Source organism: Centropristis striata, chromosome 6, assembly GCF_030273125.1.
Source record: "Centropristis striata isolate RG_2023a ecotype Rhode Island chromosome 6, C.striata_1.0, whole genome shotgun sequence".
NCBI lineage: Eukaryota > Metazoa > Chordata > Actinopteri > Perciformes > Serranidae > Centropristis > Centropristis striata.
In genome coordinates this window covers 37,870,548-37,934,169 of record NC_081522.1, presented here as the reverse complement: position 1 = coordinate 37,934,169, position 63,622 = coordinate 37,870,548, and the positions used below count along the sequence as shown (strand labels likewise).

Genomic DNA, 63,622 nt, shown 5'->3' with positions numbered 1-63,622 from the left:
CACCTTGAAAACTAAAACTAGTTTTTAAGGCTTTTTTTTAAGATCGAAAGGTTCCTGATGAAGTGAAAACAAACGGTGCAAAAATGAAAACACACAGTGCACTGTGGAAGCAACCTGTCAATCACACTGTAGCCCCGCCCTAACCCCTCCCTGCTTCCTTCCCTGTTTCACTCTAACTGGACCATAATTCACTACATAAACATGTTGTACTGAAGACTTGAAACTAACGACTGAGACCATAAACTGATTATGAGAATGTTTACTGAGGTCACAAATCAAGTCAGTAGTAGACTCATATTCCTGTTGTCTTCAATGCAATCAGACTTCTTTCTGCAGCCAGTGGAGTCGCCCCCTGCTGGAAATTGAAGATAATGCAGTTTTAAGGTACTGAATCATTGGCTTCACTGTTCATTCAGAGCTGCAGCTGTTTTTTTTAGTTGAGCAGACTGCAGGACTGTGTTTGCTCTGTAGCTGAAGCAGTTGTGAGTTGCACCCATAGACTGTATAAATAACGGACGTAGTGACGATGACGTCATCCGTTGGTTTGTCGTCGCCATCTTGTTTTCTGGAGACGAGGATCAGACCAAAGACTGGAGCATTCACTGGGATGTTAGTTTTGGCACCAAAAAAAAACTCCTTGGAGTGTCTGTTAGTCCAACCAAACGCTGAACAAGACATTGTTTTTATTTTATTTTATGTTTCTCAAACAAAAAGCTTTATTAAATAATATTTAAAATTGTTTTACAATATTATACATTATACAAGCAAGGTATTACATTGTCACTTGTCACACAGCCAATTCTATGAATGATAACGGGAAATAAAGAAGAAATAGGAATAAAATAAATAGCTAAATAAACATAATTACTGTTCAGTTCAGTCAATTACTGACTTTTTTTAATGAAATAATTTCAAATTTATAGTGATTTTAATATTTCCAAATCGGGGCAAGCTACATTTGCTGCATTATATATTGTGTAAAAAAAAAAGAAGTAAATAACGGCACATATCTGACAGCACATACAACAGATCGGCCTCTATCGGTCAGTAATTGATAATATCAGTCAAATGACATATCTTTCGGTTGAACAAGACATTTTTAATGAACAAAACATTCAAATAAACATTAAGGGAAAATACAGTGAAAGGGTCAAAGTTATAAGACCAAACCACTAAATGTCCTTTTTTATATCTATATAACATTATATATAACTTTATTGACACGTTGCCGTGGATACGCATTGCTCTGCTTCTCTCCTGATGACGGCTCACCTTGTTAGTGACCTGTCAATCAAAGGTAGCCCCGCCCCCAAATCATACGATTCTTTATCTTCTATTTTCTTCTCAATGGGGCCATTATTAGAACTATTAACATCAGATTGTCTTGATTTTTTTACTAGTGATTGAGACCATAGTGTTGTCCTGAAAAACATTTCTGAGGGAATAAATCAAGTGAGAAGTTTTCTCATTTTGTATTGAAATGAATGGACAAAAATGCTTCTGCAGCCCCCATCAGTGCCCCCTGCTGGAATTTTTTGGTAGAATGCAGCTTAAGGCACTTCCTGGTTTGCCTCCCTGCTCAGACCAGGAGGTTGCCGCCTGGTTGCGCCCCCTACAGGCCGGAGGAGAGAGGAAATAATCAATTAAATCAGATTTATGAAACATTATGAATCACTGAGAGGTTCTTCAGCAGACAGACAGGAACCTGCAGAACTAATCTGGAGCTGATTCTTACAGACAAACACACACACACACACACACACACACACACACAGAAGCCTGTAGAAGACGATAATTTAATTTTAGAAAATGTCCAAAGGTTAGCAGACTGACTTCCTGTTTGTTAGCGTGTATCTGCTGACTGGGAGCTTTCAGACTCACTGACTGTTCAGGATCCTCATGATTGTAGTAAAACTCTGTTATATTTTTACCCAGACTCATCTGTGACTCTGTGAGGTCACACAGAGCTGCTGCACTCAGCTTTTTCCTGCCTGTTTAAAGGAACAACAGGGATGGGAAGATATAAATCCCATGATGGCGGGTCACAGACGCAGCATGTGATTGTTATTGAGACCAACAGACAGAAATCAGCTGCAGCTCTTCACACAGAGACAGAGACACCGGTCGGTCTGAGCTGAGAGGATGTGAGTACCGTTTGTGTTTGTGTGGTCTGAGTTTACATCCCTTTTATCGTTTTTGTTTTACTTTGGGTTTCAGCCTCAGTGGGAAGTGAAGCTTTATAAGGTCTGAGAGCGACATGTGATGCTTCCTGAAGGCTTCTAGTCTCAAACACAGACGGTTTATTCACCTTTTTACTCAGAAAACACACTTTACCCTCCTCTGACTGGCTGCTATACATATATACTGAAATATGACTTTATTTATGATATATGTGCATGGTGTCAACTTTTCTGATAGAAGTTTGACAAACAGTTTTAACCAAGACTCCATATATTCACTACTAATGTAAGGATATAAATATATATATATATATATATATATATATATATATATATATATATATATATATATACATTCATGGAAAAAAATATTAGACCATTGTTTTTTTTAATGCCTGGTACAACTAAAAGTACATTTGTTTGGACAAATATAATGATAATAACAAAAATAGCTGATAAGAGTTTAATTTAAGAGCTGATATTTAACATGGTTTTCTTCATAATGATTTTTTTGTTATCAAGAAAATACACACACACACACACACACACACACATATATATATATTAGAGCTGTAACAATTATTCGATTAATCGAACAATAATTGATTATTAAATTAATCGTCAACTATTTTGATAATCCAATAATTGTTTTGAGCAGACAAATGTGAATATTTCTGGTTTCTTTGTTCCTTTATGACAATAAACTGAATATCTCTTTGGTTTGTGGACGAAACAAGAGATTTGAGGACGTTATCTTGTGGTTTGGGAAACACTGATATTATATTATTATTTTTCAACATTTTATTGACCAAACAATAATCGATGAATCATTTAAATAATCGACAGATTAATCGATAATGAAAATAATCGTTAGTTGCAGCCCTAATATATATATATATATATATATATATATATATATATATATATATATATACCTAAAATTATTTTCTCTTAGTAATTTTTTTTAAATTAGGAGATAATCTTAATATAAATTGTGATCAGTTCTTGCTGAATATTTTTTATTTTACATGTTATATTTTGTCTTTCTTCTCACCTGCTCATGTATTTTATCTCTAATTATTTACTTTCATTTTAAAAAAATACGCAAATAAAATAAAGCCACTGGCGGTTGGACTGCACCTTTAACGTCGCTCCTGGTGTGTGTGTGTGTGTGTGTGTGTGTGTGTGTCTCATTAGTGTGTAGGTGGAGCAGCAGGAAGAAAGCGACTCTCAGACTCTCAGTCCGCCTCGGTGGTTTCTCCGGGTCCCGGTCTTGTGTCCTTATTGGTCTCCACTCTAACTAACTGGTTTCCACTCTAACTGGTTCCTAACTGGTTCTGAACTCTCTGCGGGTCTCGAGGACTCTGATGTGGGAGGAAGACTTCCCGATGATCCAGGTGTCGATCCCGTCCATGGAGAAGGAGGAGGACGAGTCCGGGAGGACCAAGAAGGTGAGGAACCTCTTTCACTGTGTTCTCTGCAGCGGTTTCACGTTTTATTCCTCCACAAACACTTTAAATCTCCTTTTTACTGAGTTATTAGAGTCTAGCGCGTGTTTTCAGAGTGAAAGTGAAGGTAAAGTGCGCCACCAGGTGAGTCAGGTGAGCTGAGGGAGAGTCGGCTTTTACATGTCAGAGCTGCACTGTAAAAAGTGTTTGTAGAAATTACAGTAAAATGCTGTCAAATTGCATGAGAAATACGGCCTAAAATAAAAAAAAATTGCATATCACCATAATAGACACTTTTAATTACTGTCACAGAATAGAACAAAACTTTTGAAAAACACAGTTTTACTGTAAAAGTATTTTTAAAAATCATGTAAAATGAATGAAGAAATACCATATTGTCTCAAGGACACAATTACCTTTTTAATAAACGGACTACTCAGTCTAAATTACAGTTTAGACTGATATTTACATTTAAATTTACAGTAGAAAACCCAATCACTGTAATTTTTACGGTAAAATTCTGGCAACCACAGCTGCAGGTGTTTTACCGTAAATTTAACAGATTATTTTTGACAGTGTGCAGGAAACTCTGAAACTATCACGATAACAACAGAGTTTTATTTAAAATTCTGTGGTGGAAGAAAGTAAGAAATGTTTGATATTTTTGTCATGTTTACTTCAAATACACAGTGGTGGAAAAAGTATTCAGATCCCTTACTTAAGTAAAAGTACTAATACCACACTGTGAAATTACTCCACTACAAGTAAAAGTTCTGCATCCAAATCTTACTGAAGTAAAAGTACAAAAGTATCAGCATCAAAATCTACTTAAAGTATGAAAAGTAAAAGTACTCGGGTTATGCGGAATGGACCCACTATGATTGTTTTATATATTCTAAATATATTATTACATTATTTGTATTGGTGATTTAAAGTATGCAGTGTTTTAATTTTGTAAAGATTGGGCTCACTTAATTACTTAATATATTGTTAAAAGATTTAATTAAGAAAACGTCTAATCACTTTACATTGATCATATATATTATGTTAAATCTTGACCTGAAAAGTAACTAAAGCTGGCAGCTAAATCCTAGAGTAAAAAGTACAATATTTGCCTAAAAATGTAGTGGAGTAGAAGTAAAAAGTTACATAAAATGGAAATACTCAAGTAAAGTACAAATACCTAAAAATTGTACTTAAGTACAGTACTTGAGTAAATGTACTTAGTTACATTCCACCACTGCAAATACATATAAAATGACCAACATAACGTGTTGGAGTTTTTCTTTCTTTCTTTTTTGCACATTTTTTCATATAATTTGCACTAAGTTGTATATAGTATATTGTATATTGTTAAATGTCTTTTTCTTAGATTGTTTATTTTTTATCTTTATCTTAAAGGGTAATCATTTTGTGTGAAAATTTTGTGGTCGGCTGTAACAAAGAAATTTCCCCGCTGTGGGATTAATAAAGTCAAATCTAAATCTAATACATAAAGATAACCTAAAGGGGAAAAAAGTATAATTTATTAAATAAATCAAATAAATCTGAGATAAATAAGTAAAGTCTGTAACTATAGCTACAGACTTACTGAAATGATTTAAGTTTATGTAATTCATGTGATTACTGTTGATGCATTCTGTTTGTTTGTGACCAACATAATTAATTTTTAGTGTAATTAAAGTGAGTAAAAAGACCAAAAAGTTATTTTGAGTTTACCCCAGTGAGTTTTGATGAACTTTGCTTGAATATTTTCCATTTTCTGCTTTTCTTCGTCACTGCAAGTCATTCCACTACTTTTAGTTACTTTGCAGATTGTGATTAATATTAGAAATATTAAGAACAAATAAATTGTGATGTATGATTAAAAGATTAAGATAAAACTTTATTGATGCCTGGGGAATATTCACAAGCTTCCCAGAGAAATATAAAGTAAAGAAAAACAAGAAAAAACAAAAGTTTCATTTATTAAATAAATCAAATAAAACTCAGATGAATAAGAAAAGTATGTAACTACAGCTGTTAGGTTTATATTATTAATGTGTTAATTAAAGAAAATTAAAGTTAAATCATTTAAACTGGATGGAAATGTTGAATTTAATTGCAGTAAGTAAACTTGAATGAATGCACCAAAAACTTAATTTATTTTACACTTCACTACTTTTTACTTTACAACATTTAATTACTTTGCATATTTAAACTAATATTACCAAATAAAATAAACTAATAAATGATGACGTAATATCATAGAAGAAGATTAAAATTAGCTCCACCTTCACCAGCTGCAGATTTAACACATTTGTGCCCAAAAAGTATATTTATCATAATAAAAAGTGCCACAACATTTGTTGTGATTGATAAGTTTCTGAGGAACAAACATTTTATGGCCTGACTGATATAATAAAGGTTTCAAATTACACAAATAGGAAGTTCATAAAGTGGTATTTCATATTTCAGTATTGTTTACTGACTCTGGAACGAAACTCAGAGGCAGCAGCAGAAATATTTTAAATTATTATATAATGTTATAATATTGTATTACATTGTGAAACAATTCGAAATAAAATCAGAGAAAAGAAAGAATAAAATAAAAAGTTTTATAAAAAAAACAATACTGCATTTTCAGTATCAGTTGAAAAAAAATAATTTATTTAAAAATAAAATTATAACTAAACACTATCTAAATGATGTGCCAAGGGACTAAATATATTTTTTTTAAAAGACCGGATTAAATAAAAAAACAACAACATTTTGATGTGATGAGTCGAATGGATTGAATACATTAATGCATCAATAATTACAATCATATAATATCTAATGTAATATATTCATGTGAAATCTTTATGTTTATTTTTATGCATTTTTACCTTCAGAATCAGCTTCAGTCTGAATTTATGAACTAAAGTTAGTCAAGTCAAGTTTATTCATATTTCATATGACAGACTCGATGTTTAATGTGCTTCAATAAATAAAAACAAAACAAAAAGAAAATAGACAAATATCAAATATGACTAAAGAAACAGAAATACAAATATAAAAGCAAACAGTGTGAGGTTAGATAGCATTATTACAGATATAAAACATTAAAATGAACAAGCATGTTTGATGCAAATGTACTAGAATTAAAAGGGGAAACAATTAAAATAAAAGGGAAATAAAAAACGTAATTAAAAGCTCATGAGAACATGTTTTCATTCTGTTTTTAAAAGAAGCCACAGATGAAGGAGTCCTTTTGTTATATATTATTATAATATTGTATTATATTGTAAATCAATTATAGAAGTGATAACAGAGAAAATAAAAAGCTTTTTAAAAATCAATACTGCATGTTCATAATCGCTGATCGTTTAAAAAATAAGAAAAAGATAATAAACAGTATCAAAATCATGTGCAAAAGAACTAAATATAAGAAAAAAATGAGAAAATTCAGGTGCTGAGACACTATAATGCATCAATATTTATGATAATATCTAATCTAATATATTAATGTGAAATGGGACGTTCTACATAATGAGAACTTTTGGTTCTTCATGTTTATTTTGATGCATTTTTACCTTCAGAATCAGTTTCAGTCTCAGTTTATGAACTTCAAGTTAGTCAAGTCCTGTTTATTATATAGAACACATTAAAACAAACAAAATAAAAAAAGGAAAATATCATATCAACAATAGAGTCAAATCAAGTCAAAGTTTATTTATAGACATTTAAAAACAACCTCAGGTGACCAAAGTGCTGTACAGTTATTAAAATAATATAAAAATTGTACACAAATGTTGTAATAAATAAAAACAATGAAATCATTAAAAAAAACTAAATAAAACATTAAAATAGTAATAGAAACTAAGTCTAAAAATCAGAGTTAGAGTTAAAAAGGAAATAAAAGAATAAAAGTAAACAGAAATACAAATATAAAAGCAAACAGTATGAGGTTAGATAACATTATTACAGATATAAAACATTAAAATGAACAAACATGTTTGATGCAAATGTATTAGAATTAAAAGGTAAAACAATTTAAATAAAAGGGGAATAAAAACTTAATTAAAAGCTCATGAGAACATGTTTTTAGTCAGTGTTTAGCATGATGATGATGCATTTTTGCTTGAAGAATCAGCTTTTTATTAAGTAAAGTTAGTAAAGTCAAGTTTATTATATAGAACACATTAAAACAAACAAAAGAAAAAAGGAAAATATCATACGACAATAGAGACAAGTCAAAGTTTATTTATAGACATTTTAAAACAACCTAATTTGACCAAAGAGCTGTAAAGTTATTAATATACAATACAATCATACACAAATGTAGTAATAAACAAACAATAAAAAAAGTAAAAGAAACTCAATCAAAAAACAGTTAGAGTTAAAAAGGAAATAAAAGAATAAAAGCATACAGTATGAGATTAGATTACATTATTACAGATATAAAGCATTAAAATTAACAAACATGTTTATGCAAATGTATTACAATTAAAAGGTTAAAAAATTTAATAAAAGGGAAATAAAAACTTAATTAAAAGCTCATGAAATACTACAAAAAAACAACAACAATGAAACAGTAAAATAGTAATAGGAACTCATTAAAAAGGAAATAAAAGAATAAAAGTAAACAGAAATACAAATATAAAAGCATACAGTGTAAGGTTAGATAACATTATTACAGATATTAAACATTAAAACAACATGAACAAACATGTATGGAGAAAAAAAAGAAAATAATTTAAATAAAAGGGAAATAAAACTCTAATTAAAAGCTGATTCTGAACTGATTCTTAGTGAGGAAACTTTACTTTAAAATGAGTTCTCTGTGAGTTCTCTGAGATGTTTCTACTGTGAGGTAAAGCAGAGAGTCAGCTGCTCCTGAATCTGTAATAAACTTTCACACCGACGTGTTAAAACAAAGTGGCAGCAGCCTGAAGAATTCTCTGTTTAACTCCTCGCTCCCACAACAAAGACGTTAAAACCTGAAAGACTTTCTGTTGACTTTTCTGATAAAGTCTCTAAAGTCACTGAGGACAGTTTGTTCTGCTCAAACACTCAAACAGTTTCTCCTCTGCAGCACAAAGTTCCTCAATAGTGTTTATTTATTGAGATAAAATGCATTTAATTCATTAATCTGTAGGAGTGGAGAGCAGGAAACTCACCTCATGTTTTATTATTTTAATCTGCATCTGAGATAAATAACTCAGACAATAAGTTAAAGTTAAAATATTTCACTTTCTGTTCAGATTCAGTGTTTTTACAGACATAAAACTATTTTGAGAATAAGAGATGATGTTTTCCCACACGTCTGCGGAAATATTATCCTTAAAAAAACACCTTTTTATTGGGAATAGAAAACAAAACGTATAGATTTACACGTCTCTCCTTTTTTTATTGTGAGATAAATGTCCCCGGGGGCCTCACACAGGGAGGGGCCACACACACACACACACACACACACACACACACACACACACACACACACACACAGTCTCTGTGTGCAAAATAACAAAAGTCGTAACTGTAGAAATATAAAAACATGAAATCTGATGCACACCTTCAAAAATCTTGGAGTCAGATTCATTGGAGGAAATGTCCATAAAGAATAAATAAATAATAAAATAATAAATAAATAAAATAATAAACAAATAAATAAATACATTTTACTGATGAAGTTTAAAGGATCCAAACTTTGGTTATAAAAATCTAAAAATTCTAAATTTAAAAAAGTTTATTTTCCATGTTGTGAAGTTTTTGCATCATTACATATTTTATATGTTATATTTTTTCTTTCTGTTTTGAGGTTTTCAGACGAGAAGCCTTCTCACCGTCACGTGTATTTTATCTCTATTTATTAACTTTTTTCCCCTGTATGACATTTCTTTTTAAACAAAATGCAAATAAACATATAAATAATTCAGTTTATGTTTTAAAAATGTTTGATAATCACCTGAGAAATCTAAAGAAACACAGACATGATAAACAATAAAACATTATAATAAACATTTTATCATACATGCAGTGAGTATTAAATGTGTAATAAAAGTTTCAGTGTTGAGGAACATTGATTTATTATTTATTTCTCTGATTTATTGATCTAAAGTGTGAAGCTCTGTGTCGCCTCCTGCTGGACACATGACGTCACTACAAGCTGCTAAAATATAATATATATCAAGATATGTTTCATTTTATTTTATTTTTTCTTTGAGGTAATCCAAGCCCTTATTCTTTTAAACTTCATTTAAATTTACTTTATTATTATTATTATTATTATTATATTGTTTTATTGAATAATTAATAAAAAGTAATTCAAAATAAATAAAATTAAAATAAACTATTTATCTTATGACTTTATTTATTTTTTAAATTCATTTATTTTATATTTCAAAATAAAAAATTGTTTAATGTACTCAGAGGTAAAACAAACTGTTATGTGGTAAAGACAAATCTTTACTAGAATATAAATTATATTTTTATTCTGCTTTACCTGATCATATCTGTTTGTCTTCATTTGATCATAAATGTGATAAAAATGATATTAAGCTCACTATAAAACCGTTTTCCGTCTTCTTGATCTCATAATATTTTTTCTTTGTCATTCTAATTAAAAGCCTGGAAAAAATTAAAGTTAAGCTGACGATTTGAGTGAAAATATATATTTTTTAAAAAGCATGACACACTTTAAATGATCTTTACTGTCAGATTGTGAATAACCGTTTGCTTGTTTGTTTGCTTGTTTGTTTGTTTATTTGTTTATTTGTTTGTTTGCAGCTTTTCCGAGTTGAAGTTCTGTTTAACGGGAGGAAACATTTTGTTCTCAGAAGATACAGCGAGTTCCAGACGCTGCACAGGAAAGTATGTTTCTTCACCACAGCACAAAATAATAAAACTGTAATAATACAGAAACCATACAGTAATAATATGTTATTTAATGTTGTTTCCTGTATACATTATACTGCGGGATGTGTGAGTTATTATAAACAGTTTACATGGATCTAAATGAACAAGATGAAGCTTATAAAATAAATATATGTATTAGAGATAAATAAACATTATGATTTATCGTCTTTTAATGGAATCACCTCATGTTTATCGCCTTTACCAGGTTTATTTTAATAGAACATAGAACTTTTTATTGTGGTTCAACCAGATCAGAGTTCACATGATCTCCAGGTCAAACATATTCACATTGTTCATATTTAATATATTTAACCCTTTGATGCACAACATATAAACACCTTCTAATGCACAACATGGGTCAAAAATGACCCGCATTAATTTCCCATGTTATTTAATGCTGCTGTGTGTTTCTGTGCTCTATCTTTTGATATCAACTTATTTTATGATTGAATATTCCAAGTATTATTTAAATATATTGCATTTGATAACAACATATCATTATTTCCATTTTGCTTCTCATACATAGAAAAAAAGGGTATTATTATATAGCTAACTACTTGGCTAAGTAGCTTGCTAAGCTAACTACTTAGCCAAGAAATAGCTAAGTAGTTAGTTTAGCAAGCTACTTAGCTAAATACTTAGCCAAGACGTTAGTAGTTAGCTTAGCAAGCTACTTAGCTAAATACTTAGCCAAGAAGTTAGCTAAGTATTTAGCTTAGCAAGCTACTAAAATGGATATGGGTCTTTTTTTACCCATGTTGTGCATTAGAAGAGTAGTGACACAAAAAGGCATTTTATGAAAAAATGAATAAAGGAAAACATAAAAATTAGGATGTATGATGATCAAAAACAAAATAATTGAGGAAAACCTGGAATACTGAATGATGAAAATAATTTATTGCAAAGATATAGAACATAAAAACTCTTTTGGGTCACTTTAGACCATGTTGTGCATCAAAGGGTTAATATATTCCACAGATTTTCTTTAATTTCAGCTGTTTTGTGTCTGGTCTCGTGTTCTCCTGCAGCTCAGGAAGATCATCCAGACTCCAGACTTCCCGAGCAAAAGGAACCAACATCTGAGGACCAAACCTCTGGAGCAGAGGAGGCAGGAGCTGGAGGACTACGTCCAGGTAGCTGCTCAAAAATATAAAGATAAACATATAAATAACCGTTTATTAAGACTCTTTATATAGTCTGAGGTTCAGACTGAGGAGGGAAGTCCTGCAGGCGCTCACAAGTTCTTTTATTTCACTTTTTAAACGTCTTTTTTAACACCTAAACGAGACTATTTCACTAAAGTAGACATGCAAAGGTTTAGATCATCACTGAAAAACTCCTGGAAATGATTACTAAAAGAGGGAGAAGGAGAAATTTCAAGTTTACTAACTATTCTGTAAAGCAGCTACGTAACATTTAAATGTACCAAATGTTTAATGTAACATGTTGCTGTTAAGAGGAGAACATAAAAATATTCATTTATATAGATTAAAAATGTGTTTTAATCAACTTTTCATCCATAAAAAAACAATTATTTGATGAAATCATATATGTAAATATCCTGATACATTTATGTCTATTTATTTATTTATTTCACTTTAAACTTTTCATTTTATCTACTATAAGCTCTGATTTTACTTCATTTTAATTTTAATCAACTTTTAATCCATAAATCATTATGTGATTAAATCATACATGGAGATATCTTGATACACAACAAAGTCGACTAAATTAATAACAGCAAGCACATAGTGACTCAAATTTGATTTATGTATATTTATTTATTTATGTCACTTTAAACTGTTCGTTTAACCCACTATGAGCTCTTATTTTACTTCATTTTAAACAGAATTTACAGTTGTACAGTTGATTAAAAATGTGTTTTAATCAACTTTTCATCCATAAACCTTCAGAAACAAAAAGTTTTCACTTCATAAATGTAAATAATTTGATGTTTCAGGACATCATCTATGAGAACGAGGACGTGCCGCAGATTCTGCTCGACTTCCTGCATCTGAAACATTTCCACACGGGGATGAAGGTCAGCAGCATGGAGTAAGTCCTCAGACTCCCCCTTATATTTTTAGCCTCGCTATTTCTGGATTCGGGGCAACGCGGCAACATCATAAAAGTTTTTTCTCACAGTGTCAAGGAGCCGCAGCACCGAACCCAAACACAGAATCACTCAGGATGACGACGCAGAAATGTTTAAATATTATGTTCAGTTCAATTCTTTTTCAGTTTTTTTTGTTTTGTTTCGTGAATGAAAGAGCAAACTATATACTGTCCACCAGGCTTAATCTTAGATTTTATTCTTCCATTTCTTTCGGTCGTCTAGGTCGCACATACACTAGAAAAGGTATCAAATCGACCGGCTCAGCCATGACAAGTGTGCTTTGACTTTTCTAAGGGTTTCGGCAAATGGTTTTCAAATTATTCTGCAAATACACACCAAAAAAATCTCCCCAATGTTCCCCTATTGAGAGGCTAGAGTGGATGACATCATAGCTAGAGTGCAGAGGGAGAGAAAAAATTGTCAAAAAAAAACTGAGCTCGAGGCCGCAGATTCCACTCTACAGAAATAATTTATACATGGAAACGTAGGAAAATTCATCTTCTCCCTCACATTGGTGTGGTGAAGCTGTTATAGAGTTATAGTTTGGGCGTAGGACCACAGATGATCCACCAACACCACCCACAGCCTCATAGACCACCATGGTAAAAAGGAGGGAACATTTCTGGAGGAAAGCAGAGGTACCAGTTTCTTCTGATCGCTCTACAAAGACAATTTCTTCATTTTTCTCCACAAAACACATATATAGACGTTCAGGAAGAAGGTTTTTCGCTCTCTGTCAGTGGCTTCACAGTAGCAGTGGATTTCAGTTGATTGCTCTGCTCTGATTGGTGGTCACCACCTGGCCCTGGTTGCTTAGCTACCAAAGCCTGCCCTGTATTTTGACCTTTATTTTGACAGCATCTCTGCAGGAAATCTGTAACTGTTTTCTGAATTAATTTCAGATCTCTGGATGAGTTGGACAGTCAGGATGACAGGTGAGATGTTTATTTATTGTTTTATTTATTATTTAATCTTTTTTTATTTGTATTTGTGCACTTGAGTATTGTAAATGGTTTTATATTTAAGTAAAAATTTAAGTTCTTGTGCAGTTCTAAATTCTCATGCTCAGTTATGTTTTATGTTTTTCTTGCAGCAATGTTTGGTTTAATACCATTTGTTTGACATTTGGTGCTAAATTTAACACTTTGACCACTGGAGCATCAATAAAAATGTTAATATCATCTTACATGAATAAAATCAGGCCCATTGACTCCACAAAAGTCTCAGCTTTACATCGATACCCGCTGTATGCAGCTCACAGACTGTTTAGGGACCCCAGGATGCACAAAGTTTCACATACAAGAGGACACAATAACACATTTACTGCATGTTATCAGCATAAAGTGGGCGTGTCAGTAAAGAGGAGACTCGTGGGTTAATATATAAATAGAAGCATCTCTGCTGCATTTCACTAACAGATCATATTAACTTTTCTTTCCTCAGTTATTCGTTTCCAAATCAGCGAGTGTTGGGTTTCTTTCAGGACCCATATCTCTCCGACTGCAGATCAGGTGAGAAAGACGTGAAAGAAGTGTGTGTTGTTGTTTGGTGATTTACTTTGAAATAAAGAGTCTTTAGTCTCTCTGAGATCATCTAGTCCAGTTTGAGCAGTCTAGGTACTCTGGTTTAACTATCTGGACCTGGTCTGACTTGGTGCAGGTGTGAAAAAAGCACTTTACTGCATTTCCACAAATAGAACAAAGCTTTCACAAATCAGAAACTGCATTTATAGCCTTCAAACTTATTTCAGGTGCACAGGTTTTCTATCTCGACCTGGTCTAATGTGGTCCACATAAGAAAAAAAACTGTGAAGTCTGCATTTAGTGTAGCCTATTAAATATAAAATAGAACATGGTTTTCACAGATCAGAAATTGTGTTTTTAAACAGATTCTGACAGTAAAAACTGTGTTTTTGTCCTGCAGATCTCCCTGACGTCGTCGTGGACGGAGTTCTTCAGGGTTTTTACCCGCGGGACGTCCGAGTCAGCTTCACGGCTCCGACCCTCTCAGAGCCCAGCTCCTCTATAGACGCATGAGACTAAAGTTAGATTTTATATTTTATAGAATAAGTTATAAACAGTCAAATGCACATCACAGATGGAGAGATAAATGATGAGGTCATCAGCGTATGCTCGAATCCTGCAGCAGGAAATAATTCACTCAGGAGTTTTTTTTTCTAAAATCTGTTGTTCCAGCTGGATTCATGTTGCCTTTAAATTAAAACGAGTTCCAGTGGTTTTATTGTGAAAACAAACACAACATGCACGCCAATATTTGTTACAGATATTTAACATTTAATAGTGAAATCTGCAGTTTTTTCTTGTAGTTCTTTGAATCTCCACTGGATGTGTTTCGAGGTGTTTTTACATTTATACATTTTTAGTTATTATATTTTATTGAGGCTGATATAAATTTCTGAAATAACCTTTATATAACTTTATTAATGATATAAATTGCCTTTGACACCTTCAGCTAAACACTGAAAGGAAGGCTGTCCTATTTTAAAGTGATATTTTTTAGAGTAAACAAGAGTTTTTAGGAGTTTTATGTTTTGTATCATGTTGTTTTTATTTAAATTATAATAAATAATCAAACACAACTCATCATGTTTCTTTATTCAAACCTGAGCTGCAGAACGAGACGATCCACATTCTTCAGTTTGGAAAAAATGAATAAAGACACAACATGTTTGATTGTTTTTCATTTATTTTTTTATCTTAGAAAATATTTATTGTGTTAAATTACCTTGAGCAAATGTTTCTGAAATTAAAAATATTTCTTAAATATTAAATATTCACAAATCTCAAAGTTTAGGTTAAAAATAACATTCATTAATTGCTGAGTCATCATAATTCCTCACGGACAGGAATCTTCCAGGTAAATGAAACAAACCAGTCTGAAAGTTTGCAGAGTTCCTGTTGGATCTTATCAGTCGCAGTAAGGAAGAAACTGATAAAACAGGTTTTTAGAGCCTTTAAGCTGCAAATCTGCAGCATGTGAACACAGAAAGAGAGATTGAGATCTGCAGCAGACAGATAGACAGAAGAATTTCTCTCTGCAGTTTAATTTCACAATATATATATTTAATATCAACAAAAATGCTTGAAAACATACTTTTGTTTACCCTTATGTGATGGATAACAAACTTTCATTAAATGCATTTTCTGCCTGCGTATAAGAAGACAGAAAAAACCTTTAAGTTTGCAGGAAAAGTCCTCTGAGAAAACAATAACAGCAGGGAAATTAAAAAAAAACTGGTTTGAGGATATTGGTTCATGTTTGACTTATTTCTTAAAACCAGTTTTTTAATTCTTTTTAATATCCCACTGTGTGTTTAGCTGCAGACAGTTTCCTGCAGCAGCCTCACCCTCAGCCTGCAGGCAAATAGTTTACAGGCAGCAACAAGCAGCTCGGAGACATTCAGCAGAAAGAAAAGACCGGAACAAAGAGAGCTTCAAACAAAAACAAAGAGTATTTAATTATGTTGTTTGTTTGTGGTTTAGTGAATCTTTAATCTGGCTCCAGTGTTCAGATTTCAGACCTGTAGGAGCGGTTCTCTCTGAGAGATAAAAGGATTTAATATAAATAAAAGGTTTATTAGGATCCTACATTTCCCATAATGCATCGCAGTAGCATCTTTTATTTGTCCTCAAATAAAAAACCTGTAAGAAAATCATCATTAATATTATTGGCAAACTGTGAAAAAATATAGTTATAAATATAGTAAAAATGTAGTTCACAGAAAATCATTTTGGCTTTATTTGTGCTTTTTTTCCATAAAAGAAATATTGAAGCAGTAAGAGGTTTTTTTTCCTGAAAGTGCACAAATATAAACATGCATAAACAAAGCCTGTTGTTTATTATCACTGACTGAAAAAAAAGAGCATTCAATTTACAGAAAATAATTCAGTTTTTGTGTTTGTTTTCTTTTTACTGGAAAAATCATTTGGCATTTAAAGGGTAAATTTTTTGAAAATGAATTAATATTTAGTAGTTATGATCAGAACTGAAGTTCAAAGATTAAACTCAGAGAAAGTGGAAAATAATATGTAATTTTAAACATATTTAGTACTTTAAGTACTTTTGTTCGGACAAATATAATGATCACAACAAAAAATAGCTCTTAAGAGTTTATGAGCTGATATCTAGCTATTTTTCCATGTTTGTTTTTTTTTGTTGATAACAAAAATCATTATCAAGAAAACCATGGAAAATTTCTAGATATCAGCTCATAAATTAAACTCTTTGTTTTTATAATTATATTTGTCCAAACAAAGAAACCTGCAGTTGTAACAGGCATTAAAATGAACAAGAAAAAGGGTGGTCTAATATTTTTTTTTCCATGACTATGTCCAAAATGATCAGAAAATGATCATGTTCTGTTTTATTTCAGTTTCCAATAAAGTCCCAACTTACTTTAGAATCATGGCTTTACTATTTTGCTACTTTAGTACTAATTTGATACTCAGAAAAAAATAATATAAGTATTTATAAGTAATCTGAATAGTTCTTCCACCATAGACCGTATATGGGTTATTCACACTCTGTACCCTGAATGTACCCTGGAGTTGCGCATGCGCAGCGCGGTGTACGGAAGCCTGCTGGTGTGTGAATGCGTGTGTGTGTGTTGGTGCTCCTCCGGTCTCCTCCCGGTGTGTGAGCTGCTCTCTCCCGGTCCTCCTCCTCCTCCTGCTCCTGCTCCTCCTCCTGCCCGGCTCTGATCCGGCTCCTCTCTCCGCTCTCTGCATGCTGTGTCTGTGTGACCCGTCGGGACCCGAACCCGGAGCGACCCGGACCTGAGACCTGGACCTGATCCGTGTGTGTGTCGGTACGTGCTGCTGACATCTGGAGCCGCTCCGGATCACCGGGAGGAGGTTCAGTAATCACCTGGACAGTTTACAGGTGAGAGAGTCTCCGGCTGCAGCCTCAACTAGATCCACTGCTAATCCGAGCTAACGAGCTAACAGCTAACAGATTAGCTCTAATAAACTGAAGCTAATGCTAGTGTTAGCATGGAGCTAACGAACCGTTAGCAGTAAGTTAACCTGCTGTGTTCTGAGACATAAAGTACATAAAGTACATCACATCCTGTCCCGAGCCTCAGAGGGGTTCTCCTGGTTCTCCTGGTTCTCCTGGTTCTCCTGGTTCTGTTAGAGAACATGAAGTTTAGAAGCTGCTCAGTCATCCAGGTGTAAACAGAGAACCTCTCACTGGTGTTATGGTTTAACTGGTCCCTGTGTTAACCCAGTCTGGGTCTATTTTGATGGGTTTGGACTCTTTTTCATTCTGCCTGTTTAAACGACTTAAAAAATGTTTGTCATTCCATGCTGATATCATTTTTTTCAGCACAACCTCAACTCTCAGCTGATTACTATTTTGTAATTTTTGACTTGCTGGATCAACATTTTGAACACACAAAACACTAAAACACACAAAAAATACAAAAGACACACACACACACACACACACACACACACACACACACACACACACACAAAAGATGACAAAAAAAAACAACAGAAAAATACACAATAAAATACAGAAAACACACACATAAAAACACACAAAAACCCCTGCAAAAAAAAAAAAATACCCACAAAAACCAAAAATGTGACAGGCCTAGTGACATCATCTGAAAGCTGTGAACCTGCAGATTAATGTGAGATATAGCTCAGCACTGTGGGTCGACATGTTCTGGTCAAAAATCTTGAAAGTGTGTTAAGGGTTCTGAACATTAATATTTTGCTATCTGAAGTCCAATTCCATGTTCAACTATGTCCAATAAGTTGTTGCAGAATTTTTTAGGTTGATACCATTTGTTACACACATTTGGTGCTGAATTATACAACTTTATTCACATGGAAAATGGATAAAAAAATAGTCATAACTCCTCCAGAATCCCACATTAAGACAGCAAGACCTTTAGAACAGCAGAGAAAAATCAAAACAATGCTGTGATTTGGTTTCAGAAACTTTTGATATTTAGTAGATTTGTGTATTTTGAGCGGTTGTGTGGCAGCACTTGTGTTGCTTCCTGCTGAGAAAGCCTCTTACAGTGAATCTAGTGTGTCAGCCATCCGTCCTCTGAATGCTCCAGGTCTCTAGTTGTTGTGGTTGTAAAGTTTCACAAGGCTGGATGCACAAAGATTATATATCAAAACAGACAATAACTGCACTAATATTTACACAAACTGCAATATCAGAACATTCATTAATGTTCTGATATTGCAAACTATGTAAACTATTAAGTAATAAGATAATAGTTAAACTATAAAGTATTAAGCTAATAAATAAGAGCATATTTGCTCTGTGCACACAGACACATGGGAAAGTGGGCAGATATGAACAGGATGTAGTGAACATTATTGCATGTTGAAATGTACATAATGCAATGTCATAAAAAGATCATAATGTACCAGAGTGCAGAAACCTTACACAAGATAATAGCACATTAGTTTCATTAATATGATAACATAATAATATTAATCTCTGTCAGTCCTGTTGGTGTTCTGCTGGGAGCAGAACTGTTAGTTCTCTCTGAAGGACTCTGTTATCTTTCCTTCACACATTTAAAAACCAGTTAAAACAGTTAAGTTTCTCTAAAAGAAGGCTGAAGACTTCTTTGACTTGTTTGTCACTGGCTATTAACACAAATACATGTTCTTTTCTTGTATTTTACAGCAGATCTGTGATTTTTCTTTTTTGTTCCTGGTGCTGACACACAGGTGTAAATCTGATACTGGAGTGGGCTTTCTGGTGTAGCTGGTTTGTTCTGTGTACAAGTTAAAACCAGTTTAATTTAATGCCAAATGTCAGCTGTTTTGCATAAAATGTGTCATTTCAGCGTCAATTCAAGTTCTGGCAGTGAAACGCAGCTTACAGAGAACTGGTTGCTCTGATTTTACTACAGACATGAAACCTGAAGCTACGAGTCCTCGCTGCAGAGCAACAGGAAGTTAATGATGAGACTTTATTCTATTTATTCTATTTTTATTGTCTATATTCATTCATCCATTAACCCGACCTGCTTACCTGAGGCCGGTTCACCCTGGACACGTCTCCAGACTCTCACACGGAGACAGACAACCATTCACGCTCTCATTCACTCCTACGGGCAATATAGAGTCACCAGTTAAACCTCAGCTGCATTGTTTGGATTGTGGGAGGAGGCCAGAGAGTACTTTTTATAACTTTTTTATTTAAAATATACTCAGTCGATGATGAAAATGTCTGCTGAATTATTGTCTTTCTATTTTATTTTTTTACCACTTTAGATGCAAACACACCTGTTCACTTGTCATGCCCAAATCATATTTATTTGGATCAATACACCTCCAAGAGAAGTCTGTAAATATTATTTACAATTTTACAGGAAGACAAATATGGAGTCAGAGGTATCCATAAAAAAAGAACATAACTGTTTAAATATGAAGATAAATGAATAAAAGAATAAATAATTAAATTTAAAAATGTGTAAATGTAAAAAAATAAATAAATAATTCACTACAAAATACAAACAAATCACAAATATGAAAAAAATATTATTACATTTATTTTTGAACAACTTGGCAAAGAGCAATAGGGCAAAGAATAAGTAAAATATAAAGGGATAAAACCAAATAAATTACATTATATTAAATAAATAAATAAAATCCAGAAAAATAGATTAACTTATATGCAAAATATAAATGTACATATTTATATTTATTATTTACAGAAATAAATGAAAATGCAAGCAATCAGTGAAAGTAATGAGTGAAATGCAGGACCTGAGGGACCTAATCAGTGAAATGGTTTATTGTTTCTGTTTTAATTTAAACCCTGTAGTTCAATATTATTATTTATTAATTTTCAGATAACGCAGATGATACATTAACTATTTAAAACAAGCAGTAATTAAAGATTTTGCACATTTATTCTGTTTTGTTTCTGCAGAGTTTTTTATATCTGTAAAGACTGAACATTGTGATGCAGCTCACAGCAAACAGCTGATGACATTTAAACGTTGATAGTAGAGAGAAGAAGAGTGAAGTGACAGCTCTTCTTTGTTCCAGCAGCGTGGGAGCATCATGTGGAGGAAGGCCTCGGCGGCGGCGGCCCTGCTGGCGCTGGCTGTCGGTTACTTCTACCACGGCGGCTCAGAGCTGCCGGGAGAAATCCTCCAGTACATCAACCTGCCCAACGTCCAGACGGTGTCCCAGAGTCCCAGCAGCCTGGAGACCATCATCTCCTCCGCCTGGGAGACGCTCATCACCCTGCCCACCAGGCAGTGGAGCCGAGTGGCCGTCGGGTGAGTCGAGTCACTGGTAGTCACTGCTAGTCACTGCTAGTCACTGCTAGTCACCGAGAGTTGCAGAGAGTCACTGAGAGTCACTGAGAGTCTCTGAGAGTCTCTGAGAGTCACTGCTAGTCACTGCTAGTTGCAGAGAGTCACTGCAACTAGCAGCAGAGAGTCGCTGAGAGTCACTGCTAGTCACTGCAGTGACTCTCTGCAACTAGCAGAGTCACTGCTAGTCACTGAGAGTCACTGCTAGTCACTGATAGTCACTGAGAGGCACTGCTAGTCACTGCTAGTTGCAGAGAGTCACTGCTAGTTGCAGAGAGTCACTGCTAGTCACTGCTAGTTGCAGAGAGTCACTGCTAGTTGCAGAGAGTCACTGCTAGTCACTGCTAGTTGCAGAGAGTCACTGCTAGTTGCAGAGAGTCACTGCAACTAGCAGCAGAGAGTCGCTGAGAGTCACAGAGAGTCACTGCTAGTCACTGCAGTGACTCTCTGCAACTAGCAGAGTCACTGCTAGTCACTGAGAGTCACTGCTAGTCATTGCTAGTCACTGCTAGTCATTGCTAGTCACTGCTAGTCACTGAGAGTCACTGCTAGTCACTGCTAGTCACTGAGAGTCACTGCTAGTCACTGAGAGTAACTGAGAGTCACTGCTAGTCACTGAGAGTCACTGCTAGTCATTGAGAGTCACTGCTAGTCACTGAGAGTCACTGCTAGTCACTGCTAGTCACTGCTAGTCACTGAGAGTCACTGCTAGTCACTGCTAGTCACTGAGAGTCACTGAGAGTCACTGCTAGTCACTGCTAGTCACTGAGAGTCACTGCTAGTCACTGCTAGTCACTGCTAGTCACTGAGAGTCACTGCTAGTCACTGAGCGTCACTGCTAGTCACTGAGAGTCACTGCTAGTCACTGAGAGTCACTGCTAGTCACTGCTAGTCACTGCTAGTCACTGAGAGTCACTGCTAGTCACTGCTAGTCACTGAGAGTCACTGAGAGTCACTGCTAGTCACTGCTAGTCACTGAGAGTCACTGCTAGTCACTGCTAGTCACTGCTAGTCACTGAGAGTCACTGCTAGTCACTGCTAGTCACTGCTAGTAACTGAGAGTCATTGCTAGTCATTGCTAGTCACTGCTAGTCACTGCTAGTCACTGCTAGTCACTGAGAGTCACTGAGAGTCACTGAGAGTCACTGCTAGTCACTGCTAGTCACTGAGAGTCACTGAGAGTCACTGCTAGTCACTGAGAGTCACTGGTAGTCACTGGTAGTCACTGGTAGTCACTGAGAGTCACTGCTAGTCACTGCTAGTCACTGAGAGTCACTGAGAGTCACTGAGAGTCACTGCTAGTCACTGCTAGTCACTGCTAGTCACTGAGAGTCACTGCTAGTCACTGAGAGTCACTGCTAGTCACTGCTAGTCACTGCTAGTCACTGCTAGTCACTGAGAGTCACTGCTAGTCACTGAGAGTCACTGGTAGTCACTGAGAGTCACTGAGAGTCACTGCTAGTCACTGAGTCACTGAGAGCCACTGCTAGTCACTGCTAGTCACTGAGAGTCACTGAGAGTCACTGCTAGTCATTGCTAGTCACTGCTAGTCACTGCTAGTCACTGAGAGTCACTGAGAGTCACTGCTAGTCACTGAGAGTCACTGCTAGTCACTGCTAGTCACTGGTAGTCACTGGTAGTCACTGGTAGTCACTGAGAGTCACTGCTAGTCACTGAGAGTCACTGCTAGTCACTGAGAGTCACTGCTAGTCACTGCTAGTCACTGCTAGTCACTGAGAGTCACTGCTAGTCACTGCTAGTCACTGCTAGTCACTGAGAGTCACTGAGAGTCACTGCTAGTCACTGCTAGTCACTGAGAGTCACTGCTAGTCACTGCTAGTCACTGCTAGTCACTGCTAGTCACTGAGAGTCACTGCTAGTCACTGCTAGTCACTGCTAGTCACTGAGAGTCACTGCTAGTCACTGCTAGTCACTGCTAGTCACTGAGAGTCTCAGAGAGTCTCTGAGAGTCTCTGAGAGTCACTGAGGGTCTCAGAGAGTCACTGAGGGTCAGGTCTGTATGAAGCTGATCTGATCTGCTCTCTGCGGCATGTTGAGTCTGTAAGCAGCTCTGCAGGAATGTGTCCTCAGCAGCTCAGGTGGCTCGTTGCCCCGACGGTTAAAATCACCGTCAGCAAAACACAGTGAAATATAGGTGGAAGGTGATGATTGGCTGGACGTAAGGGACCTGAAGGACCTGCAGAAAAAATAAATCTGTAAAAAGAAAAGGAGCAAATAAGTGTGGAAATATGAAGATAAATCAGTAAAATAATTAAAATTAAAAAAAAAAAAATTATTAAATTTATTTTTGACAACTTGGCCCTTTAGCGTCATTTATATGCAAAAAATAACTGTTTATATTCATATTTAATATATACAGACATAAATGAAAATGCATACAATCATTATTTTATATTTTATCAAATGTCAATAATAGATTTATTTGCATATTTTAAAACTTTTTTATGGCTCCTATGACTCAAAAGGAAGGGATTTTAATTTAAAACACTGAAAACTACATAGTTTTGTGTCTTCGATACAACTTGGCCTGTTTACATTTTATATTACTTGTCACACAAACTATTCTGGGTCTTTCACCAGCTGCTCTCTTCAGTCTGTCAGTGTTAGTTGGTATTCTGTGTGTATAATCAGGAGTATTTCCAGTTAAATCCAGATGATAATCAGGTTATTAACTCTTTAATAACCCTCCCTCTCTCTCTCCCTCTGTGGTTCAGGGTGAACGCCTGTGTGGACGTGGTGGTCTCTGGAGTCGGCCTGCTGCAGGCTCTGGCTGTGGATCCCGGTTCTGGTCTGGACCACGAGGTCCTGCACTCTAAAGAGGACCTGAAGGAGGCCTTCATCCACTACATGGAGCGCGGCGCGGCTGCAGAGAGATTCTTCAGCGACAGCGAGGTCTTCCAGAGGATCGCACGGGCGGCTGCAGAGTACCCCGGAGCCAAGGCAAGACCTGATCTGGACTCTGCTGCTGGTTTTATTCTTTTACTGAGTGTGCTTGAAATGGCATACTTTATGTTATCCACCAGGCTTAATTTTACCATTCTTCCGTTTCTACAGTGTGTTTTTTTTCGGTCGACCACTCCTCCCTGAGGTTTAGTCTCACATTCACTATGCTATGACTCTTCTACAGTTTTCAAATTAACACACCAAACCAAGGTTATAATAGTTTTGGATTTTTCATTAGTTTTAGTTTTAATTTCGTTGTGAATTTTTGCTTTCAAATTCAGTTAGTTTTAGTTAGTTTTTAGAGTGAGTTTTCTAGTTTTGGTTTAGTTTTTATTTTTTGAAAATGCTTAGTTTTAGTTTAGTTTTTATTAGTTTTAGTGTTAGTTTTAGTTTTTTGCAATGGGCTATGTGTTGGGTGCGAGATTCAAATAGATCATAATAAATTTTGCCTTTATTTCCTTTGGTTTATCATCTCAGCCACAATAAGGTTATTAACTCTTACAGTTCTTGGTGTTTTGAATTTTGGTTTGAATGTAGACATCCCAGTAAACATATTTACCATGTGTTGCATGTTCAAATAGAAACACTGAATTATGAATGAAAAAAGTTGACAAAAACGAAAACGAAGGACATTTTCACTCTAATTTTAGTTAGTTTTAGTTAGTTTTGTAACCACACAATACAGTTTCAGTTAGTTATCGTTTTTTTAAAAACTCTAGTTTTTATTTTTATTTCAGTTAACGAAAATGTTTTTTCAATTCTAGTTTTCGTTATTTCGTTAGTTTTCGTTAACTATAATAACCTTGCACCAAACACACCAAAAATCCCCCCGATGTAACCCTATGGAGAGGCTAGAGTGGACGACATCATTAGATTAGATTAGATTCAACTTTATTGTCATTGAAGAGAGTACAAGTACTAGGACAACGAAATGTAGTTTAGCATCTAACCAGAAGTGCAGAGTAGTAAAGTGCAGGGTATTTACATATGAACACAGAGTATAAATATAGTGCAGGTATGAATTGAATATGCTATAGGATATATACAGTTATAGAAATATATACAGTAGAGAATGTACAGTAAAGCAGCAGTGCAGGTAGATGAATGGATGGTAATAAATAGTCAAAAACAGTCATTAATGTGGGCAGATACAGGACAGTAGGTGGGTCACCTCTGTGTAGTGTTCAAGAGGGAGACAGCTGAGGGGAAAAAACTGTTCCTGAACCTGCTGGTTCTGGAGCGCAGGGAGCTGGAGCGCCTCCTGGAGGGGAGGAGGGTCAACAGTTTGTGGCCAGGGTGGGAGCTGTCCTTGGCAATCATGAGTGGAGAGGGAGAGAAAAAAATTGTCAAAAAATAAATTTGGAAACTGCGCTTGCGGCCGCAGATACCACTCTACAGAAATAATTTATACATAGAAACATAGGAAAATTCATAGTTGATCATTTTTACACATTGACGAGTTTTAGACACAAACTGAAGAGTTTCACACTACTTTCAGACAGACAGATACACACACACACACACCTGGACAAACACACACACCAACACCTGGTTTATTATCTTACATGACTTCAAATTGTAATCTAATAATTTATGGGTGAAAGTCATGCACAGTCAAAATTTCTTTGGAAATGTTCTAGTTATTCTAACGATCTTTATTCTGATGAACTTTACTGTTGTCTTCTTGCAGCTGTATGTTGGAGGAAACGCTGCGCTCATCGGTCAGAAGCTCGCCACCTACTCCGACCTGATGGTAACACCTTTATACTGCTGTTGGAAACTTTCACTCAAATAATAAACTCTGATTAAATACACAAGATTCAAGTGAAAAATACTACAGGTGCATCTCAATACATAAGATTGGTATCATAGAACATTTTATATAGATTTATATAGATCCATTACACACAGAATGAAACATTTCATGTCTTAATTTATTTAATTACTTCTAATTATAATGATTATGGCTTAAATTGAATGAAGACCTAAAATTCAGTGTCTCAAAAAAATGTATATTACAAAAGACCAATTTGTTTAATATGTGAATGTTGTCCTCTGAAAAGTATGTCATCTATATGACTCAATACTTGGTTGACTACTTACATCTTACATCATATTCTAATTTATTGAGATGCACCTGTAGTTAACAGAGAGTTAACAGAGTTAACTCTGAAACAAGCAGATTCTGTTTGTGAAAACGACTTATTGTTGGAGACATTTGAAAATCAAATGAGTAGAATGAACAGATTTTAATGGTTTATCACTATTTCAAGCTTAGATTTAGTTATTTTTCCTGACAGAAAAGCTTGTCGCACTTGAATATTTAAACAGCTGTGAGAAAGTTGAAAACCTGACAATAATACCTGTTTTTTTTACTGTTTCTGTCTGTGATAAATGTATTTCTTTTTAAAGAAAACATGCTTTTCAAACCTGCTGGTGTTCAGGGATTTAAATGATGTTTTGAGTGCACAAAAGCAAGAGAAAATTGGCCTGAAGCAAAAGAAAACTTTGGAAAAACATATTCTTTGCACTCACAACGTGACCTTTTTTTTCTGCAATATAAATTGTAAAGATGGTCGACAGGAGCCTTTTGCTCCTCTGGAGGAGAGATTACATTTATGCATAAATCTGGTGCACCTTAAAAGGAAATCTTTCCACACTGAGCAGACTCTGTTTACTCAAACTGTTGAAGTGTAAAAATATAAAGTGGCGAGCTGGACTGTAGAAAACAGGAAACACTGAATATTTGCTGTTGTATCAATCAGCAAGAAAAGTTGTAGCATGAAAAGTTTAAATGAATTCTTCTTCCTCGACCTTTCTCGTTCAACAGGATGTGTAAATGTGTTTCTGCAGCAGTAAACATCTCTGCAGAGTAAATCAGAATCTAATCACAAACATCAGTAAATCTGAAGGAGACGGTTCCTGTTCCAGACCCAGAGGTTAAAGACAGAGGAGCCCCAGTGGTTGCTGACTGATAATATTTGTTATTTTCAGGTCCTGTTATGCGGCCCGGTGGGTCCTAAACTCCACGAGCTGCTGGACGAGCAGATCGTCGTCCCCCCAGAGTCTCTGCAGGAGACGGACGAGTTCCACCTCATCCTGGAGTACAAAGCAGGTGAGGAGACGCTGCAGCAGGAAACATAATAATTATCATTAACATAATTATCATGTGTTTTTTTTTTTTTAACACTATTTGGGTTTTCAGAGTTAGACACACAAACAGATTTGTCATATTTTACATATCCATATATATCAATGATGCATATAAACGGCAAAGAATAAAAAAAAAATCAAACAATAAATAAATAAAAAAAACACGAGAAAGCGACAGAAATGGAAGAGGATGGAATAGCTCAGTGCTGTCTTCATATTAACATCAGGTTAAATTGCAGGAAGTGTTTGTTTGCTTCTGTAAAAAAGCAATGAAAACTATTTATTTTAGTGTTTATTTCCGGTTTTGTTTGCTTGTTTATGTACAGCACTTTATTGCGGCTGTGGTTGTTTTTAAAGTGCTTTACAAATAAAGTTGAGTTCTGTTGCAGTAATCTATAACGGGGCGCCAGATTTGATAGAATTTGTCTTTACACCCTCTCAATGAGAATTTAATTATTTCTAGTTGTAAATGTTGCATTACATCGTTCAAAAGGGCAGAGTGAGTCGGGGGTCGAGCCTGCTTCCAGTTTAGTAAAATCAGTCTGCTTGCTAGAAGACGTATAAATGCTATCGTGTTATATTGAGAGTTAGGCTCCGTTTACACGAGGACGGTCTGAACAGAAAAGTGGCATCGCGTCTTCACTTTTTATTCCTCGTTTAGACGAGCGTTTTCGGGAGGAAATCTGCTGCATACGGTGACGCAAAAGTGTGTGAAATTGGATTGTATGCAGCCAGGCGGCATCACTTAAAGCCATAAGAGCATCTTTGGGCATGCAGAAGTTTTCACGCCACACATTTTCATCAGCTACTCCTTCCACAAAGTTCTCCACCATCACTAGATCTCCCAGGTCTCGTTCACAGCCGTCTGGCTCCTCCCACCAATCGGTGCATCCAGAATGTGATGGAGGTAATTCCAGATCCTTCTCTGTTCACTAATACTATCTGTACATATCCTGTACATTTGGTGGAAAGACTCCTGTAAGTTTATTAGAGCTGCCAGAGCAGCTTGAAGGTCCCACGCATTGAAATAATCCCACATTTGTTTATTTTCCTGTACTGGAGCATGTATGTGACGTAAACACATACGTGACGTGAGCAGATCAGATCAGAGTTTTGTGTCTTGTCAGTGTAGACGACACGCTACGGAGGAGAGGATTTAACTTTTCCACTTTGGAAGGTGGTTTCAGATTTTTGCATTTTTAAGCCCCCAAAACGGCGTCACCGTCTAAACGAAAGGCACTTCAGATAAAATATTTTGTCGTTTTTACCCGCAAGCGTCCTCGTGTGAACGGGGCCTTAGATGGTATGAGATCAGGTTGTTTAATGCTATTTTAATGATAGCTGTCAGTGGTTTAGGATCAATCTTTTTCTTCCTGTTATGTCCGATTGATTGTCATGTTGTAATAAACCCTGAGTGTGTGTGTGGTTCCTGTGTGCAGGAGAGCAGTGGGGCTCCACTCAGGCTCCTCAGGCCAACCGCTTCATCTTCTCCCACGACGTGTCCAACGGCGCCATGAGCTCGCTGGAGACCTTCGTGGCGAGTCTGGAGGAGTTTGAGCCGGAGCTGGTGGTCCTGTCGGGGCTCCACATGATGGAGGGGCAGGGCCGAGAGCTGTGGGAGGAGCGGCTCAAAGAGGTGCACCGCCTTTAAAACACTGTGATAAAGATGGAGTCTTTTGCTTCTTGTGTCTGTGGTTTGTTGCATTTTTATGCAGCTTTCCTGACCTGTTTGTGTTTCCTCTGCAGGCTGTTTCAGCCATTTCTGACATCCGTAAAGATATCCCCATCCACCTGGAGCTGGCCAGCATGACGGACAAAGACTACATGAACCGCATCATGCAGGAGGTACATGTGGAAAGGGGGGGCAGAGTTACACTTTTAAGGTCATTCATTCATTATCATTAACTGCTTATCAGCACTTGGGTCCCAGGGGCCTGGGGCCGATCCCAGCTGACATTGGGCGAGAGGCGGGTTCACCTGGACAGGTCTAGACTATCACAGGGCTGACAATCACACTCTCATTCACTCCTACGGGCAATTTAGAGTCACCAATTAAACCTAAGCTACATGTTTTTGTGAACCTGGTCTCACAGAAATCCGTGAAATAGCCACGGATTTCGCTTAACTCAAAATCCGTGGAATAGCCACGGAATCGCTCAAATTTCCGTGAAACTGACACGGATTTCGCTACAATGCAAGTTAATGACAGTCATATCCCGTGGCTATTGGTTCGTTCCAAGTCACGTGACTTTCAAGGTCCCAGTGGTCAGAACAAAAAACATGGCGGACAGTTCTCTCATTTTTAGTGAAAAATCAATATTTTGACTTAGTTTCTGCATAAAAATGGATTTTGATCACATTTCTAGCGAGAAATATATGTTTTATTTTCTAAATATTCACTCAGTGAATGTACATAATCACTTTGTATGTTGGAATAGCCACGGGATATGACTGTCGTTAACTTGCATTGTAGAGAAATCCGTGTCAGTTTCACTGAAATTTGAGCGATTCCGTGGCTATTCCACGGATTTTGAGTTAAGTGAAATCCGTGGCTATTTCACGGATTTCTGTGAGACCATGTTGGTTTTTGGACTGTGAGAGGAAACCGGAGAATCAGAGAGAACCCACAATGACACGGGGAGAACATGCAAACTCCACACAGTAGAGCCGCAATTTCTGATTTCTTTTTGCCTATCCTGCTTTGATTCTGATCACTGAAACTGAAAGCTCATTTTGATGGGTTTTCAGTTAAGAATGAACCCTTAGGAGTCGCCGATCAGGTCACATGACTTCTTGATGACATCACGCTGTAAAAATTCAGCAGCGTGTTTCCTGCTGTCAGCTTTAGTAATATTTAGTATAAAATCCAACATTTACAATTCTTCACTGAGCATGATTGCGTTCTCAAAGTAAAAAATTTAATAATTTTCGAAGTCAAATTTTATGTTTTTTGTTTTGTTTTTTGACGTTCAAAATGTTGATCCAGTGAGTCAAAGTGAAACAATAATGATCAGATGATAGAGGCTGTGCTGAAATAAAATGATACCAACATTGCATAAAACATTTTTTTAAGTTAATATACAGGTAGAATGAAAAGGAGTCAGAAACTATATAAAGGTTTGAAATTGTGAAACTCTGAGAATAGTTTCCTTTTCGTGAATTTGACTAAACATGCACAATTTAAATGTCTGGGGCTTTTATTGTGAAAGGTAAGATCCGACTGAGGGGATTTGGTACGTGCCATCTGTATTTCGGTGCTAAAAGGAACCAAAGTAAATGAACCTAAATGATTTTTGTCTTTATTTGCAGTGTGAAAGCTAAGAAAAAAATCTTTTTTTTTAAAAGTGCTACTTTTTCCGCCTTGCAACAATCACATTCTGTGAAAGAACTTGTGACCAAAACTGAGTCTTTCCTGTTCAGAACTTCACACAGAAACAATGAATGTGTTCCTCAGATTCCTGCAGATTTCTGTGTATTTAATAGAAGTTCCTCTGTGTTTCCTGTTAGCAGGTTATGCCCATAGTGAGCTCCATCGGGCTGAACGAGCAGGAGCTGCTCTTCCTGTCTCAGGCCGGCGAGGGGCCGCACGCCGAGCTGGCGGCGTGGAAAGGGATCCCCGACGTGGGCCGGGTCAGCGACATCCTGCTGTGGGTGCTGGAGCAGCACGGCCGCAGCGAGCCGTCCTCCGAGGCCGACCTGACGCGCATCCACTTCCACACGCTGGCGTACCACATCCTGGCCACGGTGGACGGTTACTGGGGCAACCAGGCGGCGGCGGTGATGGCGGGGGCGCGGGTGGCGAGCAGCCAGGCGTGCGGCCTGCAGACGGTGGACGTCAGCAAGGTGGAGCTGAAGGCGCCGCTGGAGTTCTACAGCTCGCACACGGAGCCGCGGCAGAAGCTGAGGCTGAACCCGGAGCAGCCCGCCACCGTGTGGCGCCGCGGCAACGTCACCTTCCACATGACGGCCGTGCTCGTCTGCAAACAGCCGCTGCGGACTGTCGGGCTCGGGGACGCCATCTCCGCCGAGGGGCTCATGTACTCGGAGCTGCAGAGCCCGCAGCCGTTCTGATGCGGCGCCGTCTGTCCGGACGCCTGCGGCCGCCGGCTCGCCGTCTCCTGCGTCTTCCTCCTCCGAAGCTCCACGAGGTAACGAAGCGACCGATAGTTAGATTATAAATCCTGCCTGATGACTCCTCCGGCCCGCTCGGCCTCCCTCCTCCCTCCTCCGCTCCTCCAGAGCGCCGGGGCGTGGCGGGGGCGGGGGCGCGGCGCCGGGCGGCGAGGCCACCTGACTCTATGCACCGGCCGCAGCTCACAGCCGTCTCCACTAACTCCAAAGAGTTCTGTTGGCTCTCCTGATTTCCTTTGACCTGCATATCTTCATATGCTGTGCCTTGAGAAGAGAAGAGAAGTTTAACTTTAGATTATTTTATTCACATTTTAGAGCCAAAAACAAACTAAAAGCGAAGCATCACGTCAGTAAACCTGCAGAGAAAGACGATAGATCAGCACACGTGTTGGCATTTTATGTTTCTGCAAACCACAGATTCATTAATATGAGACGTTCTTCTGTCTGAAGACGAAGCGATATGATGTTACAACCATCAGGTGGACGGGACCAGACACCTCCGATTCGTTCTGGTCAGACTAAATTCTCATTGGTTGGATGATCGCTGCTGTTCATGTGTCCAACAAAGTGTTTTTTTCAGCTCTTTGGAGCCAAAGAGTTGTTTTTCCTTTCAGTTAAGAGCCATGCATTAAAAACTTGGCTCATCTATTGCAAAGAGAGTTATTGTTTGGGTTCAAAACATGCAGCTGCAGAAAGTCAGTGCACGCCATGATCACCTGGGCAGAAAACAGGCTTTTATTTCTGGCGCCACCTGCTGTTACCCTCCAACATCACAGCTCCTGTTAAACTGTACGTGTTGTACACTGCAAATTATTTGCTTACCAACATAAAAAAAACTTAGATTTAGAAGTGTTGGATAATTTATTTTGTTTTAAGAGTTAATTTCTTATTTAGAGTGTTCAACATCCCTCAGATTTAGTGTTTTTATCTTCTTTTTAGACACCCTTCCTTTTTTTTTTTTAAGAAAATGGGATTAAGCTCTCCGCTAACTTGAATGAGAATTAAACAATTTAATCCAACAACTCCTCTGTTTTCGGGCCGAATGGATCAAATTTTGTCTGTAAAATGAGTCATTTTGTGGGTTGTGATGACCGAAAATAACTCTCCACTCAGACAGACGGCTGCAGAGTGAAAATGCTCGTTTCTTGTGTTGGAAATAAAAACTAAAGCTGCCCTCAGGAACACTTGTAGGTAGAGTTTGCTCCGGCATTGTGGCTGATTTAGTAACTCTAGCATGCAGATTTTTTCCCACATCGACCGATCGAAGGATGAGTCAGTGACTGTTAAGATTTTTGGGTAAGAAAACCAACCCTGGAGTAGGGCTGGGCGATACGAACCAGAATTCATATCCCGATATATTTAGGCTGAATATCGATATACGATATATATCCTGATATTTTTATCACAAAGTGAGAGCAAATGTTCAGTCAAAGTCAAATATGACATGTCACAAGTTGTTTGATTGAAACCGTTTATTTAAGTGAACATAAATACTGTATAACAACAGGAGAACCTTTTAAAAAAAAATCAAAGCTCCATAAAGTGCACATTTAAATAAAAAAAATCTCTTACATAAAAATAACCTACGAAATAAAATAGGCCAATCTTTTTCTGAAATAAATATATTAATATGAGAAAAGAATAACGAACATTACAAAATAACTAAATATGACAAACCCTAGTAAGGGCAGCATTTATATATAAAGAAAGAAAAAAAATTGAATATCGATATATGCGTTATGGTCTAATTCCATATCACATTTAAAAATATATTGATATATTTTTTATATCGATATATCACCCAGCCCTACACTGGACTTTAAACTGCGGACGGTGTTAGTGACCTGTTGCTGAAAGTTAAATCTGGAATTTGTGTTTTTTTTTGTTTTTTTTTATCTAACCCTGTCATTTTCACAGAATTCTAACCAAAGTGTTTTTAAAGCTTTTAAAGCAGCGATCATCCCATGTTAGAACGAGAACGGGTTGCAGCCGTTCTGTAACCTTTAAATTCTACATATTTGTGGTTATAAATGTGGAGATTTTGTGGTTTGCAGAAGCGTACGATGCCAACACGTCCTGCTGACATAAATATTCACTCCCATATAAATGTCTCTGTTTGACTGGAAGCTGGTGAGCGTCTGACTGTAGCTTCAGTGCTTCTTGATGTTCTGTGTTTCATTAACGTCTCTTAGTGTCTCCGTCACTCAGCTCGCTCCTCTTCACCTCTAATAACTGTTAAACTAGATAATAAATACTTGACATTTCTGGAGTTTGTTTCCTGAGAGGAAGAGGAAGAGGACCACAGCGTTTTAGTTTCCTCAGTCGGATATAAAGATGTTAAAGTTTGTAAACGCTCCATAAAAACCCTCATTAATAAATGGTAAATTAGCAGTTAATTACACTTACTATTTAGTATTTATTTTACTGTAAAAAAAGTTTTTTAAAGGTTTGAAAAATGTCAAATTCTTTCTGCTGTGAAACTAATCACCTACATTTTAAATTTAATTTTAGATATTTAACATTTATCTGAATGGGAAAGTTTTTTGGTTCCCACTAGTTTCTTTTTGAAGAATTATTGGTTATTACAAACTTTGGTCTAAGGTCGGAAAAAAGTAATTAATTGTGTTAAATCAGATTTATCAGTTTATTGTTGCTCACATTTTAACAATGTGGTTATTTTTGCAACAAATATTATCTATTTAAATAAAAATGTATGTATTTACCATTTAACAATGTATTATAATCGTCATTTTGAACTTCATCATGCCATTAAAATTATTTTATATCAATTATTTTTTAATAGATGTTTTACAAATGATTTAGTAAAAAATCGCCAAATAGATAAAAACAGATACTTTAAATAGTTATATAGTATAAAATGTTATAATGTGTGCAACAATTAACTGTTAAATAGCAAAGTATAACTATATCATAATTATTATATTATAACAACTAATATGTTAATTTTATTTATTTCCCTTAAATCTTTTTTTCCTTTGAAGTCCAGGAAATATTTGCTAAATTATGTCATTTTGGTGTACAATTAAAGGAAAATCGATGAATTTTTTAATATTTTATTTAAATTTTTCAATAACAATAAAATAGTAGTTAACAAAAGTTTGATTAATGGCCAATTTACCATTTATTCATAAGGGTTATTATTATGTGTTACCTGGTTATTATAGAGTTATTTTAGTCGCTGTTGCTTATAAATTACTGATGCAGAAAAAGTTTAATTTTACAAATGCAAACGTTGTTTCTTCGTGCAGTAAAACTCAGTTTACAAACATGTCGACTAATTAATTCTGTTGGTGATAAAGTCAGTTAAAGGTACAATAAAGTTTAGGTCACATGTTTTCAGGGTTACTGTATTCGTTATTTTCTGTTTTGATGTAAAGATGAATTTCTTTCTGTCATTTTTTAAAATGTGATTTTAACCTGATCGGCTGGAAAATCTTAAAAGCTGGCCAGTGAAACAAAACTGCAAGAGAAGCTTCCTGTAGGAACATTTTGCTTTTTCATGTTCTTGTTTTTATTTTCTCTCTGAGCTTATTTGGGATCTGGGGGCGTTACTGTTGGAACAATGTATCCGTATACCTCACATGGCCACTGAAGGCATGCAATAATGGAGTCTTAATGCAAACATCCAGCACAGACGTGTGTGGCATTTTGTTTTAGCAGAATTAATTCTTTGCACTAGTACGAAGTGGTGCAGGTGTGCCTGCAAAGGTGAATGTAACCTGAACTCCGAACCCCCCCTTTATTTTTAGCAAGTACAATCTATTCATCTTCACTCATTCTCTAGTTTGTGTCTCATGTTTTTAACTTTTGTTACTTTTGTCGACAAGTTTCATTTACTTGTAGTCTGTCATTAAAAATATCTATGGAGAATACAGTGTTGTGCTGCAGATTATTGTGAAGATTTTAAAATGTAAAATGGGTCCTAAAATGATCATTTATCAGCAACAATTTTCAAAGTGAATCAAAAAGTCAAGATAAACATGAAAACATTCTCCCAGTTTCTTATCTTATCTTATTATCTGTTTTTTATAGAATTAAAAAGTGTAGAGTTCTGTTTTTTTTTCACTTTCTCACAATTTATTGACTAAACAATTGGAAGATAAAGACAGATTAATCAATTAAATCAAGTTAGTTGCAACTCTACATAAAATAATAAATTGTTATTGATTGATAACAGATTATTCTAAACCTTCTTCACCTGGGGACTATTTAACAAAATCACTGAATACACAAATCACAAATAAAATGTTTCACAAATGACTGTTGAAGTCCATCAGGGCTTTCTCATAGCTCACAGGTAAGTTTGTTGTGTTTTTGTAAAAGTAAAACTTTTTGTTGTGGTAAATTTCAGCTTCCATGGAAACATGTTTAATTACTTTTCTAAAATATGTAGACAATGTACACAATGTACTGAGCTTGTGGTGGTTCAGGGTGTCTTTTTTTTTTGTTGCCTGGGGGCCTCCAGGTGTTAACTCAGCGCTGCATGGGAAGGACTCGCCCCCTTTTGTATATAGTATTTCATAATTTGAGGGAAATACAAATACATAAAATATGTTTTTTGAGCTGTTTGTCTCATCAGTGTTTACACAGAATGGGGTGGAGTCAAATGGAGTGGAGATAAATAAAAACAACAGAAAAAAACATAGAATAGAACAACGACACTGAAGAAATTAAAAAGATCAGTTGGTAGGTAAGGTACAGTTGCAAGATGATGGTAATTATTCTGATATGATGGAAATAATGTTATTGTGACTGGACAGTATATAATATTAGTACAGTATATAAATAGCATATAATAGAATAATAATAATAGAATATATAATAATAATTAGATATTATATAACAATAATAGTAATGGCAGCAACAGTATATGCATGTAATAATAATAATAGTAGTAGTAATAGTAGTAATAATAACATAGCAATGTGTCATATTTAGCCTGTGCGGGGTGTGCATACGTACATAACATAATATATATGTCAACATGTAAATACATATATGTATATATATATATATATATATATATATAAATAGTACATTTTTCAAGCAGCAGGAACAGACAGTTTGTTCCTGAGCTCTCTGCTGGCTCTCTGACGGGTCAGAGCCATACGTCAGAGCGCTGCGTCGCGTCTGCAGCTGATTGGCTCAAACTAAGAGACGTGACCCAATCAGAGCGCCGTGCGTCTGTGCGCCGCTGTTAAACCCCGCCCCCTCCTGCCGCGCGGCAGCAGCGCGGCCTGAGCGGCGGAGCGGCAGTCTCCACCCCGGATACCGCACTCCTTCCCCGGCTCGTATAAAGGCAGCAGACCGACAGGCCGACCTCCTCCTCGGGCCAAGCTCTCTTCTTGTTGATGGTGAGACTCTGCGAGAGAAGGATGAAGTTCCTTGTAGCCGTTACGGTCATCGTGGGATCTCTGATTTTCCTCGCGTTCCCGAATGGCTCCGCCGCGGACGAGAAGAAGAAAGGCCCCAAAGTGACTGCGAAGGTGCGTGCCGCGTTAGCTCCACGGCTAACGTTAGCCTGCTAGCAGATTATATAGTAAAACCAAGCCCTCATTGCTAACTATTTAATGCTAACAGCTAGCCTCGGACCGTTAAGCCACGTCACATGCAACCTGGCATATTTAGCTGCAAGCCGAGATTGATTTGCATCACATTGCATATGAGGCTAACATGTAATTAAGGATATAAAAAGCTAAATTAGTGCATGAATCAGTGCTAGTTGACAGCAAACTGAATGAAACTGACAAATCTTTATTTCTGGCTAACCTGAGTCCAGATAGCTATCATAGCTAGTATTAAACAAGGCCTCAGCTGGACTAATGCACCGATTATTTTGACCCAAATCCTTTTTAATATCCAGTTTTAGCTTCAGGTTTAAACTATGATTGTTCCCCGAGTTGTAGACTCGGTGAGTGTTTCTGTGGTTTGTTGTGTCTGCAGCAGCTTTGTCCACGTCTACAGTTCACCAAGCTTTGATCTGATCTCAGCTCACACACCGACTATAAAGCCTGTCTCACTTTCAGTAAACCCCCAGTCCTTAGAGGATATATACAGTCATGGAAAAAAGTATGAGATCACTCCTTTTCTTCAGTTTCTTGTTTATTTTAATGCCTGGTACAACTAAAGGTACATTTGGATCATAAAAGTTTAATAGAAGAGCTGATATCTAGACATTTTCCATGGTTTTCTTGATAAATAACCAAAATCCATAAGCGCATGTTAAATGTCTAGATATCAGCTCTTATATTAAACTCTTATCAGCTATTTTTGTTGTTATTATATTTGTCCAAAAAATGTACCTTTAGTTGTACCAGGCATTAAAATGAACAAGATGTTAGAGAAAACAAGGTGGTCTAATGTTTTTTTCCATGACTGTTCACTTAATGCCACGGATGTTTTCATGAGGGAAAATAATCAAATTGATTGTTTTCTGTGTGCAAAAAGTGCAAGAGACATTTAAAAAAAAAAAAAAAAAAAATGTGTTTATTTGTCCTAAGAACTGTAAATGTGTCTAGATAGATAGATAGATAGATAGTTAGACTTTATTTATCCCAAGCTGGGAAATTACAGTGTAACAGCAGCATTACACACAGAGACAATAACAACACAATTAAATAAAAAGAACAACCTAGGCATACTTCAAGCAATAAAATACAATTTAAAAAAAAGTCTGAAGGAGTATGTACTAAGTAGTATTCCAGTGCAGAATAAATATGAATATACAGTATAAAAATATTGATGCCGTGAAACAAATAAGGTGCAATGAACAGTGTGCATAAAAAACACATAAATAGCGCTTGTATGTAATGAACCAGACTTTTTTCTGTTATTGTACAGTGTGATGGCACGTGGCAGGAAAGCTTTCTTATATCTATCTGAGGCAACCATTCAACACCAGTCGTTTATGGGTTAATAAGTCATGTCAGGACCTGACTGATGTGGGATATATGAAACTGATACTGATAACACTTTCACAGGGTAGAGAAAGTCACAGATTACTGATTTGGGCGCCTAAAAGATGTATTTTGAGCCAGAATGAAAACAAATCTTTTCTAGGTGGTTTGTGAGCCGATATGACTCAGCAAAGCTACTAAGAAGCCTAGTTTTTAAATAAAGTGTGTGTGGGGGATGCAGGAAAGAACTTTGTGATGATGACACCATTTCTAAACTTCCTCAAGCTTCGTTTTTGTACAAAAAGAAAAGTAGGCCAGTGTCTGTCCTGCTCCACTTCAGGTGATAATTAAAGTGACAGTGTAAGATTTTAAAATCAGTGCATATGATTAACAAGAACAACAAGAACTGTATACAAACAATCTGACATGTCTGTGATTAGCAGCCACACTGGTTTGGCTGCATGTGATCAAACACTGCAGAGCTCCATAATACAGCAGCGAGAACCAGGAATCAGCTTGTTTTCAACCCAAAGGACAAACATGAGGAAATCACTCAACCTGGTGGAAAATATTAAGCACTTATTGTGTGATTTTTGTCCTCTAGGCTCTGAGTGTTTGGATTTTTCTGAGTCACGTTATAATCAACTAATTATAGGAGCTGAAGTGCAACTTCCAAAAAACAAAACACCCCTACCTTAATAAATGCCATATGTTTTAAAACAGCCAAAGTGACAGAAAAAATCCAAATTAAAAGTCCCTAGTGATGCACAAGAGTCAGTTTCAGATGTTCCAAATTAAATCGCAAATATGTTGCGTCACAAATCCAGTTTTTGTACTGCAAGGTCAGTTAGTGAGTCAGGAATCAGCGTCATCTGTTATGTATGTTTTTTTTAAAAGGAAAAACTGGCAAAGTTTTTAATTTAAAACTAATTTATGAGCACTTCCATTGAAAAGAGCTGGAGAGAATATAAAAGGGCAATTCAAAGTGCTTTACACAAAACATTAAAAGCATTTAAAAGATATATATATATATTACATTCAAATATAACCTTTTTAAATTGAAAACGAGCTGATAAAATGTATATATTTTAAAATATTAAATTCTCTACTCATATTACTAAACGAGAGGAGTCCCTAAAATCTTTTTAGGAGAAAGCGGCATCTCTAAACTGCAGTTTGTTCCAGATATGTGGAGCATAAAAACTGAACTACCTCTCCCATGTTTAGTTCAGACATGTAAAAAATACAAAAGTATATTCAAATATAAAATTTTAAAATTGAAAGCCAGCTAATAAAAGTTCCAGTGCAGTAAAGGCAGTGATTCCCAACCAGGGGACGCCAAAGATCCACGGGGGGTCGAGAAGCCCTCTTGATTTTAAGGGATGTAATAAATCTAATGTGTTGAATATAGATGAGTCAGCATTTAATTCATTAGAGGGACAAAAACAACTAAATAAGGGCTACATTAAACATTTATTCATTTATTTAAATAAAGAATTCACTGTAGAAAAGTTTAAAAATAAAGGCTTTATCGCAAGAATAAGGACATGTGTAACATCCCTCCTGCAGTATACACAGGTAACCTCACCTAGTGGTAACCTCACCTAGTGGTAACCTCACCTGGCGGTAACCTCACCTAGCGGTAACCTCACCTAGTGGTAACCCCACCTAGTGGTGACCCCACCTGGCGGTAACCTCACCTAGTGGTAACCTCACCTAGTGGTAACCTCACCTAGTGGTAACCCCACCTAGTGGTGACCCCACCTAGCGGTAACCTCACCTAGCGGTAACCTCACCTGGCGGTAACTTCACCTGGCGGTAACTTCACCTGGCGGTAACCTCACCTAGCAACAGAAACGGAGAGCTAATGGAAAAATGGCGTAGCGTCAGGGAGACAAAAATGCTGAATATCTCAAAAAGAAAAAGAGAGGGTACCATGAAAGTCACTTTGAGTTCGGCTTCATAGAAGCAATGGACAAAATTAGAGCCGAATGCATCTTTTGCAGTGAAAAACTGGCAAATGAAAGTTTGAAACCCTGCAAGCTGAAGCAACACCAGACAACTAAACATCCCGAGAAGGTGGGTAAACAAACCCAAAGAGTTTTTCACTCAGAAAAATGGAACTGGTTGTCACAAACAGGCCCCAAAACATTATGGACAGTTTTAATGAAGCTGGGGGTCGCCAAAGTTTACTATGGTAAAAATGTGGGTCCCTCAAGAAAAAGGTTGTGAACCAGTGCAGTAAAGGCGGTGGCAAACAGAAAAGTCTTTAGTCTTGATTTAAAAGAGTTGCAGCAGATCTGCAGTTACAGATGTTACAATGATACAGAATATAATTTCTGTGCTCTAATGTCACATGATAAGCAGGTTAAATCCTGGAGCAACGAAACCTTTTGGCTGTTAAACACCTCATGAGAATATCTGAGAGACAGGATCACTGTGAATGAGACACTGTTTGCATTCATGCTGGAAATAATCTGCTGGATATTTGCATATGAGGTGTAACCAAATGAAATATTTCCCTGTATAAACATGTAAATAAGCCCACATCCTGCCTTCTGTTGCAGGTTTACTTTGACATGAAAATCGGGGATGAAGAAGTCGGACGGATCGTTATCGGCGTGTTCGGGAAAACCGTTCCCAAAACAGTCGACAACTTTATCACTCTGGCGACAGGAGAGGTGAGAACATCAGAACATCTCAGTTTAACCTGTGAGCAGAGTTAGTCTGCAGGATCTGCTGTTGGCTCAGTGAGTCAGTTTCATCACTGACTGCAAGTTTACTCTATGGAGTCTTATTGGGCTATTTTATCCATTTTTGAATCCTTTTCATGTCTTTTCGTGTCCTTTTTTTAAAAATTCATTTTGTATCTTTTTTTAGTCATTTTGTGTCTTTTTTTTTTTTGGTCTTTTTGTGTCTTTTTTGTCATTTTGTGTCTTTTTTTGGTCTTTTTGTGTCTTTTTTGTCATTTTGTGTCTTTTTTGTCATTTTGTGTCTTTTTGTCATTTTGTGTCTTTTTTTGTCATTTGGTTTTTTTTTTTTTTGTCATTTTGTCTTTATTTGTCATTTTGTCTTTTTTTTGGTCTTTTTTTTGGTCTTTTTGTCTTTTTTGTCATTTTGTGTCTTTTTTTGTCATTTTGTGTCTTTTTTTTGTCATTTTGTGTCTTTTTTTGTCATTTTGTGTCTTTTTTTTGTCATTTTGTGTCTTTTTTTTGTCATTTTGTGTCTTTTTTTTGTCATTTTGTGTCTTTTTTTTGTCATTTTGTGTCTTTTTTTGTCATTTTGTGTCTTTTTTTGGTCTTTTTGTGTCTTTTTAGTCATTTTGTATCTTCTTTTTGTCATTATGTGTCTTTTTTTTTGTCATTTTGTGTCTTTTTTTGTCATTTTGTCTTTTTTTTTGTCATTTTGTCTTTTTTAGTCCTTTAGTTCAACATAAAATGTGATTTTGAATCTTTTTCTTTACTTTCAAAACACTATCATGCTCAATAAAAAAAAATTGAATGTTGCAAATGTGAACAAAGGTTGCAAATAGGTTTGTCGGTTTTTTTTTTTTGTCATTTTATGTCTTTTAGTTATTTTGTGTGTCTTTTTTTGGGTCATTTTGTGTCTTTTCTACTCCTTTAGTCCAACATAAAATGTGATTTTTGAATCTTTTTCTTTACTTTCAGAACACTATCATGCTCAATAAAGAATTTTAAATGTTGCAAATGTGAACAAAGGTGTCAGATCTAACATATAAGAGGGTTCCATCCAGTTCTATCATTTTATACTAAATATATTTGAGCTCGTCTCCAGTTTTACTTGGTATATCATCATCAAACTGAAACTGGCCTCATGGAGTTCAGCTCATGTTTTAAACTTCTAACTTGAGTTCAACATCCTTGTTTACATTCTCAAACCATAAACAGCCGAGACACGGAAACACACGGAGCTCAAACTAAACTTATGAAGTCAAAGACTATAATTAGATGTTTTAGACACCAGAAATGCAAAGTAAGTGCAAAGAAAATAAACTTCAGGATGTGGTGAGAAGAGTTTGAACCACAGTCGTCTTAACTTTATCTAAAGCTCCAAGTGTCTCTTCGGAAAACTTTTCTATCTTTTTTTTTTTTTAGATAAAAAGCTCCACTAAAGAACCTGAATGCTTCAGAAAAATACCAGAAGAGAAGAAGATTGTCACTTGTTCCTAGTAATAAGGGCATCAGTGAGAAAATAAATCATATAAAATTGTTTCAAGTACAATAAAACTAATTTCAGATGGAAAGATCTTGTAAGTGACGTGATGAAAAACATGAGAATTAGAAATAAAGTCCATATTTTTTGGAGAAAATGGTAATAAAACAGCCTCAGCTCAACTAATGCACCGTTTATTTTGACCCAAATAAAAAAGAATAAAGTAAAAGACTATAATTGGATGTTTGACACCAGAAATTAAAAGTAAGTGCAAAGAAAATAAACTTCATGATGTGGTGAGAAGAGTTTAGAAGTGTCACTTGGTTCAAGGACAATGAATTTAGTTTCAGATGGGAGGATGTTGTAAATGACGTGATAAAAATGGGGGATAAAACGTGAGAATTAGAAATAAAGTTTATATCTTTTGGAGAAAATGTTAGTAAAACAGTCTGCTAGATCCTACAAACTGATATTTACTTAATCTGCTATTTAAGATTATCAGTTTATTTCATTAAATTTGTATATATATATATTTTTGTATCCTCTGTAACTCTTATAAAACAAAACAAACACAAATATCACTGACATCTGAAATGTCAGATTCTTGCAGCTGATGTACCACATTTGTTGAGAGTTTGTTTGTTTGTGTGTTGTGATGAAACAGAAAGGATTCGGTTACAAAGGCAGCAAATTCCACCGAGTCATCAAGGACTTTATGATCCAGGGAGGAGACTTCACCAGAGGAGACGGCACCGGAGGTGAGACATTAGTTTATTTTTCTAATGATGTTCTGACTGAACATTCAGCTATTTTGTCCATTTTTTAATCCTTTTCACGAATCCTTCGTGTCCTTTTTTTTTTTTTTTTGTCATTTTGTATCTTTTTGTGTCTTTTTCTTCTTTTTATTTTAAATTCATTTTGTATCTTTTTGTCATTTCTTTTTTTTAGTCATTTTGTCTTTTTTTTTGTAATTTTGTGTCTTTTTTTCCTTAGGCATTTTGTGTCTTTTTTTAGGTAATTTTGTGTCTTTTTTTTGGTCATTTTGTTTTCTTTTTTAGTCCTTTAGTTCAACATAAAATGTGATTTTGAATCTTTTTCTTTACTTTCAAAACACTATCATGCTCAATAAAAAAAAATTAAATGTTGCAAATGTGAACAAAGTTTGCAAATAGGTTTGTCGGGGGTTTTTTTGTGTCATTTTATGTCTTTTAGTTATTTTGTGTCTTTTTTTTTTTGTCTTTTTTAGTCCTTTAGTCCAACATAAAATGTGATTTTGAATCTTTTTCTTTACTGAACATTCAGAGACTTCAGGGCCGTAAAGTTTTGTTTTTGAAGAAAGAATCATGGCAGATCCTTAAATTTAGTCTGTAACAGTGGTGGAAGAAGTATTCACATCCCATACTGCAGTAAAAGTACTAATAGCACACTGTGAAATTACTCCACTACAGTAAAAGTCCTGCATTCAAAACGTACTGAAGTAAAAGTAGAAAAGTATCCGCATCAAAATGTATCAAAAGTAAATGTACTCGTTATGCAGAATGGACCCACTCAGATTGTTCTACAGTCATGGAAAAAAATATTAGACCATCCTGGTTTTCTCCTTGCTTTCTTGTTCATTTTAATGGCTGATAGAACTAAAGGTACATTTGTTTGGACGAATATAATGACAAAAATAGATCATAAGAGTGTAATTTAAGAGCTGTTATCTAAACTCTATATCTAAATTTTCCATGGTTTTCTTGATAATAACCAAAATCATGATCGAGAAAATCATGGAAAATGTGTAGATATCAGCTCTTAAATAAACTCTCACCAGGAGACGTGAAAAAAGACACCAAATGATCAAGAAAATATGTAAAATGGCAAAAAAAGGCCAAAAACCACCAAAATAAGATGTAAAATGACAAAAAACACACACAAAATTGCCAAAAAGAAGTGAAATGAACCAAAAAATTGGGGGGGAAAAGCTAGAAAATGAACAAAGAAATTATTAAACTACCCTTGTTTTCTCTAATTTCTTGTTCATTTTAATGTCTGGTACAACTAAAGGTACATTTGTTTGAACGAATATAATGATAACAGCAAAAATAGCTGATAAGAGTTTAATTTAAGAGCTGATGTCTGGACATTTAACATGGTTTTCTTGATAATAACCAAAATCATTATCAAGAAATGTCTAGATATCAGCTCTTGACAACAACAGCCAATAAGAGTTTAATTTATCATTATATTTGTCCAAACAAATGTACTTTTAGTTGCACCAGGCATTAAAATGAACAAGAAATCAAAGGGTTGAAACTGTGACACTGTGAGGAAAAAGTTTCCTTTTAGTGAATTTGAGTTCCGCCTGATAAACATGCACACAGTTTATATGTCTGGGGCTTTTATTGTGAAAGGTAAGAACAGACTGAAGGGATTTGCTAAAAGTAAATCGTAAGTATTTAGATAAGATATTAGAGAAAACAAGGTGGTCTAATCCTTTTTTCCAACACTGTATGTCTCCACTCACACTTTTTTTTTTCTTCTTTCCATATTATAATGATAATAATAAGATTGTCTGGTCTCTCCTGAGTGTTTTATTCTTTTATGAACTGAACTTGTTCTGTAACTTTCTGTTCCGAGGACAGACGGGTTATAAACTGTCACTGTGACATTTGGCACGTCGTCTCGTCCAGAATGAGTCGATGTGATTCAGCAGATAAAGTTCAGATAAACATTAACAGATAAAGGTCTCTGCAGGCAGGTAGAGCTTGTAAATGGTTCATATCGTGTTAAATTAAATGTGTTTTTCCTCCTGGATAAAGGAAAGAGCATCTACGGAGACCGTTTCCCTGACGAGAACTTCAAGCTGAAGCACTACGGCCCCGGCTGGCTCAGCATGGCCAACGCCGGCAAAGACACCAACGGCTCCCAGTTCTTCATCACCACGGTGACGACCCCGTGGCTCGACGGGAAGCACGTCGTGTTCGGGAAAATCCTGGAGGGCTTAGTGAGTATCAGAGAAAATACTGAGGGATCTATCTGTCTGTCTGTCGTAGGGAGATACGGACCAACAGTCATATACTGATATATTTAGGCTGAATATCCATATACCATATATATCCAGATATTTTTATCTCAGTGTTCAGTCAAAGTCAAATTTAACATTTCACAAGTAGTTTTATTTAGATGAACATAAATACTGTATAAGATCAGGAGTACCTTTTTTTTTTTTTTTTTCAATCAAAGCTCCATAAAGTGCACATTTAAATTTAAAAATATCTTGAATAAAAATAGCCTACAAAATGAAATAGGCCAATTTTTGTCTGAAATAAATATATTTATATCAGAAAAGAATAACAAACATTACAAAAGAACTAAATATGACAAACCCTAGTAAGGGCAGTATTTTATATATACATTTTTTCAAAAACTATATCAATATATTCTTTATTTGCGACTATTTATTCTATTTTTATATATTTTTTTTATCATGCTCTACTTTTTAATTTATTTATTGTTTTAATCTCTTTATCTAGCTTTTTACTTATTATTATTATTATTATTATTATTTACTTTTGTATTTTGTCTGTCTGTCTTTTCTTTTTCTTTTTTTAACTATATAGATACAGTGTTTCCTCAAATAGTAGCCGGGGCTTCCATTAATAAAAAATCAGTTTGGGACCCGGCTAATAATCGGGGCAGGCTATTATTTGAAGGAGGCTTTTATTAAAAAAAGACAATCAGAGCAGCTCTGACCGGCACTTTTTAGATTGTTCTACACAGCGCATTGTAGCCAGTTACCCGTATGTCGGCCATATTGGAAGTACTGGGATGTAAACAAACAATGAACAGCATGCTGAATGTTCATTTTAAGCAGGATTTAAAATGTCTAAACTACTAAAAAGCCCAGAAGAACGTGCATAAACGGCTCGACTTTACAGAGAATGACTAGGACAGCGGGAGAAACAACCATATTTACCTACAGTACTAACTCGTGTGGCCAAACTTCTAAATACAGAAATCTGTTACCGTCACATGATGTTTCCTGAATGGTGTTCTCCGTAGCATCACCTCCACGGTTGGAGTTAGGATTTCAGTTTAAGGTTAGGCCTTGTAGAGAAAACTGTTTGGGGTTAAGGTAAACTTGGGCTCATGTTAACAACTTAAAGAAAGACTGGCTGGGGTCAGGGGTCAGGTTGGTGCAGGTTAAGGTAAGGGGGACACATATCTACGGGGGAACAGACTTTGACATAACACCGGTAAGACACCCGGCTTATAAAAGAGGCCGGCTTTTATTTACTAAAAATCGTTTTTACACCCGGTTACTGAATGAGGCCGGTCATTAATAGGGGCCCGGCTTTAAATGGAGGAAATGCAGTATGTGTGATATGGTCAAATTCAATATCACATTTGAAAATATATCAATATATCTTTTATATCGCCCAGCCCTAATCTGTCCTGAACACGTCATGATTTCAGAACTTATTTTCAGATAACGTTACATTTATATATGTTTATTTCTTCAGCTCCTGTTAAAATGTTTGACTTTGACTCTTTCAGGACGTGGTGAAGAAGATCGAGAGCACGACGACAGACGGCCGTGACAAACCTCTGAAGGACGTCGTCATCTTCGACTGCGGGAAGATCGACGTGGAGAAACCGTTCGCCGTGGCCAAGGAGTAGAGAGGCCGGGGGCCGGCAGCAGGACTGGGGGGTCGGGGTCTGGAGGTCTAGGGGTCTGGGGGGGACTGGGGGGGGGGTCCGGGGGAATCGTGCAGGCCACCTTATCTTATCCGTGGGAGCCCCGGGGTCCTGAGGAGGCCGGGGGGGGTTGTGTGTCTGTGGCTGCCGTCTTAAAGCACCAGAAGAACAAAAACATCAAGCAATCACCACGACGACACTCTGGGTCCATCTCACCAACGAGCATTCCAAGGTGCACTTACTGTTCCTTGTTGTTTTTTGTAAAAAAACAAATGAAATCTGAAATAAAGGTTTCCATTTTTGTTAAACGGCTGTTTGATTTCATTACGAGCGCCACCAAAACACAAAAAAGTTTCTGCTTTTCAGAGCCGAAGGCTGAACAAACTAGTAAAACCACATGTTGGAACAACAAGGAAACTGTTTAGTGTTTAGTGTTTTTGTTGCCTGAAGGGTGAAAGTGTCTTGGAGCAAAGCATCATGGGAGAACGGGCAGAACGGGCTCCCAGTCAGAGGAGTCTTAAGGTTTCTTTTTGATTTTAACCCTTTGACGCACAACATGGTCTAAAGTGACCCGACTAAGTTTTTATATTCTATATCTTTGCAATAAATTAATTTCATCTTTCAGTATTGCAGGTTTTCCTCAAATAACGTGTTTTTGATCATCATACATCCTCATTTTTTGTTTTCATTTCTTACTTTTTGAATAAAAACCCTTTTTGTATCACTATGCTTCTAATGCACAAGGTCATTTCTGACCCATGTTGTGCATTAGAAGGTGTTTATATGTTGTCACCAATTTAAAACCTGACAAAGAAGACACAAATATTAACTATCCTATTTTGTTAATTTGGTGATTTTCCAATGGAAATTATTTAGTGGCTTTAAGTCTCAAATGTTAAAATATGTGATTTTCCAATGTAATCTGGTGGTTCTAACAGCTCTTTTAAAGTTAAACCTTCAAAATAAGACAGACATAGTTACACATATACTCAAATTGTTCATTTAATTTGTCACTTTTTGTTTCACTACGCTTCTGATGCACAAGGTCATTTTTGACCCATGTGTGTAAACTTGATGTAATAATACAAAAACTATTTTTATTCATAAAGTATGGAAGGAAAAATGGATGTAATCTGTTGTAATAAAAAAAAAAAAAAGATTCAAGTCAATATAGTCTTTATTTCAATTTTATTTAATTTTTATTTGCAAATCCCCCCATCCCAACCCTCTGAACCACAGATGTGTTTTTCAAGTATTTGCCAAAAATACACAGTTTAAAAACAGACTTCTGAACTTTCTTAAGGTCCTGAAACTGATCATCTGTTATAAAAGTTTCTGTTGGAAAATACTGATATTTCATCTTTAGATTTTAACTTGAAATTATTTTTCAGATTTCTGTCATTCTGTCATTCTGCACAAAGACTGTTTGAGTTGTTCTGATTGTGCTGATTCAACAGAGCTGCAGTACTTAGAGATTTATATAGATTTTATATGTCGCAGTGAAACATAAGGACACAGAGAGGAAATTGTAAAAAGAGCAAAAAACATCCCGAAACCCTCAGCAACTCCTCTGGACTAAACATGACAGTGTGTGTGTGTGTGTGTGTGTGTATCTTGTACTTCCTACATAGTGGGGACCACAACACATTTTTAACCAACAGAGTGAGGACATGTTTGCAAAGTGAAGACATTTTGGCCGGTCCTCACTTCTTTAAAGGCTTTTTTGAAGTTTCAGACTTTGTTTTAAGGGTTAAAGGTTACATGATAATGATAATTAACTGAAACTGTATTGTGTGGTTACAAAACTAACTAAAATTATAGTGAAAATGTCCTTCATTTTCGTCTTTGTCAACTTTTTTCATACATAATGAAGATGGATCAGACAAAGGAAATAAAGGCAAAATTTACTGTGACCTCTTTTAATCTCCCACCCAACAAATACCCCATTATAAAAAACTAAAACTAATAAAAACTAAACTAAAACTAAAGCATTAAAAAATTAATAATAGCAAACTCACTCTAAAAACTCAGGGAATCGTTTTATTTAGATGAACATAAATACTGTATAAGATCAGGAGTACCTTTTTTTTTTTTTTTTTTAAATCAAAGCTCCATAAAGTGCACATTTAAATTTAAAAATATCTTGAATAAAAATAGCCTACGAAATAAAATAGGCCAATCTTTGTCTGAAATAAATATATTTATATCAGAAAAGAATAACAAACATTACAAAAGAACTAAATATGACAAACCCTAGTAAGGGCAGCATACATACATTTTTTAAAAAACTATATCAATATATTTTTCTTTATTTGCTACTATTTATTCTATTTTTATATATTTTTTTAATTAACTGAAACTGTATTGTGTGGTTACAAAACTAACTAAAATTATAGTGAAAATGTACTTCGTTTTCATCTTTGTCAACTTTTTTCATACATAATGAAGATGGATAAGGCAAAGGAAATAAAGGCTAAATTTACTGTGACCTCTTTTAATCTCCCACCCAACAAATACCCCATTACAAAAAACTAAAACTAATAAAAACTAAACTAAAACTAAAGCATTTCAAAAAAAAAAAAAAAAATAGCAAACTCACTCTAAAAACTCATTAAAGCTAACTGAAATTGAAAACAAAAATTCACAAAAAAACTAAAACTAATGAAAAATCCAAAACTATTATAACCTTGCAAGGGAATTCACTGTTCCAATGATGGCCCCCACAAGAATAGAAGCACAAGAATGTGTGTGTGTGATTGTCCTGCAGAGGGCTCCCTCGCTCCACAGAGCAGATCAGAGCGTCCATGTTTGTAGTTTCATGTGATTTTACTGAATTAAAATGAGGATTTGTGTGTTTCTGTGGAGCCGTCCTGATAGTCGAGGACACGAAGTGTCTCCTGTCTGTCCCACTTTCTTTTTATTATATATAAGAGACAGAAACTCGTTGTAGAAGTCAGTTTGTGCTGCTTGTTGTCAGTGAGAAGAGAAAGAGAGAAAGGCCTTCCTGTGATTGTCTGATCTTCCTGATGTTCAGGAGGCAGAAACGACTTCCAGCGTGTCCCAACAACTCGCTGTCTTCTGTCTCACGCTGCCGTTTCTGTTTTTAGCCTCATTATTAGCTGCAGGTTGTGACTCACAGTTACTACCAACCTGCTGTGAATCATACAGGGAAACAATAGAGAAGTGCATAAATACAGAGTTCATTGTGTTTATAATCGGAGCATTAAATTCCTTTTAATCAGTCGATCAAAGTTTAGTTGTGAACTCAGAGTTAAAAAGAGCTTCACACATGACTGATAATAAATATTAATAATACTAATAATAAACTACTAATACTAAACATAAACAAAGTTTAAAAAACACACACAAAAAAATTAATTTAATAGTTAGAGAGCAAAGCAAAAAACATTTAATTTCAAATATTTCAAAATAAAATATTTTAACATTTAGGAAAGTATTATTAGTAAAACAGTGAAATAGAAAATAAAAAAGAATTAAAATCATGACAAAAAAACCTACAGAAAATAGATTAAAAACACACAAAAAATAAATTTAATAGAGAGCAAAGACAAAAAATAGTTATTTAATTTAAATAAAAAAAAACAGTTATAAAAGTATTTCTAGTAAAATAGTGAAAAAAGAAATAAAATTAAAATAATTAAAATCATGACAAAAAACTACAGAAAATAGACTCATAAAACCACCAAAAAATAAATTTAATAGTTAGAGAGTAAAGCACAAAACATTTAATTTGAAATAATTACAAATAAAATAATGTAACAGTTATGAAAGTATTATTAGTAAAACAGTGAAAAAAATAAATATTAAAACAATAAAACATGTATTTTATAAATCAATGTAAAAACACAGTTAGGGTTAAAAAGGAAATAAAAGAATAAAAAAATTTTTTTTTAAACAGAAAAGAACAACCTACAAAAATAGATACAATTCAGAAAATATTAAAAATGATGCAAAAAAAAATTAAGAGAAATTATTAAAGGAGGGTAAAAAAAGTAACATAAAAATAACAGATAAAATCAAATAAAATTACAACACATATCACATTAAATAAGTGAATAAAATAGCTAAATTTATTATTATTTTTTATTTTCCTGGCAGAATATGAAAGTTCAAAAAGTAAATGTAAAGAAACCATATGGAAATAAGTTATAAGCATACATCAGTTATCACTGCATAATAATCAGGGATGTTTGGGGTTATTACACCATAAAAAAATTCTAATATTTACAGTATGTTGCAGCTGCCTGATAATAACTGAAATAACTGTGATATAATGTAATTTATTCCCATGAATCTGTTTTTAGCGGCTTGTGTGTAAACAGGAGGAGCCGTGGGAACAGAAACACAGCGAACTCCTCGTCTCACATCTGTTTGTTTACTGCAGATGTAAACAGACTGAAAATGAGCCTGAGACGTATTTTCTCTAATCCAGGAGATTATTGCTGCACATCTGACAATTAAAGGGATTCATCTGAAGATTAAAAGTAATTTTTACTGGAACCTTTTCAAAATGTTCAACCGCAAGTTCAGCAGGTTGTTGATCTGAAGGGAGGTGGAAGTGTTTTGGTGATGCAATCTGGTTCAGACTGACTGAAGAAAAGTCCATAAATTAATTTATCATTTTTCAGATAATAATTCAGATTGTTGTCTCAGAATGGACATGTTAGCTCTGGAAGTTCAGCTGCAATCAACCAGTAACATAAATGTGCCGAAACATCTCACTCAGACATTATGTCGTAAATTACATTTATGTTATGGAAAAGATTTCCTTCTCTCCCCGTCTTCAGAGGAATTTGTTCCATCAATTCTGGACGAAGTGTATATATATATATATATATATATATGTGTGTGTGTGTGTGTGTGTGTGTGTGTGTGTGCATGTACATGTGTATCTGGAGGAGTGTGCACGCTTACGCGCACATGTGTGTGTATGTGTGTATCTGTAACTAAAATCACATAAAGTTACCTGTGCGTGTGTCTGGGTCTCTCTTTCCGGAACAGTGACAGCAGACAGAGATGGACAGGCTGGAATTTCTGGCCTCGAACAGAAAGCAATTTTTGGCAAAACCATAATACCTATCATTGATCTGACTTCACTTTGAGCGTCCTGAGTTCTTCCTGAACGTCTACATATGTTTTTTTGTGAAGAAAAGTTAAGAAATAGTTTTGTAAGAGCAACCTGAAGAACTGTTAAATATGCTTTTCTACAGAAATCTTCCTGCGTTTTTAATATGGGAGCCAATGAGGCTGTTGGTGGTGTTGGTGGCGCATCTGTACATCCTACGCCCAAACTATAACTCTGACAGCTTTACCAGAGGATTGTGAGGGAGAAGACTAATTTTCCTACGTTTCTATGTATAAATTATTTCTGTAGAGTGGAATTTGCGGCCTGGAGCGCAGTTTTCAAATTTATTTTTTGACAATTTTTTCTCTCCCTCTACACTCTGGCGATGATGTCACACACTGTGACACGAACATTCCGTGCAATACACACCCATTATAATCTCAGAAAAAACTATATGACCTATCGAAACGTGGATTAACACATCGATACACAAGACTTGTGTCTACTGTTTAAAGTTTAAATGGAGTCTCTAGGTGAAATTATGCCGGAGAAGTAGACGTTTGAAAATCTCCAATTATTGTTCTTTTTCGCTCATTTTTTTTCGGCCGTCCCATTCACTTCAATGCTAAATTTACGTCGCAAAAAATTTGTATTCCGTCGGAGAAAAGGAATAACAGATCTGTCTGACAGGAACCGAAGCTGTTATCTCTGCTCTGTTCAAAGCCACCAAGACTTCATTGACAAAAACAGCAATTTTACCTCGTAAAAAACAGGGAGTTTAGTTTGTTTGTGTGACTTTGTGATGTTCAGATCTGCAGTCAGAGTTTGATCCTGTCATGTTGCAGGTTCACACCCTCGCTGGGAAAGTCCATCTTTATTTTAGAGTCGTGGTTCTGTATGATAATTACAGACAAGTGTAAACACTGTGATCAGAGCATCATTTAGAAACATTAAGCCTCCACAATATGAATTTATATCATCCACATCTGCTTTGATGAGCTGTGATGTATAAGGTGTAAAAACAAACTGTGACTCAACTCTTTGTAACGCCTGTTTTTTAATGACTGATTTAGTTCAACGTGCTTAACAACGGGCCAGTCGAGGAGAAACTTCTTCCTGGATCGTGTTTTTTTCGCCCGGCGGTCCTTGTTTTGCCCAGATCCACTCAGGCGTCCCGTGACTCACCAGAAGGAAAATATGGAAAGAATTCCCCGGAGTAGGCACAACCGTGGTCTTGGTTAAACCCTCTGTTGTTCGCTTGGGCCTTGTTTGTGGCGATTGGGGATTGTCCGGTGAAACAGTGTTATTCTTCACTTACTGGCTTTGCTGGAAAAGCCGGACATATCTGGCATAGCTTCCTGCAGGAGGCTTTGTCAGCGAGATTAAAAGAACACTGCAGAGAATCACAACACGGAGCGTGGAGGGTTTCTGTCACACTGGAGGCCTGAGCGTCCACATCCTGCCGTCCATCCGCCCACCGACAACACCAACTTATCTCCATGTTTGTCTCGTTATGAAAATCTTAATGTACATAGACAGATCAGGTGCTGAAATCTGCTGAGAGTTAACCCTGTGGAGTGTCCAAAAGCTCCAAATAATCCAGACTTGTTGACTCCATCCAGACTAGAAAACAAAGCAGCGTGGAGCCCTACTGTAAATTTACCTCTAAAGTTCTGGCTGTAAACTCCATGAGGCCAGTTTCAGTTTGATGATAATATACCAAGTAAAACTGGAGACAAGCTCAAATATATTTAGTATAAAATGATAGAACTGGAGATTTGACACCTTTGTTCACATTTGCAACATTTCAAATTCTTTATTGAGCATGATAGTGTTTTGAAAGTTAAAAAAAAGATTCAAAATCACATTTTATGTTGGACTAAAGGACTAAAAAAGACACAAAATGACTAAAAAAAGACACAACATGACTAAAAAAGACACAAAATGACCAAAAAAGACACAAAATGACCAAAAAAGACATAAAATGACAAAAAAAGACACAAAATGACTAAAAAAAGACACAGAATGACCAAAAAAGGCACAAAATGACAAAAAAAAGACACAACATGACCAAAAAAAGACACAAAATTACTAAAAAGGCACAAAATGACTGAAGAAACTAAATTACTTACTTAATTACTTACCTGTTTTAGGGATCCAATCAGAGAACGGGGAGGGACGGCAAGACGATGACGCGTACTACTCGACAGACGGAAGCTTGTAGTTTTCTTACGGATCCAACATGGCTGCAGCAAATGCTAATCTCTCTTTAGCTGTAGACGGCGTTTTAAATAGTTTAGAGCCAAATTTTGACTTTACACTCCTGTTTCACCACCAAAAAGGATGTTTTAGCCTTGCTTCCGACAGGATTTGGCCAAAGCCTAATCTACCAACTAGCCCCGCTACCGCTCGCTGCTGTAACCACGGTGATCTGGCTACGAGCCGGGGGACAGCGGAGCCCCCAGAGACCCCCAGCAGCTCGTCTATTGACCATAAAATCAGTGGATGTGTGTGGCTGAATGACATGAGGGGGATTAAGGCGTAAAAATAAATAATCTTGCAGAAAGCGAGAACTGAAGAAGCAAAGCAGCAAGCAACACTCTCTCTCTCTCACACACACACACACACACACACAGCCGGTAGACTGTGAGCTGAAACTACAGAGCAGCCAGAGTCAGAACATGCTGCAGAAAAACGTTGCAGAAGCAGAATTGAGCATTTTAGTCTCAAAGTAGAGATGGGCTAGTCTGGCTATGTAAACATCAATTTCTGTCGCTCTACATGCGTCATCTGGTATAACTGATACGATTGGCTAAGAGCTACCTACAGACGCTTATGATAGACATTCGTAGCGACCAATAAACGGCTCTGGAGGATCATAAACCACGCCTCCTCTACGGAGAAATGAATGGCTGGTTTCCAGACTAATCTCATTTGTGATTAGTCTGGCGTTAGCCAGGCTAAAAAAAGACACAAAATGACCAAAAAAATGCACAAAATTACTAAGAAAAAGACACAAAATTACCAAAAAAAGACACAAAATTACTAAAAAAAAAAGACACAAAATGACCAAAAAAAGTAATTAAAGGGACCTTCCACACACAACACGGTAAAGTGCCATTCATATAAAACTCACATTAAACTTCAATATCAAGGTGGGGGCCACAAAATATCGTCACGAGGGCCACGAGTTTGAGCCCTATGGTGTAAAGCTTTGCTCTCACACCTTTATTGCATAATAAAGTCACAGTCAGTTGTCACCCAGCAGGAGGAGAAACAGTGAGCAGGTTAAACGTCTCTTTGGAGCGACATGAAAGAAGTGAGGCTGCAGGGACCGACGCCAACTCAGCACCAACAAACCATCAGAAAGCTGCAGCTGAAAGTCCAGCCGCAGCACGTCCTCACAGATAAGGAAACACAAACACGCAGCGCACAAATCAGAGCGGAAACGCTTCGACAAGAGCAGGATAAATATACAACATGAGCGGCAGCGTGGGAAAGGTCGCCGTGGGAACTGGGCCTCGGGTTTTTGTCAATGAGTTTCATGGAGTCGGGCTCCTGGTCCAGAACGGCAGACTGCCCGGTCCCACCCAGACCTGCAGCCCGGCAGGACGCATTGTTCTCCAGCTTCCTCTCTGGTTCCTCGCCCCTCCTTCCAGGCCGCGGTGTTGTTCTGTGGAAGCAGCGTTCCCTCTCTGGACGTGGCGAGGCCGCGGTGACACGCCGGGTTCCCACGATCTCCTGCCCTTCCTGCACGGTTACTGCTCGGTTACTGCCTACTCACCCTCTGACAGGAAACCAGAGCAGGCTGGAGGCTAAATCAGGACCTGATGGATCTATTGTCTCAACGGAATTATGTGAAAGAGAGAGAGAGAGAGAGAGAGAGAGTGTGTGTGTGTGTGTGTGTGTGTGTTTGTGTCTGAGTGTGTGTGTGTGTGTGTGTGTGTGTGTGTGGTTGTTTATGTGTGTGTGTGTGTCTGATAGTGTGTGTGTGTGTGTTTGCGCGTTTTTGTGTGTGTGTGTGTGTGTTTGTCTATCTGTGTGTGTATGTGTGTGTGTCTGAGTATCTGTGTGTGTGTATGTGTGTGTGTTTGTGTCTGAGTGTGTGAGTGTCTGTGTTTGTGTGTGTGTGTGTGTGTGTGTGTGTGTGTGTGTGTGTGTGTGGGTGGGTGGGTGTGTTTGTGTGTGTGTGTGTGTGTGTGTGTGTGTGTGAGTGTCTGTGTGTGTGTGTGTGTGTGTGTGTCTGACTGTGTGTGTGTCTGTGTGTGTGTCTGTGTGTGTGTGTGTGTGTGTGTCTGAGTGTCTGTGTGTGTGTGTGTGTGTGTGTGTGTGTTTGTGTCTGAGTGTGTGTGTGTGTCTGTGTGTGTGTGTGTGTGTGTGTGTCTGAGTGTCTGTGTGTGTCTGAGTGTGTGTGTGTGTGTGTGTCTGTGTCTATGTGTGTGTGTCTGTGTGTGTGTGTGTGTGTGTGTGTGTATGTATGTGTGTGTGTGTGTGTGTGTGTGTCTGAGTGTCTGTGTGTGTGTGTGTGTGTGCGTGTGCGTGTATGTGTGTACGTCTGAGTGTGTCTGCGACTATCTGAGTGCGTGCGTGTCTGTGTGTGTGTGTGTGTGTGTGTGTGTGTCTGAGTCTGAGTGTGTGTGTGTGTGTGTGTGTGTGTGTGCGTCTGAGTGTGTGTCTGACTGTGTGTCCGTGTCTGTCCGTGTGTGTGTCTGACTGTGTGTGTGTGTGTGTGTCTCAGTGTGTGTGTCCTCTGAAGCTCATCTCCAGTAAAACATGTGGGACATAAATCTTCTTGTAAGGACAGAAGATCAGAAATCTCTTAAAAAAGAAAACCCGTCTCATGTTCCAGTGATGAGGTAATGTTGTGATGTTGTGTTGGAGGTCAGAGAGCAGCTCCTTCTCATTTATCTCCTCTCAGACTCTGATGGTCCCCCTCCTCCTCCCCTCCCCGGGGGGTCGGGACCCCGTGAGACGCTACCAGAGAGTTCTGGGACGTTGTAAAACCAGAATGAAAAACATGTAATCTTTGCTTTTCTTTCCTCGACCCTTGTGTTGGGAATGTTGGTCGCTCGGTCGATCACCACTTTGGTTCAGACAGAAATATTTGACCTCCTCTGTGTTTTTCTCTCAGAGGCTTCAGCCGACTGTTTAAAGGCTACTGAGAAGAAGATAGTGGTGCCAAATGAAAATAGACCAAACATTCTTCATATCTTGTAGGGAAGCGAGGAAAACTGGCATGCCCACTTTATGCTGATAGCATACATTAAAATGTGTTATTGTGTGCTCTTATGAATCTTTGTGCATCCTGGGGTCCATAAACAGTCTGCAAGCTGCATAAATCGGGTGGATTCTTGTGGATTCAATGAGCCCAAATGTCCATTTTCAGAGGGGTCCCTTAACCTCTGACCTCCAGATATCCAAATAAATTGGATTCTATGTGTCCCCATGAGTCTCTTCTTTACAGACATGCCCACTTTATGCTGGTAACATCCAGTTTGGTGCAGTTTTCTCATGCAAAGGTGATATTTTTGCCCAAAGTATCCTGTGTGTGAATCTTTGTGCATCCTGGGGTCCCTAAACAGTCTGTGAGCTGCATAAATCAGGTATGATTGTAAAGCTGAGACTCTTGTGGATTCAATGAGCCCAAATGTCCATTTTCAGAGGGGTCCCTTGACCTCTGACCTCCAGATATCCAAATATATTGGATTCTATGTGTCCCCATGAGTCTCCTCTTTACAGACATGCCCACTTTATGCTGATAACATGCAGTTTGGGGCACTTTTCTCATGCAAAGGTTATTTTTGCCCAATTTTTTCTACTGTATGTGAATCTTTGAGCGGATATTTGAGAGGGCGTTGCCTGAGACTTTCCCAGCGGCCACTTTTTACCCTGATGGAAACATGGCTACTGTTTAAAAACCAAGCTGTGTGGAAACAACATCAGCTCGACTTTGATCTGCAGCTTATTGAACATTATATTATTGAGCCACCGAAACTACAAAGTCAGACTTTAATCATGCTGCTTTTTCTGCATGTTACATATTTAACAATTTGTCTCGAGGCTCTTTAATCCGTGTTCAGCTCTTCATCTCTCAGCCGCAGGGTTAAATCAAAGCATAGTTAATAAGTAATACCAGAGGATATCAGAGCAGGTGGCCTTACTGCTGCGTACACTCAGTCCACAGTACTTAGCTAATTAACGCCACTCCTCCTCGGCTCGGCCTGGATGCATATTTTCTGGGACGTGATAAAAGCCGTGGCATGTGGACACTGCTAAGTGCTCCAGACAATAAAAGTGCTGCAGCATTCCTGTCCGGCTCGTGTCTCCGGGTACGAGCTGCTGGCTGCTGCCGGCTGAGCTGACGAGGTTGTGTAAGAGCATCAAATATTCATCTTACTGTACCTCCTCGGGCCACATTTCAACTCCTTGTGATGTGTGTGTTGAGAGATATAGAGGAAATGGAGTGTTTATATATGCATGGAAAAGTCAAAGTAAGCGTGTTTTCATGTATTATTTATGGGAAGATATTTACACTCTCACACAGGACGCAGGGAGGAAGTGGGACAGCAGCTCTTATGTAATGAAGCCGGAGCTGAGGGGAGACGTGCAGGCTTCTTTTAGAAAATCTCTGTTGGCACTCGAGGCATCAGCATATCTAGTCTGACACGGAGCCCACCGAGAGATTACCCACTTACACAGGTCCTGCAGAATCCTCCGATCTCTGCTGCTACATTGTGGGAGAAACTTGTGATCCTGTTGTGTCCTCTTGTGTGTGAATATTTGTGCATTCTGGGGTCCCTGAACAGTGTGTGAGCTGCATAAATCGGGTCTGACTGGAAAACTGAGATTCAATGAGCCCAAATGTTGATTTTCAGAGGGGTCTCTTAACATCTGTCCTCCAGATATCCAAATAATTTGGATTCTATGTGTCCTCATCAGTCTCCTCTTCACAGACATGCCCACTTTATGCTGATAACATGCAGTTTGGAGCAGTTTTCTCATGCAAAGGTGATATTTTTGCACTAATTCTTTGTGCATCCTGGGGTCCATAAACAGTCTGTGAGCTGCATAAATCGGGTCTGACTGGAAAGCTGAGACTCTTGTGGAAAAAATGCACCATTTACATCTCAGATTCTCTTTTTTTTCTCAAGGCATCAGCATATCTAGTCAGACACAGAGCCCACCGAGAGATTACCCACTTACACAGGTCCTGCAGAATCCTGCAGAACCCTCTGATCTCTGCTGCTGCACTGTGGGAGAAACTTGTGATCCTCTTGTGTGTGAATCTTTGTGCATCCTGGGGTCCATAAACAGTCTGTGAGCTGCACAAATCGGGTCTGACTGGAAAACTGAGACTCTTGTGGATTCAAGGAGCCCAAATGTCCATTTTCAGAGGGGTCCCTTATCCAGATATCCAAATAAATTGGATTCTATGTGTCCTCATCACTCTCCTCTTTACAGACAAGCCCACTTTATGCTGATAACATGCAGTTTGTGGCAGTTTTCTCATGCAAAGGTGATATTTTTGCACAAATTCCTCTACTGTATGTGAATCTTTGTGCATCCTGGGGTCCATAAACAGTCTGTGAGCTGCATAAATCGGGTCTGACTGGAAAGCCGAGACTCTTGTGGAAAAAATGCACTATTTATGTCTCAGATTCTTCTTTTTTTTCCCTCAAGCATCAGCATATCCAGTCGGACCAGAGCCCACCGAGAGATTACCCACTAACACAGAGTCCTGCAGAATCCTGGCACTTTACCTGATCTCTGCTGCTGCACTGTGGGAGAAACTTGTTATCCCCATCAGCTGCTGTGAATGCAGGGATTTTACTTGTAGTGGAGTAATTTCACCGTGTGGTTTTACTATTTTTTCAGTCAGGGATCTGAATACTTCTTCCGGTCCGGTCGGTCTTCTTGTCCGGTGAGTACGCTGGCCGTGCAAGAACTGGGATGTTTTCAGCTTCCAGGAATTGTTTACAGATCTCTGCAACATGGGGCCGTGCATTATCATGCTGCAACATGAGGTGATGGAGGTGGATGAACGGACAACAATGGGACTCAGGATCTTGTCACGGTATCTCTGTGCATTTATAATGCCATCAATAATATGCACCTGTGTTCCAGTTAGGGTAACAGTTAGCTGCTGTTAACAGCTGTTTTAGTACGAGGGAGAAACTGGCACGGTCATTATTTTTCAGGATGTTTTTTCTAAATGTGATGTGACCTGAGCTGCACAGCTGCAGGCTGCACGAGACATCATTCACTCATGAATCACCCCTTTTTTAATACATTAACTTTTTATATGTGAATGATACTCTGGGTTAGGATGGCCTGCTCTGGCCACTCCAAGGGGCAAAGGTCATATGTATACTTTCATTTATAAGGTAATATTGGGACTGCTGCCTTCATACATTTGCACCTTAATTACTGTGAGAAATGCTGGATCTTATTTTCTTCATTCACAAGCAGTGGTGGTTCTACACAGGTTCTACACTTCCCCTGTGAAGAAGCCCTTGGCCCCTGCTGTGGCCCCTGCTGTGTCAAATTAATACTAAAATGATCAATTTATAACAATGAATGACGGAACAATTCTTACCTATTTATTGTTCAAACATTATCTCATTGTACACAAAAGGAACCCAGAATGTTACATTGTATAATAGTTTAATTGTGCAATAAAAGCTAAATATAAAGATCATTCTCACTGTACTGCACTTTCAAAATAAAAAAAAGTAATTGTGCACAAAAATGAGAAATGTCATTGTCGTACAAAAATAACTGTTAATGTTGGTAAGTCTCAGTGTTTCAATCAATGTAGTTCTTCCAAATATGAGAATTTTAGCTAAAATAAAGGTTTTGAATGCTTAAATATCATTTTTGACGATTTTTAATGTGCCCCTCTGATTAAACACTGGCCCCTCCTTGGCCCCCACAGTAAAACTGGTCTAGAACCGCCACTGTTCACAAGATCAGTTGTTGCTTTCTGTCCCTTCTGCTCTACAGAGTTGGTAAAAGGGCGTTTGTTTACTCTGCATCTTCTGCTGGAATATGCTGCAGAAAGACTGGAAACTAACTGACTTCATTTCTTTGAGCACTTTTAAATCCAAACTGAGAGTTATTGAGGCCAATTCCACAATATGCACTTGTTTCTCATAACGCGTTTAAGGTCTGTGTCTGATGTAAATATGGAACTGTATTTTGTGTTTGCTGCCTCTTGGCCAGGGCTCTCTTGAAAAAGAGGTTCTTAATGTCAATGGGATATTTCCTGGTTAAATAAAGGTAAAATAAAAAAATATATTTATTGGCCTAAATAGTCAAAATCTAAGAACACAACGTGTAAAAGAAGGCGGAAGACACAGATTTTGTTAAACATGCAACAACACATTCACATTCAGTCTAAATTTGGGAGATGCATGTTATTTCTGTCGTAAGTTCTCCAAATACGACTTTATATGTTGTTTGTTTCTACCCTCTTATACGACCCACAAAATCAGCATCCTTAACCGTTCCTATCACTATACTAAACATGTTAACTTTGTGAAACCATCACAGTTTTGTTGGGTTTAGGCTATAGAACAACTTCCCTAAAGTTATTTTCAAACAGTTTGTTTTTTAAATTTTCATTGACAAATCCAAAAGTTTTGTTTGTGATTCCAAAGTTGATTTGCTTATCAAACAGAATAGACTGGATTAAAAAATAAATAAATAAAAAAGCTTAAATGCAAGTAAAATACATTTGTGATTAGTGTGGATGGAAACATTTCTGCTTGCTGTTGAACGTTTAGGATTTAAAGGCATATTTCTGGATTCACAAATAACAATTTTTTGGTTTTGCAAACAAAATGTTTGCAGTTATAAACAAAATTTGGAATTTGCAGAGAAAAGTTTTGATTTTGCAAATAAAACTTTGTATTCACACACAACATTTTTGGATTTTGCGTCCAAAACTTTTGAATTTGCAAGAAAAATTTGGGATTTTCACTTGGAGGAGTCTGGTCACTGTCAAGCCCCCCGCCGGGCCGATCAGAGGATTGATATCAAAATGTCCAACCAGGCTGATTAAATTTGAAGTAAGATTCCGTTTACTGTCTTGTTTTGTGTTTAGCTGTAATTTGACTTTGCCTTCAGTAAAAACAGACCTGCTCATGTCACTCAGACGTACGTCACTCATCGCTCTGATTGGTTGACGGTGGATTCAGAGGCATTTCTGTCTGCAGCTGATTATTCCTGCAGACGTTCATGAACTGATGTGGTGAGACAGATTATCTGAAGATCATCGGGCTGCAGGACGGAGCGACTCTGCAGGGCTGCATTACCCCGAGACAATCAGCTTATAAAAGCTGCTGAGTCTGACTGCAGAGGGAACAAGACGGCTCTGAGACGTGAACTCAGTTTAATCACGTGAGGTGACAAACATGAGGTGACTCTCACGTGACGGGACGGGACCATTCACCTCCGCACAGACAAGACTTTATAGCAGGAGTCTCAAACTCAAATTACCTGGGGGCCACTGTAGGTAGTATCAAAATGATTAAAAAAAAGACACAAAATTACTAAAAAAGAGACACAAAATGACAGAAAAAAAACCTAAATTACTTTAAAAAAGACACAAAATGACTTTAAAAAGACACAAAACGACCAAAAAAAGACACAAAACGACCAAAAAAGACACAAAATTACCAAAAAATACACAGAATTACCAAAAAAGATACAAAATTATTTTTTACAAAGACACAAAATTACCCCAAAAAGACACAAAATGACCAAAAAAAGACACAAAATGACAGAAAAAAAACGAATTTACTTAAAAAAGACACAAAATGACCAAAAAAGACACAAAATTACTTAAAAAAGACACAAAATGACTGAAAAAAACACAAAATTACTTTAAAAAAGACACAAAATGACTGAAAAAAACACAAAATTACTTAAAAAAGACACAAAATGATCAAAAATATACACAGAATTACCAAAAAAGACACAAAATTATTTTAAAAAAGACACAAAATTACCCCAAAAAGACACAAAATGACCAAAAAAGACACAAAATGACAGAAAAAACTAAATTACTTAAAAAAGACACAAAATTATTTTAAAAAGACACAAATTTACCAAAAAAAAGACAAATTAAAGGGACCTTCCACACACAACACGGTAAAGTGCCATTCATATAAAACGCACATTAAACTTTCATATCAAGGTGAGGGCCACAAAATATTGTCACAAGGGCCACAATTGGCCCGCGGGCCGCGAGTTTGAGACCCATGCTTTATAGAGTTTAGGCACAATAGGAATTAAAGTCAGGTTATCAGGACATAATATTTTAGGATGTGCGCTACGAGCATCCTGCAGATCAGCTGATCTACAAAAGAACACGTAAACAAACTGGACTCATCTGAAGAATGTACAACGTGTCCTTCCTGTGGACGCCGGTCTCTATTGTTAACGAGGACCGCGCCCACAACAACCATCCGCAGCATCAGAACATCCACTGAAGTCTTGGCAAAGAGACACAAGCTGCTCCGACCCAGACTTTTATCTGAATAAGAGGACAATGTTAGAAAAC

At 36.8% G+C, this 63,622-nt stretch overlaps 3 protein-coding genes across 5 annotated transcripts; all 3 read left to right on the top strand.

The window, feature by feature from the left end:
• Positions 1–3,366: 3,366 nt before the first annotated feature.
• Positions 3,367–15,208, top strand: snx22 (sorting nexin 22). Its single transcript, XM_059335698.1, has 7 exons — positions 3,367–3,631; positions 10,379–10,462; positions 11,536–11,640; positions 12,468–12,562; positions 13,526–13,558; positions 14,067–14,134; positions 14,547–15,208. Exons 1-7 carry the CDS (start codon positions 3,548–3,550, stop codon positions 14,657–14,659), a joined length of 582 nt encoding a protein of 193 aa, XP_059191681.1. The 5' UTR covers positions 3,367–3,547; the 3' UTR covers positions 14,660–15,208.
• A 1,893-nt stretch (positions 15,209–17,101) lies between these two features.
• adpgk (ADP-dependent glucokinase) lies at positions 17,102–35,090 on the top strand. 3 transcript variants are annotated; one of them, XM_059335669.1, is made up of 8 exons: positions 17,102–17,525; positions 20,681–20,913; positions 23,685–23,910; positions 25,604–25,666; positions 26,908–27,028; positions 28,506–28,702; positions 28,813–28,911; positions 30,577–35,090. In XM_059335669.1, exons 2-8 carry the CDS (start codon positions 20,693–20,695, stop codon positions 31,135–31,137), a joined length of 1,488 nt encoding a protein of 495 aa, XP_059191652.1. In that variant the 5' UTR covers positions 17,102–17,525; positions 20,681–20,692; the 3' UTR covers positions 31,138–35,090. The 3 variants fall into 3 exon arrangements, with proteins under 3 accessions (XP_059191652.1, XP_059191650.1, XP_059191651.1); XM_059335667.1 differs by having other exon boundaries at positions 30,574–35,090; XM_059335668.1 differs by having other exon boundaries at positions 20,678–20,913; positions 30,574–35,090.
• A 1,400-nt stretch (positions 35,091–36,490) lies between these two features.
• Positions 36,491–47,278, top strand: ppib (peptidylprolyl isomerase B (cyclophilin B)). The gene is made up of 5 exons (XM_059335850.1): positions 36,491–36,704; positions 40,682–40,795; positions 42,952–43,045; positions 45,092–45,276; positions 46,830–47,278. Exons 1-5 carry the CDS (start codon positions 36,570–36,572, stop codon positions 46,950–46,952), a joined length of 651 nt encoding a protein of 216 aa, XP_059191833.1. The 5' UTR covers positions 36,491–36,569; the 3' UTR covers positions 46,953–47,278.
• Positions 47,279–63,622: the final 16,344 nt, after the last annotated feature.

Excerpts from the sequence above, each read along its gene's own strand:
- adpgk (XM_059335667.1), top strand. The coding sequence starts at position 20,693 with ATGTGGAGGAAGGCCTCGGCGGCGGCGGCCCTGCTGGCGCTGGCTGTC. Across the intron at positions 25,667-26,907 it reads CCACCTACTCCGACCTGATG|GTCCTGTTATGCGGCCCGGT; the intron begins GTAACACCTTTA and ends TGTTATTTTCAG. Across the intron at positions 28,703-28,812 it reads GGGAGGAGCGGCTCAAAGAG|GCTGTTTCAGCCATTTCTGA; the intron begins GTGCACCGCCTT and ends TTTCCTCTGCAG.
- snx22 (XM_059335698.1), top strand. The coding sequence starts at position 3,548 with ATGTGGGAGGAAGACTTCCCGATGATCCAGGTGTCGATCCCGTCCATG. Across the intron at positions 3,632-10,378 it reads AGTCCGGGAGGACCAAGAAG|CTTTTCCGAGTTGAAGTTCT; the intron begins GTGAGGAACCTC and ends GTTTGTTTGCAG. Across the intron at positions 14,135-14,546 it reads TCTCTCCGACTGCAGATCAG|ATCTCCCTGACGTCGTCGTG; the intron begins GTGAGAAAGACG and ends TTTGTCCTGCAG.
- ppib (XM_059335850.1), top strand. The coding sequence starts at position 36,570 with ATGGTGAGACTCTGCGAGAGAAGGATGAAGTTCCTTGTAGCCGTTACG. Across the intron at positions 36,705-40,681 it reads GCCCCAAAGTGACTGCGAAG|GTTTACTTTGACATGAAAAT; the intron begins GTGCGTGCCGCG and ends CTTCTGTTGCAG. Across the intron at positions 45,277-46,829 it reads GGAAAATCCTGGAGGGCTTA|GACGTGGTGAAGAAGATCGA; the intron begins GTGAGTATCAGA and ends TGACTCTTTCAG.